Source organism: Rhinolophus ferrumequinum, chromosome 27 (genome assembly GCF_004115265.2).
Source record: "Rhinolophus ferrumequinum isolate MPI-CBG mRhiFer1 chromosome 27, mRhiFer1_v1.p, whole genome shotgun sequence".
NCBI classification, from domain to species: Eukaryota; Metazoa; Chordata; class Mammalia; order Chiroptera; family Rhinolophidae; genus Rhinolophus; species Rhinolophus ferrumequinum.
Window position 1 is genome coordinate 3,937,189 of NC_046310.1, and position 72,089 is coordinate 4,009,277.

A 72,089-nucleotide genomic window follows, 5' to 3' on the forward strand; every position below is an offset into this window, starting at 1 on the left:
TCAATAAACTGTTTTTTTAAGTGTTTGGAATTGTTGTCTTTGTTTTTTTGAAGAGGGGACATGTAAAATATGTGAAATACATATATTGTCTAATGAAATTGAGCAAAACTATCATTGCAGTGGTTAGTTTTTCAAAGACACGTTACTCTTGAAACCCCCCCAAAAATCAAAAGAGCTAAGCCTAGATAATACTATATAAACATAGCTCAATATTGATAAAATCATGGTAATTATTGACATATATCACACTATAGAAAATATGTAAAACATTATTTTTGTGTATGTGTATTTATATCTACATGTATATACATCTATCTTATCTCTTATCTCTTATCTATCTATCTATCTAGAGTCATCCCTCTATCATCTATCCGTCTATCTATCATCTGTCACTGGCAAGAAAACCCAGTACTGTATCTATATAGCCAGGATATCCGGTAGATAGATGGAGATACAGAGATACAGGTATACGCTTCCATAGATAAATTACTAAGAGAGAAACTCATATGTATTGCGGTATATACTGGAATGATTGATAGAAAATGCCCACTAGGCTCTACTTGCTATTCTTGACACTGGCTTGGCCCTCATCAGACAGCACAGGAGACCCAAGCCCCTTTCTTTGCCTTCCTCAAGAATACCTCCCCAAGACCATCACCACCACTGTTCTTAGGCAAAACGAGACAACTGCATCGAAGAACTCATCTAGGCTGATGCCATCATTTGCCACATGTCTGTATCCATCAATCACATCCAAGAGCCTAAGAATCCCAGAGCAACCATTCTTGGCCTCCCATCAGCAAAATACCACTCTAGTTTTCTCTCTACTTTTATTGAAATTTCTGCTGTCAAGGAAATCAAATGCTTCTCTGAGGACAGTGTTTGTTTTTTTGTTTTTGTTTTTGTTTTTTTCTTTTTTTCCCTACAGCTCTCTTAGTAGGGGCTCCATTCTCCCTAGTCCTCTTTTGCCACTGGTTCCGAAAGCAGTCTAAGCACCCCATTACTCTTCCCTGTACTTTCTAAGTCCTCTTCCTCTTCTTCTCCCTTTTGTTGTGTATTTACTTTTGTCTTTCTTCCATCTATTATAGAAATGTACACTTGAAACTTACATAATTTTAATAACCAGTGTCACCCTGATAAATTGAATAAAAAATAAAATATTAAAAAGTTTAATTTTATTTTAGTTTTTAGATGTTTTTAAGTTTAGAAAATTTTAAATTCCTTAAATACTCCTGTTTTCATAGTTCCTCCCTCCCAAGCCCAAATGTTCATCTCGTTCTTTTTATAACTATATGTAACTGGCTTTTTGTCTTGGTTCTTACTTAAAATTGTGTCTCCTCTATTTCCGTCACTTCTTATTATTGTTATTATTGATAGGACCTCTCTTTCCTGGTTCTGAAAACCTCCAGTTGATTTCCAAAGTGACGGGGGTGAGTGCACTGATTCAGTTCTCCACATGTGACCTCAAATGAGCCAGGCATGTCATCAACATTGTTTCCCCAGAGATCTCAGCCGCTCTTTGGATCAGGCCAGCCAAGTCATTTGGGAAGAAATGGGAATGGAAGACCAGGAATGATGTCCAGGCCTCAGGTAGTCAGGCCTCTCAGATGACTGATTCGTTCCTTTTATTTCATGCTTTTTGCATTGTATAATTTATCGCTCAAGGATAACTGCGGACATTTAAATTGGAATTTTAAAATACAGTTGACCCTTAAACAGTGTGTGTGGGGGTGTTAAGGGTGCAGACCCCTGCAAAGTAAAAAACCTGAATTTAACTATTGACTCTCCAAAAACTTAACTAGTCCTCTTTTGATATCCACGGGGGGTTGGTTCCAGGACTCCCGGATACCAAAATCAGTGATGCTCAAGTCCCTGCTACAAAACGGCGCAGATCAATGCACACAATTAGTTTTCTACATCTGCAGATTCGCAAACACTGATCGAAAGTGTCATTTTGGATCTCAGTTGGTTGACTATGCAGATGCCAAACCCAGTAAATTTACTGATAAAAAAAATCTGCTTATAAGAGGATTCATGCCGTTCAAACCCACTTTGTTCAAGGGTCAACTATATAAACATGAGAAAACTGGCAACGCTGTGGGCAGTAATGATTAGTTATGTGTATTTATTATTGTTAAATATTTAAGTAAATTGAAAGATTTACTACTTGTAATGAAACTGAAAATCAGAAAATTTCAGTTTCAGAGAAGTTTACTTGGATTTTCTGTTCATGGACTCTAAAACAGATGTCCTCTGAAGGATTTTATACTATATGATGAAAAGCTGCATATGAATTAATTAAAACATTTTGAATGCGGTGATATTATGCAAGTCTTCAGGGAAATATTCGGTGACAGATACCACTCATCTTACACATGATGAAGAAACTGACATTTGAGAAGTCATTTTCCAGCAAGGACATATTCTTTTTAAAAATTATATTAGTAGCAGGACAGGTCAAATATGGTAGAAAACTACAAATCTTGAGCAAAGTTTAGAATGAAAATCTTCTTCCTATGAAACATACAGCCATAAAAAGAGATAATAATGAAATTTTATAATATAGTTCTTATAAAAGATACCTAGGTTACTGAGGTAAAAATACAATTTTTTTATGACTGAAAGTATACATTCAGAATTAGAATCAGAAATAAAAATGTCAGATTCATTCTGTCTTAAATTACTACAATTTAAGCATCTAAATTGAATTTCAAAGCACTCTGCAAGTCCATCTTGCTGAATTTTATACCAGAATACATTATATATACTAGATGTTTTTATACTTTTTTATTCTCTATTGTTCTCTTTAAAAACCTGCCCTGTTCTATATAGCAAGTAGTCTTGGTAAAACTGTCATTCAAAGTAAAGTAACTTTTCCTCCATTGGCCTGAAAGATGGGAGATAGAAATGTTACCAAACTAAGACTAGCTGGCAATAAAGTAACCTACTAAAATAAAATGTTTGCAGGGATTACTTCTATTAGAACCACATTGTCAAACATAATATAAAAATGCATTCTATTTTCATTATTTTTTCATCTCAAAACTTTTATAAATTTCCCATTCTAATAACTGTGAACAATATATCTAACACTAAAATATGTGTTAATTTTCTCATAGATGATCTTAATATTATATATATGTATATTTCTTTTGAAAATTATTAAAAAGTCAATAGTTTTGTTTTTAATTACATACCAATTGTTACAAGAAAACAAAAGACTCTGCATGTGTTCAGTTTTATTTGTTTAGACTCACTAAATATTTTATGTATTGGTTCTGGAGTTTTTGCCGTTTTAATTTAAAGTTATATAAGCTGTTTCTTCATTTTTCTATCATGCATCAGTGACTGAATGCTACAGGATTTGTAATACGTATAGACCTGACTCTAAACCCTAGGTAGTCTAGATTGTTATAATATTAACTTCTAAAATCCCAAGGTGACTCATTATAAAATGGAAAAAAAAAACCACCTAAGTTTAGTCTCATAAAGAGTAAGTGATATCATGTATTAAAGGACCTAGAATCATTGTTAGCTCTTATTACTTATAGAAATTCATTCTGGATGTTGATATGTGACCTTATCTAATTTATTGATGTAACTTTTCTTCTATTTATGTTTAAGGTATTTTTATTGAAAATACATTTATGTCAGATGCTTGTCTATACAGAAGTTTCCTCAAGTACCTTTTTTAAACAACTTTTTAATCAGTTTTTTTGGTCAGTTTGTTAATTTCTTCCTTCATAGAACGAGACAACAATATGCAAGTTAAACAGTGTTGCTTTCTATCATCTGTTTTCATTTGCTCATTTTCCTAAAAATAAGGATTGTCAATCCTTCTCAACTATGTTGAGGGTCTAAAGGCAGGTTTTATTTTGTTTTAGTTTTATAAAAAGCAAACAAAAGTGATTTCATCACCTCATAATTCTTCCAATCAACATTGTTATTTATCCATGTAAGCTTCCTGTGTATTTCCCTGGTCATATAACCCACCGTCCATATTGTCTACACGAGTCTTTTAAAATCTGTCTTCACTCATGCAGCCTCCTTTGGAAAGCATCTAAAACAAAGGTGGACAGCATCAGTGAGCCTACTTCACTCATGCTGGCCACCTTTGTTTTAGATGCTTTCCAATTTCTCCCTGATTGGAACTATTTGTTAAATAATCTCTCTTGAACCACATGGCATTTTGTACTTTTTCTCATGTTCCCTCCCTATGCTTCCTTCATTAACCAGCAGTCACTTCCACATCCATCCATAATTAGTGACTCAGGTGTCTCAGGGTAACAAAAAATGAGAACCATGATTGGAACACAGACTCATGCCAAAGAATTAGTCAACATTTTTTTACACTAATCAAAATATGTTATCATATAATCGACCTTAAGGACGACAACTAAGAATTCCATTTATTGCTAACGTGAATGGCAGGACGATTTTCCACCCCATGCCTGGTTCTTGCTACAAATCTTCTGCAAAATCAGAAATGTAAGCCATTTAGTTACTAAAATCAGTATTCCAGGAGCCGTCACACATTCTCCCCCTTCTTTAAATTATTTAACTTATTGAAACTCACCAAGGTGATGCCCAGGACTCTGGTTTTCTCCATGCCTGGAATGTTTCCGGCTACATTTGCTCATTGCCCAACACTCTCACCTGGACGAATTTGTGCATATCTATCAACTTCCGATCCTTGAGATCTCAGCTTCCCAATTCTCCTCCTACCTGCCCAAGGTAGGTTGTTTTTTCTTTTTAAGTCCTTTTAAGGTCTGTTTACTGCTACCAATAAATCCCCAATTCACAGCTCAATAGCAGGCACTTAGTAGGTGCGCAATTATTATTAATCAAGTAAATGGCAGTCAAGTGTACCTCAAATGTCTGGTTATTTTCACCTTCCCAATATGTCCTTTCCATTATCTTGATGTGTGCCCTGCATGGGTGTACATGTATGGAAAACTGAATATATGTGTGTGTTGACATGTCTATGCATAACCACTAATGAAGAGTATGAACTTTGTGCCACACAAAACATTAAACAGCTTCATTTTTTCGCTAAGCACTACTTTTATGGAAAACCCTACCCAATTTCCTTTATTAATACTTTATGACATACCATAGCATTCAGGCCAATCTCAAATTTTTAAAAAGCCCAGTCAAACCAATTTTAAACTTTATCTCATGCCATTTTCCAACATAGTCCAGTCCCCTCCCTTCCTCCAAAATGAGCCAGGCTTTGCGTGACTGGATTTGGCAAGGATGGAGAGTTGGATGTCCTATACTCCATACTGTCTCTCATGCATTCTGTTCTCTTCCAAGTGTCCTGGATGTTCTAGCTGACACAGGCTGCTTGTCAACGCGTGCAGGTTATAGACATTCAAGCCCTGGTCTTCTCATGGGGCGATCTACATACATTCTTCACATACCCAAGGGAACTCCCCGACACAGGCAACCTACGTTCTTTCAGCCTTCCAAATTAATTAGCTCTCGCCCTCTTGATACAGTTTAAAGCCTCTTCCGGTTAAAGTCCCACAGTCCAGGAGAAGCTGTGTGGGGGGCACTAACAAAGATGGCTCTGGCATATTTATGTTCTCTGTGCCCACTGTCCCATAGGAAAGGGCAGAAATGCTAATCTCTCCACCACAGTGCATTCCTCGTCTACCACGTCACTCTATTTTTTAAAAATTACTTTCCATAGGTAGGCACTGAAGGAAAAACAGAAATACTCTCATTCATGTCTCCGAGAGTGCTGAGATACTGGTCTCGCCATCTTTCAGGCTTTCTAAACACGTGCCAGGGGTTCTCCTGGAGCTGCTGTGACCCGGCTTGAGTGAAGAAAGGGGCACTCCAGTCAAGGGAATGGGAAGGACGAGCTTCGGTTTTCCCCCAGTTTCCACAATTTCCTCCCTCGATCCTTCTAATAGTCCACTGATTTATAATTTTGGGCTATCTTAACTTGCTTTGCCTTCAAACCAGACCCGGAGACACAGATTTAGGTGCAGTTTAGTGGAAAGGTAACCGCCAGCACACAAATGAGGAAGAGCTGAACAAAATAAAGGGAAAGGAAGCAAACCAATAAAGGGTTCTCCCCGAGTTGACCACTGTGGACGACCAGGGTCAGTGCCAACCAAGACAGCGGGAACGGGCCATCCACTGAAGTGACCAAGTCTACTTCTCTACTGCTTGAGGATGAACCCCTAGGGATGGAAACTCCTCAGTAGGTATGGGTCAGTACTGCTCACAGCCTGAGCAGCTCTGTGGTGGCAGAGAAAGCACACAGCATGAAGTGGACAGGAGAAGGTGTGAGAGGCGGACTCAGCCAGCATGCTGCACAGTGCCCACCGTGGATGTGGGAGTCACGTGAGCAGAGAAGATACGGGGAAAGCATCAATCGTGTGCTACAGGGCTCAGGAGGACTTCTATGGCCTCCGGGCTACTTATTTCTCAGCCCTGAAACAAGTGTGGCCAGAAGTCGTTATAATTTCCATTAGAATGTACTCTTCTAGAAGCCTCTGTGTCTGCTGGAGGGCTTATTTACCAATTTGGGAGCAAAAGGAATTCCACTCACATCCTATTAGTTTGATATTTTGTATTCCCAGAAAGCCAGAAGGGATTTCAACGAAAGCAGGTAATAGCTGTTGGCTAGAAAGCACTTTAATAATGGTTCAAGGACTGGTGACAGTAAGAGTTTAGAATGTCTGGGAAAAGTACGAACTCTTTATGTTAGATTTAGGTTAAAAGAGGGATGGGAATGACAAAGGCAACGTCCTCTAATATGAACAAATCAGTCTAATCTTTCAAGTACCTTTCCATAGGGGCAGGTAAGACTTAAGTCTTAAAATTTTAACTACAACTACGTTATTTAGCTAATATCATGAATCCTTAAACATCCTATAAATGTTGCTTTCAGTAACATACGTTCTTTCTTTTGTCCTATCTGAATAGGATAGAAAGCCCTTCGTGAAGATACAAATCAAACATTTACTAAAAAAGGTAAAGCACAGAAGAAGGAATAGCGCTGTCAATTTTGATACACCGTAACTTATGGAAGTCTCTTTACCCTTTTCCTTGAGGGAATTATTTTTAAAATGTGTCTGGATATGTGATGAGAATTGGCTTTTTACATATATGCTTAGTTTGGAAATTGCCTTTTCCCTTCACCAGCTGACTTCAGCTATATTTATATTAACCAGAAAGAATTCTGGAACAGAGCCTGTGAGCCAACAGGGAAACATCGCCTCTCAAAGCACAATGCTAGTGGGAGGGATAGGTTTGATGAATGAATGACAGTTACGTACATGAGTTGTGTATTGGCAAGCAGTGCACAGAAGAAAAACTTGAAAGTTTCTCACAGAAGAACAGAGATTTGGGGACACTGCGGTCAACTGTGAAACAACGCTAATTAATCCAAACAGTTTGTCTAAATAACTGCTGAAGTGAACTGGGAGAATGGGATCAGTGCACACTTAAGGTAATGTCTCCATGTAACAGTAAATTAACAAACGTTACATCTGACGAAAATGGAAAGGACTGTTCATCTAGTTCACATATTCATTTTTTTCCATCAAATGTGCTAAATACCAAGGACTGTCACGTTTGCAAGAAGTGTGAAAATAAGTACACTTGAATTCTAATGTGAAGTAGCTGTGGTCAAAATGAACATATAAGCGCACATATGGCTATTCAACGCGGTAACTTCATTTTGCACATTCCATTCACACCACATCCCGTTTATACAAAATCAGAAAAACTCAGGCCTTTGCGCTTCTAGGAGAGGGGATTTTTTTTCTCAACCCGCTTAAGAGCCCAGGCTGGGTCTGAAAACTAAAAGGACAAAGACAGATTAACAAAAGAAGAACATGCATATTTATTTAACCCACATTGTATGTGACACAGGGAAATGAAAACCTAAAGAAACAGAGCTGAGAATCTCTATGCTAGTTTTGATAAAGAGTGGCCAGCGGTGGAAAAATAGGATGGACGAGAGTGTATGAGGAAAGGGTGGAAAATGGGGGGTGGATTTAGCAAGGTCTGTCTGTTAGGATTTGTCCCCAAGAAGTCCCTTTGTCCCCAAGATCAGGATGCTCCTTCCCTCTGCGTATGGGGAGGGCACCTCTCACAGCAGTGTATTATGTCCTGTTTAGGGGACAGGGAGGGGATTCAGGGTGACCTTCCTGTGCTGCTGATTTCTCAGCCTCATTCAGCTTAAAATACTCACTATGAGAAGGTGCCACATTTGGGGAACAGGTCCCGAACCCCACAAAGCTGCTGTGTAAGAAAAGATTGTACAGAGGCAACTGTAGATGTGTGGAGATCAGTTAGAAGGCCTTGTGCTGAGGAGTTTTTATCTCTCTGTCCGTTCCTGGGACCCTCGAAAAAAATGGTATTTTCTCAGTGATTCCCTTCCTTACCAACATGTTCAATGCTGCAACCTGCAGCCCCCAGACTGTGATCACACAGACCCCCCAGCCTGAGACAGTGAGACACTATGTCCTCCTACCACACTAGAGAGTTTATGGTGCATGTAGGTATGTGTGTGTGTGAGTACGCATGCATTCATCTATGTATGTGTGCGTAAATATGCATGCATTCATGTGTGTAGGTATGTGTAAGTACACATGCATGTGTGCTTGCATGCAAGTATACATGAATTCGTGTAGGTACATATGTATGTATGTGTGTGTGCATGCATTTATGTATGTTTGTATGTATGCATGCTGTTTATACTTACTTATGCATCTGAGTATTTATGTCTGTGTATGTATGTAGCTGTGTATTTATTTATGAGAATCTGATATCTTTCCCCTAATGATAACATAGTTTTTGCGAGACCAGGGATAGTTTTCTGTTTGCTCACCTATAATAGGCATACGACAACTACGTCTTGTTGAATAAAGTTAAGACTAAACTCTGCTATATTTGTATTTGAAGTTATATTCTAATTCTGGTTATGTCAATCTTTGTTGACCTACATTGTAATGAATATATTGTATTTAAAGATAAAATGGTGCATTGCTTTGCGTTTCTCTTCCCTCAATTTTAAGATATGTGAAAGCTATTTATTGGATGGAAAAGAAATTTTAAATCCAAAATTTGAACTACAGTTCTATTTGGTGTATTTACAGTTCTAATGACTTAAACAGCACGTGAGGGATGAGAATGGTTAACCACAAGATAAAGGGATTAAACAAGTGCTATTTGTCTGCCACATGGGGAAGAGACAGCGATTTATTCTATTACATCTTTCATCATAGTCCAAATTACTGACGTCCTAAGAAACAGTGGTTAACGTCTTAAGAAATTAGAAACTGAATTTCTAAGGCGATAATAGTTCAGAATGAAACTGATCTTTTTTCTCAAAGATTCTCTCCTTTCTTTTTTCTCCACCTACATGAACTGTTACCCTTATCAGATGGTTACTGGACTTAGTGTGCAGATCACTGTAAGGAATTTAAATGTCAAATCATTATATTGCACAGCTGAAACTAATATAATACTATATGTCAACTAACCTTAAACAAGAAATAGAAGTTTAATATTAAATTGACCGAGACTGCTGTTTGTAGAGGGCCAGGATGGCTGAAAACTGGCCGTTGTATGGGTCCTGTCAAATGGGAGGCTCTCTCCCTGATCAAACTCCAGTCGGGCTCTTTTCTGATTGGGCCCCATCCTTCAGTCACTGGGCAAGTCCGCAAGAGCCTCATTTTAGCAACAGCTCTGTTGATTCAGGGTTCACCCTCAACATCGGACCAAATTTCTCATTCCCGATGATCCTCCCCTGCTCCTAGTTACGTCACATCACTTTGGCCCGCATTCTGTAACAATCCTGTTGGGTCGGTTTAACCAGAATCTTCCCTGACCCCTGAGGTCTCCTGCTAGTAACTACCTCTTCATCCCGACACACACACACACACACACACACACACACGCCTGCTCCTTGGCTCTAAATTCCACTTTTTCCTCGGAGGAAGGAAATAGAAGTTGAGCCCAGTCTTCACATCCTATGGCAAACTCCCCCTGCAATAGTCCCTTACGTATGGTGACCACCTCTCTGAATAAAGTCAGCCTTCTCGTTTGAACAAATGTCACGAATAATATGTCCTTTAACATCTCCACAAGTTAGAAAAACACTGGCTAACAGCCAGATTACTGGCAAGTGTATGTCCCAGCAGCGGGTGTGTACCTGGCAGAGGCTGAGCGCACTGAATACAGACTCAGCCCCTGCAGAAGAGGGCGGGGCTACAGAGGAAAGAGCAGTGATTAAAACTGGGGCATTCATCAGTAGATATTTACATGTCTTTTTTTTAATTTTAAAAATGTTTCTGCATGAAGAGCTATGTCTGAAATAATTTGTAACGCTTAAATAAAGTTCTGATTGGTCAACAAAATAAAGTTAGTATTTTAATCTTGTCTTCTCTTCATAATAGACAGTATTGTATATGTTTTCAAAAGAGTTAAAATGTTTCTGAAAGTGTTCCAGTGCTTCTTATTTTATGGAGTTCTCATGTTATGGTGTTTAATATACAGTTAGAGCCATATGTCTCTTCTGATTTGAAAGTCAGATGGAGTGAGTTGAATTTAAAAAGATTTTGGCATTTAGATGGTTATCTAAATTAATGTAAATTAATGTGTTAATCACACTTTCCTGAATCATGTCTAACGAGATTTGCATAGAAGACTCAATGTTAATTTTGGACAACGGACACATGGACACATTATTATTATTAGAATCTCACCTGAGTATATTTCTGAGAATTGGTGGTGTGATGCAGACATAAATTTAGCTCAAATTTTCAAATCAAAGAATAAACAGACTAATAGAGGAGCATAAAGAGCTCAGAGATTAATTCAAAAATATCCAGAAAATCTGTTTTACAATTTTGTTATAGTCATAAAATAAAATTATTTAACTATTATAAATACTGTATTTTAATCAAATAGGTTCTCAGTAATAATAAACATTAGTCTCTGGTTTGGCTCCCCCACTTTGTCACTGGCATCAAGCTAAATTTCCCTATTATATAAATAATGTCATCATTTGTCTTTAAGATAATGCTTACTGTTTTGATTTAAAAAAAAAGCCCAGTAACAAAAGTTATTTTATTTTATGACAGTTTTAGTGTATTTTTAATGGGAAGAACTTCAACATCTAACCCCTCTGTCTTGGCAGGAACAGAAATTCTGGCTTTAGGTCTTTAGTTCTCATCTATTTATGTATCTCATTTGTTATTAGAGGAATCAAAAGAAATCCTGGGATGAGCTACAGCGGTTTAAGTTCAAGTGCTGAATTTCCTACAAGATACTGTTGGCTTCTTTTAACAGTAAATTACAAATAAGAACAGGGAGTATAAATAGTGAGAGTACAAACAGCATATTTATCATGATCATGTGTTGTATTACAAAATGAATTTAAATATTATGACCTCAAAGGCAAGGGAAGTAAAAGATAAAATAAATGAATGGAACTGTACCAAACTAAAAAGCTTCTGCACAGCAAAAGAAACCATGGACAAAACAGAGAGGCAAGCAACCGAATGGGAGAAAATATTTGCAAACAACACCTCTGATAAGGGGCTAATATGCAAAATATATTAAAAACTCATGCAAATCAACAAAAAAAGGGAAACATTCCAATTTAAAAATGGGCAGAGGACCCAAAGAGACACTTTCCCCAAGAAGATAAATAAACAGCCAGCAGATATACGAAAAAATGCTCAGCTTCACTAGCGAATAGAGAAATAAATGCAAATCAAAACCACCAAGAGATATCACCTCAGCCCATTTAGAATGGCTATCATCAAGACAAATAATAACAAGTGTTGGAGAGGCTGTGGAGAAAAAGAAAGCCTCATACACTGCAGGTGGGAATGTAAATTGGTGCAGCCACTATGGAGAACAGTATGGAGGTTTCTCAAAAAATTAAGAACAGAATTACCACACAACCCAGCAATTCCTCTTCTGGGTATCTACCTACAAAATCTGAAGACCTTTATCCATAAAGACATATGTGCCCCAATGTTCACTGCAGCATTATTCACAGTGGTCAAGACATGGAAACAACCAAAAGGTCCCTCAATAGATGATTGGATAAGGACGTGCTACATATATACAATGGGATATCACTCAGCCATAAGGAAAGATGAAATACTGCCATTTGTGACAACATGGATGAATCTTGAGAGTGTCACACTAAGCGAAATAAGTCAGACGGAAAAAGTCAGGAACAACATGATTTCACTCATATGTGGCATATAAAACTGAAAGCCAACAAAGGGCCAGCCAAACAAAGAAACAAAATCTCACAGATACAGACAACAGTTTAGTGGTTACCAGAGGGTAACAGGGGAGGAGGGTGGTAGATGAGGGTAAACAGGATCAAATATATGGTGATGGGAGGAGAACTGACTCTGGGTGGTGAACACACAATGTGATATATATAGATGAAGAATTATAGAAATGTACACTTGAAACCTATGTAATTTTACTAATCAATGTCACACCAATAAATTTAATAAAAATAAATATTATTAAAGTACTTTAGTTTTATAATAACTGAAAGCACTACAACTTGTTAAAACCCAGTAGGGATCTGGGCTAAAAAATGTCCTTTTCAAAAGCCCATGACATAAGGTAAAGCGCCTCAAAAATTTCCCTTAGATCCTTTTGTTTTTCAAGTAACAGATTAGAACTACTCGTGATTTTATTAAAATGTTGTTCACTCTCTGTGCATATTGCATATTATTATATATCATCAAATTAGGCATTAGAATTTGTTGTGGTTCTGTTTTTGCTGTCAAAAAGGAGCTATTTCCCTGTATCTTATGTTTAAATTATTGTCATCTATTTCTGATTCTAACACATTCTTACTGCTAGCTTCCTTATCATTCAATAAGAGGTTGGATTCGAGAATATTTTAGGCTCTGTTACGTAGACTGAAGGGCTTTTTTCCCCCAGAGGAATATTATCATATTTACTTATTTAATTTATTCGTATATTTGTTATTTATTTATTTTATTTAAAAACCACTTATTTTTAAAACATAACAACATTTTTTGAATTTAGATATACATTGAGATCTTCAACCATTATACCCAAATGTTCTCTTTAAAATCTGAATGTAGGCTCCCCCATAAAATACAACTTCATAAATTCCTCTTAATTGACATGTTCCTTAAAAGTACTGAGTTTTTCATAGTTTATTTTTTCACTCACTTAATGAAGACCTTATCTCAACCTTATAACTTATAAGTCAAAGATTAACCTGGCATATCTCCCCCACTAACTTTAATAACGCTATGTATTTAAAACTGATTAACATGTATGTGCCATCTGTTTTCAATTGAAATATCTCGCATTGAGATATCTAAATTTATGCATCTTAATATAGTCTTTTTATTTTTATTTTTCTAGGATTTTCTTGTTGTTACAATTGCCTAAACACTACAAACTTAGTTTTTAGATCTGACCTGCCATGTAAGTGAAATTATATTATGAATATAAGACACGATGAATACAGTGGTGAGATGGAAGGAGCAGAGATGGAACTGGGCAGAATTCAAACCTGAATCTTGGCTCTGTCACTGACAGTTATTTGACAGTGTATGTATATTCAAATTCCAGGAGGTCTGATATATCACATTCTGAATATATCTGACATATTTAAATCGTGTGAATATCAGGTAAAGCTATCCACTGCACAATATTGACATCAGAGAAAATAAATGCCTAATGGTGAAGTTGCTATCAAAATTAATACTAATAAAATAATAATGAACAGTATTTTTGCAAGCATTCTGAATGTTTTATATGTTTGAACTATTTCCTCATCAAAACTCAATGAAATAGGTAATAGTCGTTTGCGTTTTATAGATGACTAGGCAAAGTGAGGTAACTAACTGCCTGATTTGACACAGTAAGTGACAAAGAGGATTCCAGTTCAGAGACTCTGGATCCTGGGTCCCAATTACCTCATTGTCTCTGAGATTAATGAAGACGACATACGCCAGTGCACGGCTGATCAGTGCTTTGCACACTTTTCACTGTTTCATAGCTAACATTAATTATATTATTCTTCATAAAGAATACAACATATTATATTAAATTCAACATTATGAAAATCTAAATACCGTAATAATAAGAATTTTGCATTCACATTCTAAAAATCACTTTATGTGTATTACAATTTTGATTAGCTTTTTCGCCATCATATACTTCTCATGTTTCCATATCAATGGGAGGGAAATGTAGTCTGGAATTAAGATTCTAAGTTCAAATGGTGAAATTTCAAATGGAAATCTATTTTCTTAAAGCGAAACTATGAAAATTAAAAGAAAGAAATTTAGCAAATGCCTAAGGAAGGTCATTTTAGGCAGAAATTCTGTCTCAGAATCACTACCACCCCATTTTTTTCATTTCTATTAAACATGTTGATGGCATTTAACTTTCCTGAGGAACTAGAACAAATGAAAAAATGACTCTATGCAATAACAACAACAAAATTAGAGAACTTCATTGTTTTTGTACATGTGTATACCCAAATCTATATGCTTATAACATTAAATATATTCAACTTGAAACGATGTCATTCCCCATATTTTCTTGATCGGTTTAAATTCTTCACCCCCAGAGAAACCTGTTTCATGAGAGTAATTATACCACTCTTGCTTAATATAATTATATGCAAAGCATATAATCAAACTCATTACTTGAAAATTTTAGATTCCATATCTCAAAACTTACTCTTTTCAAATTTTTTGTTTGTTTGTTTCAGCAACACGCTGATGTGCCCAACAATAAACGAGCTTGCCGATTCTTGAGGTACTCTCATCCAATAATTGTGTCTTCTGCCCTAAGCCAGCACTCCATGGTCATTCATGAGTCTTATTATCTACTGTGCACACTCTTCATAACAGCAATTTCTAGTACCTCTTCTTTCAACCAGCAATTTTGCCTTCCAGATCATCCCACTTGTCCTCTTACTTCAAAAATTACTTGAGCACACTGGGCCTCTAGTCCACTGGCGCAGCAATCTTTAGTTTCATTTCTTCTATGTCTACTATGAATGTTTCCTTTCTCACTTACATACTCATCTCCATGGTGTATCGGTACAATTAGAGCTACTTTCCCATTTACAATTAAACACTTGCTAAATTGTTGTTATCAATGTATACTTGCCCCTGGAATTTATCTTAAAATTCATTTTCGTCCTCCCCTGAGTTCACCAAAATAACCCGTTCAAGGTCACCTGTGACAGTAATATTGCTAAATCCAATGTTAAACCATCAGGATACATCTTATTGGACCTATCAGAATTATTTCTCACAGTTGATCACTCCCTCTTTCTTAAAATATTTTCTTCATTAAGAAATGAATATTTTCTTCATTTCTTCACTTTGTTTCGATTTTCCTCTTACTTTAATGCCCTTTTTTCACAGTTTTTATTAAAATTATTATTATTATTATTATTATTATTATTATTATTATTATTATTATTGATTCCTCCTCACTTCTCTGAGGTTAGAACTCAGTTCTGACTCCTCTCGCTATACTCTTACCACACATGTGCCTATTCATTTGGATGGCTTTAAACACCATTTCATGCCTGCCGTGTGCATGGGAAGGTGATCTCCTGCATCCTCTGTGTTTATCAGACTTCCTTTCAAACAATTGCATAAAAGAGATCACATAAATAAGCAGATTAATACAGACAAAATGCAACCTTTTATAATTATAAATTTAAAACTAAGTTACCACGTTTGTCTTATTTTAGATAACATACTAGTTTTTCAAAAGAAAAAAGACATTTCTTATTCATGTGGTTATTTTTTTTATAATGTCAAAGCATCTGACTGTGGAAATCCCTGGGTCACTAAAACTTCTAGGTTCTTTTCTTTTTTCTGCTTGACACTATGTAAAAACAAATTGAGAAGTCAGTCTATTTTTGAGGGTGCATTGTACATGTCTATGCATAGCACTGAGAGGTGGAAGAATTGCACAAGAATATAGAAATGGGTATTTGTTTCTGACACCTGTGGTTCATGGAGTTTAGGTCTCAAATTTAAAATCAAATTAACTTTCAAGCTTCAAAGGCAGACTGACATTCATTCTCACTCTACTAAAGCTACATCAGTGGTAATTGAAGAAGAAAATGGTAATGCAGATGTCAAGGCCCCCTGAGCGGTAGGGATTCGGCAGGCTACTTAGTAGAAAAAGACTACTGGGTCGTAACTTTAATAACTTACACATATCTAGTTTTAATTAGTCCTGGGCAGATTGGATGACCTCAATAAAGTGGCTAAGAAATATTTCCATGCTCTCAGGCCCCTGAATAGCTCCCACGAGTGACACACCACTGCCTCTTGTCCTGGAAAAACAACTTGTTCCAGGACGTACGAGCAAAAGCCCAATTCCTCTCCATCCTTAGTATTTGCAGGTTTTCACCAACTCACTCAAGTTCAGTGACTTCTAAGCAAATCACCTAATTTTATATTTCACTTTCTAAATAACCTTTCCAATACATGTCAGTTGGGTAATCTTCTCTTTAGAGTTTCTGTTACTATAGAAATCAAAACTGAATTGTTATTTCTATCTTTGATCGTATCATGCTGATATCTTTATCATATGAATTTTGAAGGCTGATATTACTGAATTTATATAAAATACAGCTACATTTTAATTTGCAACAGTGAGACCGTTTCCATGCATTTTTAAAAACCACTGATTTCATCAATGCCTTCCAAGTCCATGCCCAATTTTACTTATCTACTATTCCTGAAAACAAAAGCTGATGCATAGTAAAAAAAAATAATAGATTAAAAATGACACAGAGGAAAACCATAGAAAACTATCTTTCTGCAAGTCTCTTTTATCTAAACTTTCCTTCCTGTACTTTTCAATACTCTCATCCAGTAAAAAGAGAACCTCCCAGAAGTCCTTTGCAATAAGTGTGTGCTTCTAGAACAGCTGTAAATTTTCTAAAAAGATACTTTAATTAGGTGGCTGCAAGTCTCTTAGTTTTATCTCCATACCAGCTTGGGTGTTCAACAAAGCTGCCTGCTGATTTTTCCTTTGTAGCACATTCTCCTCATTTTAATTTGTTTGCAGACATGGAATGCAATAAGGTACACATTTTATAAGAAAATAGGTATTTCTGTGAATATCTGAGATAGAACAAAGCAAGAAAGAACACAAGTGTTCAGCAAAACAATAAGTTTGAGCCCGTTATTGCTATTATTGAGGGTCCAACTTGATATTATCTAGTCTATGATGTTTCTTACTTTATTTGTTATATAATGACATTAATATCACACATCTCTGCCTGTCTTTTTTAATAATGCCTTTGTCCTTGAGTTGAAAAATTAACACTGTCACTTTAATATAGACAATCCTCATCTCTGTGTGCATTTAGCATGAATGGCTATATACTGTAGGCACACTATTACCGACAATATTGGCAAATAACCACTGGGTAAAGGAAAATCTACCGGGGTGCCAAAAAAATGTATACAATTGGACGCTTGGGTCAACGTCACTCAAGCCATAGTTCGCTGTAATCAGAAGTGTCTGGACACTGATGGTAACCACTATGATCACCTCTTGTCATTGCAGAAGTCAAACGAGACTTACAGTCATCTTTTGTTATTGGTATATACTGAGTATTACAATTTTAATACAGTTTTCCTTTCTTAAAATGTGTATACATATATTTTTGACACCGTGTATGTGTGCATGTGCACGTGCATATTTGGGCAATTTAAAAATTCTAATGATAAATAAATGTAAACATATGTGAATATACACACAGATAATACGTAACCTTAAATCATTTTCATGATATATATAATCATGACAGTGGTTTAAGGTTTTCACATTGAAGGATTCTGTAAGATATGATTATTTTTCTTGACAATTAAAATATTAAATCTCAAGTTATACCCTGACCACTACTGACACATAAAGAGAATAATACAGTGAACCGTGATTATATGCTAAGACTTTCCTTAAGATGTTTACGATCTATATAAAAAAGTAAATTCATAATTCTCTATCCCTGTTCCTATTCTTAAAGAGTATAACAAGAAAGGTGAGTTCAAGGAATATAATAACTTACAGGTTTTTCCTTTGTCTTTTGTATAATGTGCCTCTCTAAATATCTACATGCACGATGATAAATTACCCGTGATATACAAATGCTGAAAATAGCACAGTTGTAGGCTCTGGTACAAATAAAAGGGGAGGAAACATAGGTAATAGTGGAAAAAAATAACTCACACAGGAAAAACAAGTTAGCTTTGAACCACCGAGCTTTTTCAAATGCTGTCACTAAATACATTTGAGGAAATCACAGGAGTAGAGAGTGCCAACAGATGCAAGCATAAACACATACCTGTGCAGGTACCAGTCTCACACTTGTAGGTCACACAACACGGAGCAACTTAACATCAGGTGCCCAGCTATCCCCTGCCCCACATACCAACATAAAGTATACAAAGTCCAATATACGCACAATCTAGGTATCTGACTAGACCATAGCAAATTTTTTCTGTAATCTTATTAGATGACAAATCCCACCCCTTTTTCTTTTACTCTTGTAAATGATTATTGTAGGCAAAGGGAGAGGGAACAATTCTTCCTCAAACGCAGACTATACCTATATATTAGAAATAATGAATTAATTGCATCAAGAGATGAAACACTAATTTCAGGAAAATGCATTTATACTCCCATGGTATCTCCTACCTCTCCTCTCCCTCCAAACACAAATTAGGTAATTTTATAGTTAGGTCACTTTCTAGATCAAAACCTCCACCATTTAGCCAAAGGATGTTCAATAATTTTTCCTCAAACTCTGCAGATGGTTCCATACCGAAGATATTCTCTTGTCCAATTTCAGAGTCAACTGGTACATTAGACAAATCTTGTAGCATGCTTAAGATATTTTATGATTTGAAAGTTTGTGTTAGGGTCACTCAAAGTATATTTGTAGCCATCAAAATATGCTGAAGTCCTTGGCCCAAGGATTCGAAATTTCCAGATCTAGTGACTCGATTGATACGATGATACACTGTCACATTCCCTGAGAAGCTCCACTGCAGCAGCCTATGACCTTATTTACCTACCATAATAACGCCGACACGCAAACACAAGTTTCTCTGTTTCATAGGTGAAGGACTGTACGTTAAAAGAAATGAAGAAGCCTCTCTTTGGTAAAAAAAACTAACAAACAGCACTGTCGAGATTTTAACCCAGCTGTATTTCCAAGTTTGCAATCGCTTCGGATTGACTCTTTGAAGTTGTTTTAGTTTGATAGGAATATTACTCAGAATAAGTTCTCAGCAGGAATAAAAATGTCATTCCCATGTCAGTCGTCTTTCAGCTGCATATTATGATATTTAAATTAACCTTGCAAAGAAGTTCAATAAAAAGCATACGATGAGCTTGTACTTTCTATTTTGCTCGTTCATAAAACTTAAGATCTAAATATTTTATTCTTTAAAAAAATGTGTTGACGTGTTTTAATAAACACTTTACTATTTTTATGGAAAGCTCTATACTTCTGATGTTGTCCATGTATCCATTTAAATTTATGTGCTGGTAAACTTATATTCTGTTCTTATTCCTGCCTTCAGACACAAGTCATGATTCCTAATGTAATAATAGTTTAAAACTGGCCTCGAGTTACAACAAAATAGAAACTGCAAAACTCAGTGCCCTTCATCTTTAGGAAAAGTTAAAAAGCTCTGAGAATAAATCTGAATGCCAGTATTAAAGGGATGCCATTTTGTTAAAACTTTACCCCAGTGTGCTTAATCTAGTATTAAGGTAGTTCTGATTTCCTCTTTAAATATAATATTTCTAATTATCAGTAATTGAAACTAATTTTGGTACACAGCTCGTATTAAATCAGAAAAATTCTGCATGACCTTTTCATTATGGTTTTGTCAGGATATTTCTCTAGAGATGTTTATTCATTCTCAAAGCTTCCTGGCCTTCAAAGCTTTCTGCCTCAGAAAGGTTTAGCTGCTTCTCGGTATGACTCCAAATTCGTGCATTCAAAAGGAGGATTTATAATTTAATACAGACAGCGAGATATTGTGGTGTGAGTTACATTACAAATCATTTTTTTGCCGTAGAAAGACAAATCATACACATTTGAGGAGAATGTTTTAAAGACAAAGAATTGTGTTTATATGTAGTGACAATCAAGGGTTTCATTCTGCCTATTCTTAGAATATCAGTTTCAAAACTCATTTGGTATGAAATGTCCCTAGTTGGGTATTGACACTCAGTCAGTAATGGATAACCTGCCACAGCCTAAAGAAGGGGGACGTGGGCTTCGAATTCATCACGCTTTCCTAGGAACAACGGCTCAACTTGTCGCCTTCTTGTGTAAAACTCAGGCCTGACAAGGTAGCTAGAGACTCCTTCAGCATATTCGGGCTTTTCTACCTACTTCTTTTAAGTCACTGTGACCTCATTTGTGATAATCTAATAAAATAAAACCTACTTGGAAACGTGTAGATGACTTGTACCAGAAACGGACTGAGGGATGACATGAAGGGTTACCTGAGTTCTGACACAGGACTCACCATCAACCTAAGGGAGACGTTACTTTTAGAAATTAGAGAATGGAGTTCTTCACTGGGAGGAAGGAGCCCTGGGAAGAGAGGACAGTACCTTTTATCTCCTGGTGCTTATTTGTACACAGTTCCCTTGACATTGCTTAATAACATTAAGCAACATTAGGGAAAACGATGGTGAGAACTCAGTATACATACAACCTTGTAAAAGTCTTTCAAATCCACGTAATATTTAGGACAGCCTTCAGTGAACAAATTAGAGACAGAGGTATGGGGCTCATATTTTCCCCCGATCTCTGCTTTTCTCGCAGGCCCTGGTGGCAGCCCTTACTGCCTGGGGGGGGGGGGGGCATCCAGGTGGAGCCCAGGGCCTGGGTCTCGAGCATCCTTCCCCATGGCCTTACTTACCACATTTCAAATATCAGTATGTCCTAACTTAAATACCATATACTTTTACCTTTTTCTAGAAAGCTGAATCACTAAATCCATAGTAAAACTATTGCAGTTGAAAATGGGCATAATAGTTTGTATAGCATGATGGCATTTATGACAATAAAAAGTATACACAAAACCAGTTATTTATGGAAACACATAGGGAATGGTCTAAAAGGATACCTACCATGTAGGCAGGCCGGTAAAATCTAATGGAGTAAAATGGAATGTCAATTGTCTTAAATATTTATATTATTAAAAAAAAGAAAAGAAAACATAGTTTTTAATCCAAAATATATAAAGCAAATGCTGTGCAAAATTGAGTGCCCTAAAAATAAGGGTAATTTAAACATGTAATTATAAAATTGGATATAAACATCAGAAACATTGAAAATCCACCATGCCTATTTTGTATACCTAGATTTGACCACTACTTCAATTTTGCGCTCTAAAACAAATTCCAAAGGATTGCTTATGATAAAAGTAGGTAACATTTCTAAAAAAATACAATTCAACGAAAATAAACTACATCTATTTCAGTCTTCAGAAATTCTTTAGTCTTAAACAGAAAAATACCTATGCTGTATTTGCATTCATTTTATTAAACTTTGAAAATCTGAGCTATTACATATGGAAACCTTGACACTACATTAAGGCCATTTACTCTGCTAAGTCCACCAATACAAAGCACAGGCAGTGCTGAAAACTACTGAAGTGGAGCCTTCTGATGATAATGCAAGAGCTGGTATATGATCAGAGCTCGTTCCACACGTTGGAACGAGCGTTTTAGTCATTCCTGTATTGCTTTAAGCTTAACTAAATTTCTTAAGACACAGTCTCATAACAACGTACATAAACTCTGCAAATGATGCATTTAACTGCAGAAGTTATGGATGAATTATAATCCATATACTGTTTGGATCAGGAAAAAAATAATTTAGTTTGATGCTGTAACAGTGTTTCTTCAATATAGTGGTGATTGTTAGCAGTCCAATGGCACGTTTAATAGAATCCCCATTAGTAACTAAGCAACTTACTCCTCTCATAGACATATTATCATCTCCCAAAGCCTTAACTCTGCCTATCACACACCACGTATTTGCTATATATATATACACAAATACATACATACATATGTACACATATATGTGTCTACCTATAGATAGATATATCATATAATGCTCAAATTTGTCGTTAAGTACGGAGATTTAGAGTTGATTCTCTACTTTCCAATACTCTTACCAACCATGTTTCTTAGCATTCCTGAAACTTGATTTTCTTTCCTTCACAGCTTCACAACTTCTCTCTTTCCCCAATGTTTCTCATTTAAGAACTTCCCTTATTTAACCATAAGTCCTTTGCCTATTAATCAATAATATCATATTCGAACCAATTTTATCACACTGTATTTGTTTCACACCAATTCTCTCTTCATTTCTATTTCCTCTTATTCTGAGAACTATAGACTGAGTTCATTTCAATCCCATTTTACCTATAGGTTCTTAGTTCTCCCCTCTCACTTTGGTATTAGTTTAATCCTAAATGAAATATAGTAATACATCTTTAAATCCATTTCTTGAGCATGCATACATTATTTATTATGTAAATTATGTATGCATCTATTATAAAATCATGTAAGCCATTCTAGATCTCTGAAAAAATGTGAGGAATAAAACAAAGAGAAAAAAGATTTAAAGACAAGATATCTCATTTTCATAGAAAGAAATACAAGATACATATAAAACACATAAGGTGCTAATAATTGTCACTTGCCCTTATTTTTGCTGTTGTTGCTTTTATTTTTACCATTCGCAGGCTTTTTGTTTTTATGGGCTTGTGCATTAAAACATGACATCATGTTCATTACATTTGTGTTTGGGGGAAAGTGGAAATAAATCCATATATTAAATGTGCCACCTCTAAGTAAAAGTCCTACTTTTATTCCTTAGTCTGACATATATAAAAAGTTCTGACTAAGCCTTTAATTGAGAACATTTCTATAACGTAGAAAATAACCAATTTATGGGATGTTTTTACACTTTTCGTCTTTAAATCACATAGCCGAACCCAAATAACACAACTGCTCAGTAGGGTATCTCTACATCGCTATCCTACCAAAGTTGCCTAACAAAGTTAGAAGTTGTTGTTGTGCAAGGGCCTTCATGGTTGGCATGAGTTTATGATGGTGAAGTAGAAGAATATGTAATCTGTTTTTCATAGACCGAGCGTCACTGTAGGTAATGAAAATCATGTTAATAGCAAGTCAGCATAACTGACATTGTACTCAAAGAGGAAAGGAATTTATGTACCATCAAGCTATCATTTTGATAAAGTGGGATTTCCTCCCAGAGACATTTAAACGCCTTAGTAAAACAGTACATAGAAGCAGACACTATATCCTCCAGTTTTTATCAAATGATGTTATCTTAAAACTGAGGTATCACTGGACTACTAATTACAGGGTACAGTGTTTTATATAAGAAACAATCAGTTTAAAAATCTTATAAAACAGTTACTTAAATTTGAATATGTTTTAACTGCTACTATAGGAATTTTAGTTTATTTACAATGTTTAATGTCAAAGAATTGTATCAATTTACTTACAAATTTTCATTGAGGAAGTCTCAGTACTGAATTCCAATTTGCTGTGAGACTTTATGAAGAAATGTGACAAATCTGCTCATTGTTTTGTTTTTAATTGTAAGATAAATTACTTGGAGTAGACCGTATTTACTTAATACCAAATAGGTCAGAATTCATGAATAATTGAATATAATTATCAGATGAGCACTCATAATAGCTAAAAGCTTACGTAATGTCTTTCCCAAGAATGTTCATTTTTCGCAGCATTTGAATTTCCAATGGTGTCTCCACAGGCCAATGGGAGAGTCATCACTCACATGGCTCGTATTCTGCATTATGCATATGTAACCTCCTTTTAAGGTCACTTGCAGTAACTTTCTCCAGCAATAAAAAAAAAGAAATGAAATATGTGCAACCAGTAATATTTCAAAGGCAACAATGAAAGTGATGGTACCGTATACATATCTGTATACAAGATTACACTAACGACATTATTGAGGCAGTTCTATACCAACCTAGATAATATAAATCTTTCTAACCTAAATGATCAAATTAGAATGGATTAAAATATTAATGCTACAGAAAAATTCTCAGTGGCTCCTTGAAATCATAAAGTCAATATGAGATAGAATGCAGAAAAAATTAGATATCATCTCTGAAATCAAGATCTCAACTTTGATCATGCATGCAGCAAAATCATAAGTTAATTTAAAATATTCTTTTGTATGAAATTCATAGAAGGGATAGGGAAAGAGTAGGGAAATAGATCATGGTGACTTGGGCCGAGTCCATGTAATCTGAGTACATTTCGTCTCTCTGGCACCCCTTCTCCCTCCCCTGGGTAGGACAGGAAGATGTGTAGTTGAATTCTAATGCCTTCACTTGAGTTCTTGGAAAAGAAACAGTCATTGTTTCAGGGACCAACTCTCATTGCCTCCAGACTCACAGCTAGAACATCATTCCAATCCAACCCAAAGTATTAAACAGCAAGCCTGATCTAGGAAGAGATGACATACATACTGAAAGAATTTTGATATTTTGTAAACTGAGTGTAAATCAGATGCACTATCTGGGATCGGTGGTCCACGTGCCCTCACTCCAAAAGGAGGGCAGCTCTGGGCAGTAGGTGTTTCTAATTTTGAAGGAGCAGATATAGGAAGAGAAGTTACATCTATGCAAGTAAACAGGATTGCCGGCTCTGCAAAATTTATTGTACCGTGACAGAAGTTTTTGTTTGTTTGTTTGTTTGTTTTGTTTTGTTTTGTGTTTTTGTTTAACTCTATTTTAAATACTCTTGGAAAGCAACATGGCATTTCCAGTGCAATGAGAAAATAACTGTGCTTTTGGTTATTTTGGAGACTGTATGGTAGTTATGTGATTGCTGCTTTAGTCTGATAAGATTGCAACTACTGTATGGAAATAGATAAGGATCTCCCTTCTCATTCATCTCCCTCCATAGTCCCATGTCAGAACCACAAGGAGGTCTCCTTTCTTATCTCTGCTCAGCTAGCTACTCACTTATCTTGGTCACAGGAAAAAGGTGTGTGCGTGTGTGTGTGCATCAGAGTTAGAAAACACACTGGAATTTTAGCAGCATCTACTTTTCCTAATCATGCCAACTCCTTTAAACCTTACCCCACCTTCCAACTTCTAAGAACACTTCCCTTGGAGCTGCCTCACAGATAGCTCCCTTCCTTTACTTAATCTAAAAAAAACCAAAAACGTTTGCTCATGTTTCCAGATAAAAATGATTTTTATTTTCTACAGAATATTTTCCTTTATTCTTCTAGTCTCGGTGACATTTTTCTTTAGGTCTTAAAAACACCGGGACATTACATTTATCATTATTCTATTCAAGTTTGATGTGTGGAATTCCTCCCTCCACTTACCTCCACTGCGGCCCTTTCTCGTACCTTTTGGGATCCCTGTAAACGAGGACGATTGCTTTTTCTACACAGTCATGGCATTTAACACAGTTGGCACCTATTATATTCACTATGTGTTTTTCTATTTGGTTCTCTATTTTTAAATATATGAATTAAAAAGTATGATTAAGATAATGACTAAGTTATCTATATTTGACCTAAACAGAAAATAAACTCTACTAAGGGCTGTGACTTCTCTTTTATGTTTCCTTAATTTCTCATCATTTAAGAAAATAAATATTTAATGAGTCTGTCATAAAACTAATCTCAAAGAAAATAAAAATACTAAGCTTCATGTTTTGAAGTCATATAATGTACAGATACTGAGAACATTTTAATGTTGAAAATGTTCTACCACTGGAAGGTTGATATAAATGTACAGTGATATAACCATATTTTATTGACTATTAGAAATATGTAATTATTCAATATGCTACAACCTGAAATTTTAAGCATTTAGGTGGTTCAAAGTATTCTTTTTTAAATAATGGAAAATGTATCCAATATTTATTGAAAAGTTATTTTCTACATATTGCATTAAACTAGTCTTATTTCTTGTAACTCTACAGTATTATTTTTTATCATGGGGATTACATGGTATATAAAGTCATTTTTTTCCTGGGGCATAAAACCAAGTAAAGATATAGATCACATTAAAGCTTTTTTTAATTAAAAGGAAAGATAAAAAGCACATCTGGTAGGCAATGGTAGCCAAAGGGAAGAAACTAGAGAATAATAAACAATAAAAATACCACCTGCTTATGATTTCTGCCTCTTTTTCTAGCAGTAGTTCCATAGTATATTAAAGAATTTGGCACAACACTCTTTTTTTTGTGTATGCTAGGCAGCTGTGCTGCTCTGGATATCATAAAATATGTGAGTCAAATATAGTCATTATAATTTCTATTTATATAAACTTCTTGACACATAAAAGTCTAGTTAATGCCATATAAAGGATAGTATGTAAATACTTTAAATACGTTTGATACTTTGAATCTATATATTATCAGGATACCTAAATAGATATGTGATTTTTATAGTCCTCCAATATTCATGAGTACTTATTATGGTATTATTAAAATGTTTTCTTACAATATCACAGGTGAGCGTAGGCATTTGGTGAGGTTAGAGTTTACAAAACATTTCCTCAAAGTCTTAAAAGCCTCTAATGGGAGGCCTTAGCCATTTTTCTTCCTGAGAATAAATAATTTGTCTAGTTTCACATGCAGTTTATGTCTGTAACAACTATCTCTGGACTCATGAATCATAAAAGGTAAAAACAAGAGAACATATGGTAGGTTTTGCATTTTTTTTCTCCAGAGAGCTCATTCTAAAGTTTTTCAGAACTTGTCTTAAATCTGACAGAATTACTCACCCAGTCTCCATAAAGAAGAAAAAATATTCCTTTTCTCTACTTTTTAGATATTGCAAAGGAAAAGTGAATTTGATAGGTTCATTTATATAAATCAACCTATATTGGTAAGCACTTCATCATTTGAAAAGAACTCAACATATATTCCCCAATCTTCAATGCAACCATATAATTAGGCAAGGTTCTATCTATTTTAAAGATTAGTAAATGCAATTTGAGCACTATATGTTTACATGAAGACTGACCTGTGTCAAGTGTCTCTCGAAATAGTTCACAGTTATATAAAGTATCAACTCTAGGTACAGGATTGGAAAGCTACCTGAGAATAAAGGGATTTCATGAACTAATTTCCTCTTACCACAAATTATGTGTAAGGATGAGAAAAAAAAAATGTCTTGAGGATTTTTCTGTCTTTGAAGAACCTAATATCAAGTCAAGGGAAAACAAAAGGCATATTCACTGATATCTACAGTCTGAGCTGAAATGTAGTCAGGTGAATTCTTAGATGGTATTACTAAACCATTACTTAAAAATTGCTTTATGATTATCCAATGAAACAAAGACGTTAATCAACTCACACATAAGCCAAAAAGTGATTCTCAAAGTTTTTGCCAATATTGCATGGAGAGACATGGCATATCTGAGTAGCTATTATTTGTATTTTTCTTATTATGAGTGAGGTTCTCTTTTCTTCCATTTAAAAGCCACTGACATTTCATTTTCTATGAGCTGTTTCATATTTTTTCTGTTGTTTTTCCTCCTGATCTTCCCACCTTGATTTCTAGGAGATGCTAAATATAAGAGTGATTTTATTGTTTACGTTTTGCATTTTTCTGCAGGTTGTTGTTACTTTTAGACTTTGCTTGGGTGTTTTTTGTTCATAAAGAAGTGTTTATATTTTATAAAGCCAGTTGTGTCATTTTTATTTCACATTTTTAGTCACATTTACATCACATTTAAATCGAATGCTTCAATCTAGGGAAATGCACAAATTCACCCATGTTTTCTTCTAATATTTATATGGTTTTACATTTAGATTTCTCATCACATTGGAGGTTTTTTCTTCTGGTTTATGTTGTGAGATATGGATGTAATTTCCTTTCTTCTCCCTCCTTCTCTACCTTCTTGCCAGTCCTCCCTCCCTCCCTCTCTTCCTTCCTTTCTGTATAAATTTAAGGTATATAGCATAATGGTTTGACTTACGTACATTGTAAAATGATTATTACAATATGTTTAGCTAACATTCATCGTACTTGTATACATACTAAAACTATTTTTCTCCTTGTGATGAAACCTCTCGAGGATTTAGTCTCTATACGACTTTCATATCTATCATGCAGCCATGTTAATTACACATTTTTATGAGGAATAAAATAACGATGATAGATCAGAGCTTCTGGATATTTTTATATATAATAATTATATTATAATGGCTATTCTTGTAATGGTGATAGCATGAGGGGCGAGAAATAAAAATTAGGAATCCCAGACTTCTTGTATTGGGTTGAGGTCCCACCCAGAGACCAGAGATAATATGCCCTGGACACACACATGTGGTTGCTTATTCCTTATTTCCAGACATATTGACCTGGATAAAGCTAAAGGAAGTTTATTAAAACATAATGGTATATGCTATATGGTATTAGGCTGATAACTAAATCCAGTAATGAGTACCTGACATCATTTATTTCTCACTGAAAACATTTCCTCTGTAATACAAGTTACTAGCTACCAGAGTGTAATCAAAAAGGTCTTGGTCCCAATTTCAAACACAAAGATTATTAGTAACTGTGTGACACTGTATAAATTAGTTAATGCTTCTATGCATGGGTAAAATATTTTATATGTAAATTTGAATTAACCATATCATCCACTTCCATAAATGTTCTGAATATTAAATGAGATTTATATAAACTCTAATTACATTCCAGGGCATATTAATGCTCAATATGAAAGCTCGCTAGTAGTTGGAATCACAGAAATACCACAGCAACTGTAGTTGTAGTAGTAATTCCTCTACAATATTTCTTGCCCTACACTTTGATATTGTGATTTGATAGCTAATTATTTGACTATCTTGTTTCAACCATGTTGCTTTCCCACGTATAAGGCTGGTTGGAATCTGTAAGATGTTTATGATATCTGTAACATTCTATAGATAATCTTCACTAATTTTAGGAAGAACTTGCATATTACATTACACATTTATTTGCTCATCTGTCTGTAGTGCCTGTACTTCCCTTAGAAGCAGGATGACTATTCTAGTGTTCACTGCTAGATTCCCACTAGGATGGCGGCTGCTACCACTGTGTGGAATAGCAACGTCATCTCAAAACGCAAGTATCAACAGACATAGAGGTATGGTAACGAGTCATCGCCACATCAGCTTCCCCGCCACCAGGCTGCACGTGGCCTGGTCCCTAGAGTAGCTCTTCCAGTCATCAGTCATGGTGAAAAGCGGACTGATTCTCTGACTACTGCGTTTTGCATTTACTACCTGTCAAAAAAACATCATTCCGGTTCATTGGGAATCTCTGGTGATAAAAGTCTAGGAAAGCCCTTCACTGACATTGCTTTTAGACCCTCGCATGCTGCAGGGAGGACGTGACCGGGGAGGGCATGCGGACTGGTCTGGGATGAGGTCCCCGCCACACTCATCCATCGTTCCCACGACAGCAAGCAGAGGCCAGGACAACCTTAGCAATGCTTCAGCACAGCCCACGGACAGGTAATTAATCCGCCGTCGTGTAATGAAATCCACCGCCATGATTCCATACATAAAAGGGCTCTCGACAAGCTTGCCCCAGTTCTGCACTTTTTCAAGGATGCCTTCCTCTGCTGTCAAGGAGGCCTGTGTGTCAGACTCCCCGTTTTGTTATGCAGCCTTAGGATCCTTACTATGGCCCTGTCACCTTTAACCATGTTTCAGAGACAATGCTCAGGGATGGTTAGGCTGGGAGTATTAGAGGCCGAGTAAAATAATATTCAAGTAGGAGATTTCAAAGTAGTTTTGAGAGGTTTTACTCAACAAGTTGAGTGCCATTTTACCCTACGTTCTTCAAGGAAACTGCCTCCTTCTCTCTTGCATTAATAATTGTTTCGAATCAGAACTTGTTTTATAAGTTCTATTCCTTAACAATCATGTGACTCTCACTGTTACATGTGACAATATTTTCTTATAGCAAAAACGTATCGTGAATATCGTGTCTTTGTAATTCCCCAAACGTGAACCGCCCCTCCTACGGTGACTACCAGAGCTCATTTTGATGCGGGTGTTTCTCTAACACGCTCTTCTACTGTAGGGCTTCTTCAAGTACTCAGTACAGAGTGGCCTAGGGGAGGTTTCTTACCCGCCAGACATCAAGTGCTCCTCAAGATTGCATGCTCCAATTTTCCAATTGTTTTTTGGCTCCAGTCAATTAAAATCATTTATGTTCACAAAATTTACGAAGCAAGTAAACTACAGTGTCAATTTTTGTAATGCTGAGAAAGAGTTCAAAGTTTCTGGAAAGAAATGATTTTGCGTATGAACGTATTCATCTCTGTAACCAGAATGTTGTCCCATCACTTGGTTAATTCTGACTTATTGATCATGCAAAACGTGTCAAGAAAACGTTCCTAGCCACCAACTCCTGGTAAGGTTCTGTTTTATGTGTGTATGTAGCATAAGAACTTGCCCTGTCTTAGAACCTCTCACCATGTATTGAGATCATGTATTTTCTTGGCTCACTCACTTACTGAGCTATGAGCAACTCGAGGAAAGGGGTCTGGCTTTGTTCGCGATGGAACGTTCGACACAAACATACACTCAATACTTGTTGAACAAACATTATTTTTAAATTCAAAAATACAATTTATCACAACTTATTTTTTTATTTTAAGTGCATTCATTAATTTAGATATTTTCAGTGTAGGAAACATGGGTGGCAATGGCGATGCAAAAAAGAATGTGACATTAGTTGTGAATTCTAGATACTCACAGTCCACTGCCATTAAGTGCCAAACCAAATTTACAGCCCGACTGTACAAATTAGCTCATTCCCAGTGACCTGTGGTGTCTCCCACAAAGTACTCATTTCCTTGCCTGTTTCATGTGATTCCTTAATTACGCTCTATGCTACCCCAGTTAGTGATTTCAAATCCGTTAGATAAAAGGCCTGATATAAATATTAAGAAACAGATTTAGTAATATGAAGGATACAGTGGCAAAATATTGAGCTTCCCTTGATTTATAAGCCAGTTACCCTTGAATGAAGATTCCGGTAACATTTCATCCTTTTTGTCACTCGGTTTTGCAAATAGAAGGCGTTCCTTTGGGACGCTTTCGATGATCCCCACCGGGTTTCAAACCACAAATAAATGGCTGCCATTCTATTTCTCTGAGAACTAGCTTACGTTCTTCAATTTTTCTTCCTAATCCACATCTCTGAGGGTAGGAACATATTGGGTGGAATAATTCTGTGTCCCACTAGGAGCAATTCCACACTTCCTCATGTGATTAATACTGCATGCAAGTCTGTTGGTGTACAAGAACCTGTGCCTTGTAATTCCTTTAATTTCATTCATATTCAGCTGGGATAAGAGCCAGTCTTCTCTTGGCTTCAGCACATTCGTCGATGGTTAGACAGTAGAGAAGCTTTTTCCCCCCTCTATAGTTGTAGGATTGGCAGCTCTAACACTTTCTTCTTTTTGAGGTATTTTGTGTCACTATCCATTATTCACCAGGAATAAAGTTTCTGCATTTATCATGTTTCCCCAGCAAGCTTTAATATTCCTTCACTTTTGAATGTCAGTTCATTTAACTCCTTTTAGAACAGCCTAGATTTGGAAAGGCAAATTTAAAATTCTTAAGATAAAAAGTTACTGAAGGGCCATATTTTGGAAACACTGTGTTGACGATGTTTGTCAAAAATTTACATAATATCGATATGCTCCATTTATCTTGACATCTGTTACCTAATTTCTTAACTATACATGAGCACAATTTAACTTTCCCTAGTAAACAGTGATAGCTGGCATTGTGATCTCAATTTTTATAGAGTGACATGACATTTTCAATTTCACTATGGTGGGGCTACAATTTGTATATTATGCTTTCAATGTATGTATCTTTCATGAGAACGTTATAAATTTGAGGAACATCCTTATTCTCAAAAAATGTAAGAGGAATTGAGAGGACAAAGATGGAACAGTTACCAAAGCCTGTGGATTTCAAAAATTAAAAATATTCTCTTGTATAAATTGCCTGCTCATGAGATTGTAGCCAGGGTACAGTATGAAAGGATGCAGTATTTTCTCTCGTTCTTGCCATGAACTTGACTCTCTACCCAATATGCATTCTTCGAATTCCAGTTTTTAAAGCATACACCATATAGAGGCAAAATGGTAGCATGCATAGCTAGTACTTATGGATTTTTTTAGAATCAATTTGTTGCCTAATTTTTATTTATCTCCTTCTACACTCAGAACACAATGCTATTTTGGGTGCACAACTTTTATTGTATTCACTGCATGGTGAAGTCTAGCATTTGTGATTTTGTAATTGTAAAGATTTCTAAATGTACTGTGGGCCATTTCCTGTTTTATGACAAACGCTTTGGGTAACCGAGAATCTGTAGTGCAAAAAGGTTCCCTGTGCAAAGAAGTCCAGCAATGCTAGTCCAAACAAATGCACACACAGGATACGCTAACAGAACCATGTAACTATACTCCCCAGAGCATAAAAAGCGAAAGTTCATCAACCTGCTAAAAATCACTTTCTTGAGAAATGTGCTTTTTACTACATATTAAACATATATTTGTATAAACACAAATTAGTATATTAAATGGACAAGTACACATACATATGCAATATGGACATTTGAAAGAACAGTATATAATACAGGCAAACACTGATTTACCCAAACCCCCCCATTTCACAGACGGAATAATATGTCTGAAGCCCACTGGGGCCCCTAAGTGATTGCATTTCCCTGATAGGAATTATCTAATGTCCTCAATACTTTACGAATCATTCTACTTTTCACTATACTTTTACCATGCTGGTATGTGTACCTAACTAATATATTTAAAACATTGTGTATGGATTCACTGTGGTTTTGCCTTTGATGTTTTGCCATTTGATGTTTAAAAGACTATGAGTCACCTGTTTCACTACTATACGATAGTCTATAATTTATTCATTTTTTTAGGGTGGGCATTTGGCTTGTTCAGATTTTTGCTATTACAAATATTGCTGGTATGACAAATTCTTGTTTGTACACATATGTAAGGGTGTATTCCTTGAAGTAGAACGTTATATGGCAAGGAATGGGATGTCACACCTGTGATTCTGCATCACTAGATTGTAAAATACATTATTTACATGGATGTAAGAAGCAAACAGCTGTACTGGGAACTGCTTATGCAAAGGGCCACCTGGTAGGGAAATGAGGACCGTCCCTAGAGCCTGAGAGGGCCCTCCCGCCAACAGCCAGGAGGACATGAGGACCCGCAGTCATGCAAGTGCAAAGAAACAACTTTGACTGAGATCCTGAAGACCCTGGACAAAGATTACCCCCAGCCACGCCTGCAGATAACAAGACCATGTGACACCTTGATGGCCACCTGTGAGACTCTGAACAGAGGCCTCATTTCACCTGCATGCAGACTCCTAACCCACGGCAACTGACAAGTCATCTTCAGATTCGTGGTCACTGTTACTGAGCAATACAAGAATTGATATGATATGCAACTGGAAAAAATCCCATTCTCATAGTCCTCGACTTCCCGGCATTTCTAGGTTTTATCTTCTGGCCTTTCCAGGAAGACGCTGAGAATCTAGCTTTACCTCCCCATCTACTGTGTCCAGTCTGTTACGTGTCTGAGTCTCAAAGCCTCTGTACGTCAGTGCACGTGCAGGGCTCCGTTGTCTGCAGCTGGGGCATATGCAGAGCTAGCCCATGGTTGCCTTTTACGATTTTACAGTAAACTATGTTTTGTATTCCCAGTCACTCGGTTTCTAAATGTCTAAATTATGATACACAAGATAAATAATTCACTGACTTATTAATCAACTCAGTCATTTAACAGTACTTTGTGATATAATGGTGACTAAGAACATCCATTGTACCTGCCTTCGTGGAGATTTAAGTCTAGTGGGTGAGGTAGAGAGAAACAAAAGAATCGCAATTACAATTTGTCCTGGTGTTACAACAGGAAGATAACTGTGCTCTCAGAAAAGACAAAGACAATTGATATGCAATAAGAGTTAACTATGATTTAGTTTCAGCTATGTTTCCAACACTATTCAAAACACTGTATGTGAATTAACTCTCTTTATCCACACAACAGCGGTATTAAGAGGAAAGTGAAATACAGAATTGCTAAGGTATTTACCCAAGGCCACATAACTAGTACGTGGCTGAGTGGGGAACAGCACTCAGACTTTTGGGGCCAGAGCCTGAGTTCTTAACAATCACCTAAAACTGCATCAAATACAGCTGACGGCATCAGTGAAAGTGTCTCTAAAAAATGATGGATTTGAAAGATAAGAAGACAGTAATAAGAAAGTTGGGTAATTTATTCTAGGCAATATAAATATATGCAAAGGCCATGTGGCAGAAAAAAAAAGCTATTTAGAAGAATGCAAAGGAAAAAACAGCTGGGTTTTGGATATCAACGGAGTATAATGCAAGATACAGCTGGATGGATGCAAGCTCACTGGAGCATCTCTTAAATAATACGCGCTCTTCGAAGCCTGTTCCTATCGTTACTCCCTCCAAATCTATCTCCTACTGTTTTCCATTTACGTCTTATTTTTAACCACAGCTTCCAACTAATCATCATTATTGATTTTTGACAATGACCCCCCCCCTTTTTTCCACCACCACTAACAGCATTCCACTCCTGCATTTTTGTTTTCATGAAGAACATCCTTAAATATTTCCGTCAAATGTCACCTGTGGCTATTAAGGGCCATGGCACTGTATGGTGCCCTCCCAGTCGAACGCTCTTTTAGCACTGTCCACAACTCCACATGGAGTCTCAAAAACCTCGGCTCCAGTCCCTGCGAGGGCAGAAACCACTAACGATTGGGTCCAGTACGTCCATGGGTGGCTGTAGACACAGAGCTGTAGTCTTCAGCTCTTCACTTTCTTCTGCAACATGGGAATTTCCTTTTCTGTTGCAACTCACCAACCACATCAGCCACCAAAGGACAGCCAACCCTTTTGGGCTCCAACCGCAAAGAAGATGCTATTTTTCTGTTACACCAACCTTATTTCTATTTCTGGTCCTTTGCATCTGCTATTCAAGATTCCTCCAAAGCAATTATCTCAGTATCTTAGTGGATGATTTCGACTTCTCAGTGTGGTCTCAGCGGGACTCAGTCAGATACCCCTATATAACTAGGCACATATTTTTTTGATCCCTGTCCCTCTGCTGCCCTCCCTCCCTCTACACGGTCCTTCTGTTTTGGTCAGACCATAATTCTGAAATTGCTTAGTGATTTTTGAAGTTCCTTGGTCCTTCAGTTTCCCTTGCAGTTTGCATGGATCTACTCTCAACCTATTAGATTCATTCACTCTGAGTTTAGTGAGTCTCCAGACAAGGGGCAATGCATTCTGGGAGATGGAGCAGAAGCAGCAGCAGGAGGTTTTCTGGGTGGGCAGTGCCAGCAGGGCCAGCAACCTGTCATCAGCCCAGAGGCCACGCGCGCAGGGCACTCACTCAGTGTTGTCCCTCTGGCTGCAGATCTGGCTGCCTCGTGGCCTTCTTCATTCCTGCTCCCTTTTCTGAGCCCAGTTCTCCAGGCTTCTCAGGGGTTGAGGTCTCCAGTATCTGCACACATTCTCTGTCTCAACAAGAGGCAGTTTCTGCAGCTTGCCCATTGCCACCTCGGCAGACATTGTGGATTCCATCATTCAATCTTACACTCCTCAGATGACTTATTCATGTCTAAAATCTCCTTATTTATTGATTCGTCTTTGTTTTTTGTACATTTTCAATTTTTCATTCTAAATCTGCCATGGTATTGGGAAAACACTCATAAATTTTGAACACAGAGAGAAATGCCGTATGTTCTTTACTAGTTTCTAGTCTCCTTCCTTACTACAACTTTCGTTTGGAAGAAAATATGTGACTCCTTTGAGGACAATTTTAAATTATCAATAAAATAAATCTTACATTCAAATATGTTTTTATTTACAGAATGGAGCTAAATTGTGGGCAAATCACAGTACAAGGTACCACAGGTTTAACATAGATGTAGAAAAATTTTCTTAATAGATCTTTAATTTTCCTTTGCATTTTTTCCTTAATCTTATTATATTCAATTGTGTATATTTTAGAAGTTATTTCAGTGTTTCTAAGTAATTAGTAAGGCCATTATTTAATCATTCTCTCATTTTATGTTTCTATACTCTTCCATGTCACCTTAATGAAGTGACCTAATTACATTAATGAAAGGAAACGAACAAATATAAAAAGTACAGAAACATAAATTTTGAACAATAATTTAAATTGCAGATATTTACAAATCTAAAATATTTATATGTATAGTTTTGCTCACTTTGTGAAGTAGCCATTTCCCATATTTTAGGTTCTGTTCATGACACTCTTCTTGCGGGGTTTTTCTGATATATCTGTTGGCTTTTAACATTCTCCATGAATTATTTTACCCTGAATACACTCTTGTGGCTTTCTGGATCAAAGATGAAATGTGTGTTAAACACTTCGTAGTAAATAGTACACGTGTTGGCTGCCCTTCACCCTCATCTATATCCAGACAGTGACGGGCAAGAGCCAGCTTCAGAAGCAGCTGGACACCCCACAGTTCAGGGGTAAAGACAAATGCTTCTTCTCTGCTTCTGAAGATGAAGGAGGCAGCCATTTCCTTCCTTTCCTAAGAGAATCTCCCTGGCAACGAATGGGGCTGAATTTGACTCCCACACTTTGGTACTTGAGCAAAGTGCCTCCTGGAGCCAGGGAGTGCCAGGGTTCTCTAGTGTTCCCCACCGAGTGCTGTCTCTAATTTCTGGGCTTCAACACTTTCCACAGAAACTGAAGTCCTCTTCCTGGCATCATAGGAACTGTGCCCAGCCAGGCTGTAAGCACTTGGCCCTTTTAAGGAAAGATATATTCTTATCTGATCCTTTCGGGTCAACCAGATAATGACGACAGATCTAATGCTCATGGCATGTCAAGATATTTCTAGGAGATGTGAACTCCAACAGTCTTTGGCTTTATAGCACATATATCTCTATGTCCCAGAAAGGTAGGGCTTTCACCAGATAGTCTGAAAAATCCAGGACATGTTACTTCGCCACAATATCTTTCCTGTCACGAGTGTGTCATTCCATCTCAGTCAGTCACCTTCTAATTTCAGACATTTTTCATATGCAGAGATTTTAAAAATATTATTGTATGAAAATTATGAAAACTATCAACGATGAATATTAAAAACCCAACAGGTATACCAGTGAAGGAAAATTTAAAAACTGGGCAGGATTTTACTTTGATGATCTCTAACCATATTTCCAGGCCTCTGGTTTTATAAGATTGCTTCTGCCTTTCTACCCCAAAATCCTCTACATCCAAAATTTAACAACCAATTGGTATGATGTGATGCCACTTTATAACAGCTGGTAAACACTGAAATAGTTAATGTTTATTCTTCCTGAGTATTAAACACTATAACAAAGGTGAAGTGAAAATTAAGTCTCTAATGAGAAGGTTTGTCCAATACTGCAAAAATTCTCTCAGGATTTCTCTATCTTTGTTACCATGGATTCATGTTTGTGCTTTCACCTAATGTAATAAATCTTTTCAGGTATATGAGTTCCTAAGAAGAGTCTCTGACCACATATTTGTTATTATACTAACTAGGGAATTTAGTTAGTAATCCAGAGTGTTTTTCTGAAATAAAATTCAGAGAGTGTAAGTTACAACTTTACAATGTTTTTCTGAAATAAAATCAGCTTAAGTGTAAGTTACAACTTTAAACATTGAAATACCTTATTTACTATAATTAATGCTCTCACTTTCCAGATGCCTTTATCCATAAATAAATTAAGATTACAGTGTATTCAACATGGAGTGAAAAAAGAATATGTGAGCTCTACAGGTGACTTTTTTTCAACTATCCAACCTATTATTACAAATGAGCCCTTGGGCAATGTATCCACCTTCTCAGATCCTTCTGTCTAAAACAGGAATGATATCTACTTCACACAACTGAATCAGGATTTATTATGATTATATACGTAAAATACTACACTCAGTTTCTGGCACATATTAATATTCAATACATGATAATACTTAAAATAATCTGAAATGAAGGAATATGTTCACTATTAGTTCTCCCTCTCACTCTTTTTAAATGCAAATGTGGCTATCATCCAACTGAATGAGATAAGTGAGGAAAAAAAATACACCCCACATTGATTTTTTAGGGTAGGAAAACAGTTACAGCATTAAACATTTGACAACTAATTCAGATTACATAAATCTTTAGGAAGAGTTAAGCCCAGATATAAACTTTGAGGTTAGAGCTTCCCTGTTTGCCTTGGAAAGACTCAGTCTACCATTGCTGAGAGACATACAGCAGAGAGAAAGATGAAATCAAATTAGCCCAGAGCTTTAGAAAAGAGGATACACACAGGATCAGACTTATATATGCTAGCCCTGTCTCTGATGGTTAATGTTGGAATACCTGCTGTTCTGCTCAGGAATGGAGCTGATAAAGTATAAATGCACCAGCAGAATTGGGTAGGGAATATAGAGTTGCGGATTACAGGGAATAAATATGCAAAATGCCCAGTGAAATTTGAATTTCAGATAAGCATCATTTCTTTTTCTTTTAGCATAAGTATGCCCTGCAAATGCTTTTGGGACATATTTGTACTAAAAGAAGATATTTGTTGTTTATCTGAAACTCAAATTTAACTAGATAGCCTGTATTTTATCTGGCAATCCTATAGGGAAACCCCAATATTATTCCCCAAGAAATACAAAGTGCCCAATTGATTCTCAAGAAATATGTGAATCATCAATTTGTACTTATTTTTCACTTCCAACCTTCATTTTATTTTGTAATATAATGGATTTTATATTCCTCTTCCCAAAGATGTGAATTTATTTTATATTGATATAGATTGTATTGTCACAGAATGTCCCCTTGTGTTTCAATCTGTCTACTCTTTAACTATGGAAGAAAAAAATAACTTAGTATGAACCTTTGTTCATACTAAGTATGAACCTATGTTGGTTATTCATTTTCTGAAAAGAATTAGAAAGGCTGGAAAAATAGAAAGATAAACTGTATATTCATGTTGAACTCTCTTTAAACATTGTTTAATTTCAAGTGTTTAGATTGATGACCTATGTAGCTCCATGTGATTCGGAAAAATTTCGGATATAGGTGTGAAAATTAATCACAAATTATTTATATGCCAAAAGATACAGCACTTAAAACAATGTGGATAGCCATAAATCAGATTCTTATTTTTATTTTTGTCTTAGTGACATTTTGGCATTCCATTTCTTTTCTGAGACTGTGTATACAAAACTTTAGTTTTATCCTCTATTTCATCTAACCTTTCAAATACTGAAGTTTTCAGACTATTAAATTTGAACCCCGGGCTTGTCAATTAGCCTCAATCGATGTAATTTGTCCATGTAGAAAGTAAGGAATTTATGTACATCCTCTCTAGTGGACCAAAAAACAATGATATGCTTTTTCCATAATTCTCAATCCAGCACAAATGTCTTCTTTACTTTTTAGCAATATAAATTTTGGCTAGGACTGAATGTTTTTTTTTTTCATCGTAATTCATTTTCAAGAATAAAATGGTCATTTAACATAAATATCTACTGTTGTCCAAGTTACAGAGAAACATGATCCATGTTATATGATATAATTTTGTTAGGTAAGTCGCTCTATTTGGTCTTAATTTTCAGACAATAGTAAATATTTCTTTGTATATAATACCATGTAAAATTGGAATTACTTCAAATATTATATGCACGTGCACACACGCACGCACATGCACATACACACACACATACAGTGCCCCCCAAAAATGTACACACATTTTAAGAAAGGAAAAAACTGTATTAAAATTGCAATACTCAATATATTACCTATAACAGAAGACGAATACAAGTCATGTGGTCATGTGTCTACATTTTTTTAGCACCCCCGATGTGTGTGTGTGTGTATATATAATTATAAAACTATACAACCTAACTACAGATGTCAAGCACGTCACAGGAATGTGCCATAAAACATAACACACAAATTTATGGTTAGAAAACCCCCAAAGAGACAGAAAAGGCACTACAGAAGGTAAATTAAAATAGTGACTAACAACATGAGGTAAATAGAAAAGTTAAAAACAAGCAAATCTAAAAAAAGAAAATTTTTCTGCACGTATATTTTGTAAGAAAGGAAATGGGAAGTGAACTTGAGATGACATAGCATAGATCATTGTATTTATATTTCCGATTTTCTGTAGTGATCACTATTATTTTAGCTCAAGATAGAAATGTAACTTGCCTATGTGAGAATGAGGTATCTTATTGCTAATATGGATGCATTCTATCATTTTAAACAATCACCAGTGGAGGCCATATGCCCATTATTGTAACTCCTTCTCTTAAGAGAGAATGTGTTCAGTTTCAGAAGGTGGATAAAATGTAGTACTTGAAAGAACTCTATGAATAATGAAAGAAGTGAAATGGAATAAATGTATTTTTAATAGCTCTGATGAAATCAATATTAATTTGAAAATATCACTGTGTTATCTTTCAAGTCTGTGAATGTAGGTTGCATGAAATATCATATATAAAATAAATAGTAAGTTCTATGTAAAGGTGAGAGTATCATGTTTGTATCGCATATACATCTCTAATTCTACTCTATGTTTCTAAGATTGCCTGATTTTTAGCATGGTTAAAGAAGTACTACTGATAACAGAAATGAGCTAGATTTTTCTATGCTAATTACTGCCTATATTAATAAATAATCCCTTATTCCACAGTGTATTTTTCATAGCAATAGAAGTCAAATTCCAGTCCCATGAAGATTCAGAATTGTCCGATGCAATGACTTTTTTCTTGCACAATTAACAACTATTAATTAAAGCTGTACAGCACCTTATGATTTATACTGCCATATTATCCAGAAATAAAATGTAGTACTTCTACCTGCATTCTCAATAAGCATTCTGATCATTTCCACAAGCATTTTTCTTTTAATTATTGATGTATAAGAAGGTTCCTCAAAAAATTAAGACTATGACTACTACATGACCCAGCGACCCCTCTTTTAGGTATCTACACAAAATATCTGAAAACATTTATCTGTAAAGGTATGTGTACCCTGATGTTCACTGCAGCATTATTCATAGTGGCCAAGACATGGAAACAACCAAAGTGTCCTTCAATAGATGATTGGGTAAAGAAGATGTGGTATATATACACAATGGAATACTACTCTGCCATAAGAAAAGATGAAATAATGTCATTTGCGACAACAGGATGGATCTTGAAATTATTACAGTAAGCAAAATAAGTCCGGCAGAAAAAGTCAAGAACCATATGACTTCACTCATATGTGGGATTTAAAACTGAAAGGAACAAGACAAACGAAGAAACAAAATCTCATTGACACAGACAACAGTTTAGTGGTTACCAGAGGATAAAGAGGGGGAGGGGTGGTAGAAGAGGGTAAAGGGGCTCAAATATATACTGATGGAAGGAGAACTGACTGTGGGTGGTGAACACAATGCAACATACAGATGATGCATTATAGAAATGTACACTTGAAACCTATATAATTTTAGTAAGCAATGTCATCCAAATAAATTTTTAAAAAATTACACAACAGGTACTGTTATAATGAAATTTATAGTATTTTTCTTTACCGTTATGTGCTTTTTCCTTTTGGATTAATAATGATGAAATTCAGTGGATTTATTTTCACAGCACTATACTGAAAAGATGTTTTGATTTAGAATTACTTCACAAAACTCCCTATTATCAATTTAAATAAGCTATATAACCTCCCTCTTTATCAATTGATGTGAATTCTTATTACTGCCAATCAATTTGGAAAAATAAAATGTGATTATCAGTTATATAGACCTTCCTTTATCACTGAAGAATTACTACTTTTTTTATTTATTTATTTTTTATCTAGAACACTGAATCCAGGTTATCAATTAATATGTTTTAATAGAGTCTTGTCATTATGCACTGTTATATAAATTCTTGAAAAAAAATGTATTCATTGGTTAAAGGTAGAGTGCGGAGTAACAAACAACTAACCAATGACAATGTTTAAATGTAGGTAGGTCATATTTCTGATATATATATATATATATATATATATATATATATATATATATATATATATATAAAATATCCCAAAGAATGCATACACATTTTTAAAAAGGAAATAACTGTATTAAAATTGTAATAGTCAATATATACCAATGACAAAAGATGAATATAAGTCATGTGTATTCATTTCTTTGGTTCCCTACTGTATATACATATATGTACATGTAAATATACCAGGGTGCCAAAAAAATGTTTACATATGACTTGTATTCATCTTTTGTTATCGGTATATATTGAGCATTACAATTTTAATACAGTATTTTTTCCTTTCCTAAAATGTATATACATTTTTTGGCATCCTCTGTATATTTGTAGCTTTATTTAGCAAAATTGGTGTATATTACACCAATGTATATAAGATACAATATGCTCTAAATAGAACATTTTCTATAGATTATACACACACATATTTATTTTCCAGGACAAGCAGACTACCTCCATCTGTTCACCGCTGTCAGTGAGCTGTTACATACAGAGGGTGCTCAGTTGATTTTGCATGTGGTATAAGATATGGGTTCACTTTTACACTTTTGTATGTGGGTATCCAATTTTCCCAACATCATTTGTTAAAGAGACTGTCCTTTTTCCACTGTGTATTCTTGACACCCTTGTGAAATACCAGTTGACCATTATGTAAGTATAAGAATGTGTGTGTGTGTGTTGTATGTGCACATGTGTATTATAAAAAATATAATTTTTTAAATGAAATATTCTGGGAATTATGTATTTTCAACTGATAATTATCTACCTGGCCAAGTGTTCAATCACGTATGAGAGTAGAATAAAGACATTTTCAGATGATCAACTTCTCAAAAACTGCATCCCACGAACAGTTTCTTGGGAAGTTACAAAAAGGTATCTCCACTCAAACCAAAGAGGAAGACGCTGGATCCAGGAAATAAAGACAGATGAATGGAGAGAACACGTGTGAAGCAGACCAAGAGAACAACTAGTCTATGGTTAAAGGAAGGGACAGAGAATTCCAGAAGCATGTCCTTAAGAAAACACAAAACCTAATAGATTTGTTGATTTATTTGATCTTACGGAAAATATAATTACATGGGGTTTGGCAATTACATAGGGAAATGTGCAAAAAACATATATATAATAGTTATATACATACAAAATTAAGTGCACGAAAATGAGACAGAGATACACGTAAGAGAAACTATAGAGCTTAAGGGAAAAAAGGTTGTAAAAAAAAAAAAGAAATAGTAATCAAATTCATAGCACACTATTTGAGCAGTTATAGGGATATAACTATGTTGAGACATACTCATAGGGAATGGAGGGGGTGTACTGGGGGAAGAGAGGAGAGAAAGAAACAAACTTAACAAAATGAAAACCAATAAACAATATATAAAACATACAAATAAAAATAACTAAATATATTGAAATGTATTGAAATAAAAACCCGAATAAACAACTTAGTAAGTTGAAACAACAAGTCCTAGAAGGTGGGTAACAACTGTAACAGCCCTTTGCTCCCTCTCACCACACTCAGCTCCCCTCCCTGGAGACAGCCTTTGACTTCCTACATGTCTGTCTTTAGGCCGGAATGATGCTCTTGCTCTGCAACCTCATGATACATGATCAGGTAACATCGCTCATCATCAGGAAAACACAAATCCAAATTACAATAGATACCACTTCACACCTATTAGAATGAGTATTTTTTGTTAAAGGTAACTATTGGTGACGATGTGGAGAAATAGGAATTTTGTACACTACTGGCAGGAATGCAAAATGGTGCAACAGCCATGGCAAGCAATATGGAAATTCCTCAAAAAATTAAAAACAACAACAACAACAACAACAAAAACTACCAAATGATACAGTGATTCCACTTCTGTGTATTTATGAAGAACTGAAATTGGGATCTCAAAGAGCTCTCCCACCTTAGCTGCAATATTCACAACAGCCAAGATGCTGAAACAACCTGAATGGCCACTGACGGATGAATGAATAAAGAAAATGTGATATGTACACACTGAAATCTTAGCCTTGAAAAAGAAGGAAATCCTGCCATATGTTGCAACACGGATGAGACTTGACATTATGCTAAGTACAATAAGCCAGGCACAGACGGACAGATACTGCATGATCCCACTTATCCAGGGGTACCCAAAAGAGTCACTCAGAGAAGCAGAGAATATAACAGTGGCCACCAGGAGCTGGGGAAGGGGAAGGAGGCAGCCAGTAGTCAGCCAACCTAAGGTCTGAATTACGCAGGAGGAGGGAGTCCCCGAGATCAGCTGTGCTTCCAATTACTAATACTTGACTGCACACTTACAAATGTGTTAGGAGGGTAAATGTCACGCTGTGTTCTCCCCACAGCGACATAAAAATTAAAAAAAAAAAAAAAGATGTTCCGTAAATGTGTTCAATTAATAAAGACAAATGACTTTGAAAAAGACATTAATACAACTATTATTGAAAGATAAAGGCATTCTTTAAAACAATGGCTATTGCCCTCTCGTTTTCTCCAGAAGGACGGGTGCACTTTTGAAATGGAATAAAGGGGAGAAACAGTAACACATACGTATATACGAACAACAACTGTTGCTATTTGCCTATCCACTAAAACAGGTAAGTTGTTAAAAAATCAAAAGCAAATCCATAATTAATCTTCAGCCTGCCTAGCTATTGGTAGAAAATTATTTTTCTAACACTTTACGTAAGTGATGGAAAATTATTCTAAGCGAACGCCCCACAGAACATTTGCACATTTAATGCATAGGAAAGGTTAATTGCGGTGCTCTGTTAACATGGCCTGCTTGTGTGCTGACTGCAGGCAGCATAAATGATTTTTAACTACACAGTGAGAGGGTGGATTTTCCCCCTAGGCTTCTTCCTAAGGCTTTTGTGCTCAATCAAGCAGTAAGAGATGTTACACATCTCTGGGATGATTGTTCTCAGCATCCCTGAAGTTTAATCCCTGAAGATCATGAGACAAAAACTCAATAATAAATGGATTTCTGATGCTAGCATCTAAACAAAAAAGGAACATTATCGGCGTCCTTCTTCTCAGAGAAATAAATAACCACCTGTAACCTAAACATATTGTGATGACAATATGCATCCCGACATCTTCTTCCTTCCCATCAAATTATGAAGATTCTATTCTGGTCCACATATTTTTAATTCTAATCACGTTTTCTTTCTTTAGAGAGGAGTACGTTTTGGCAAAAAATGTAGACAACTGGCACGAATGTAATTTGGAAAACTGTGTGCTACACAGCTGCTATCAAGATTTAGACATTCCATTGCTGCCATCAATATGATGCTCGACTTCATTCAAAAGCATGTATTGAGAGTCCTTACACCTAATTTTTTCTTGCCTACCAATAGCCCAATTGAATTCTGGCAATGACGCACTACTGAAAAACTTTACCTTTGAATCTTCGTAAGTGTATGAATCTCATGTATACGCATAGAGGTAGAGAAAAAATTGAAGATAATTTGGCCCTTTCCTGGACCGTGAATCTTTTTTTTTTTTTTAACTGTAATGACTCCTTAATTTGTCCACAGAAATTAAGGCTATGAATGAACTGATTGATTAATCTGTTTTTATGATTGTATACTGAGTGAAGGTAGCATCAAGACGTCACAAATTGCATTACTATTAAATTTTTTAGGGGTGTATGAAGTCTTCATTCATGAAAATCTTCACAAAATAAGGAAATCCACTTATTTGACTTTTGTATGCTAACTACTGCCACATTGACCTTAGTCGCTTCTTTTCTGAACCTAAAAACAGTTACAATATTGATCCCAGAAAATGTCTCTTTAATGATGCTCTCTTTAGTGAAGCATAAATAAAATATTCACAATATATACTCAGTCTTCATTTTAGCCAGCTGGTGGGTGTTTTGTGCTATCAGATTGAGATGTAGTTTTCATTTCTCCAATGTCACTGAGCATTTTTCCATTTGTTTACTTGCCATGCATATATCTCCGTTGGTGAAGGTTCTGTTCTAACCATTCATCCCCTTTTTTATTGGGCTGTTTGTCCTCTCGTTATTAAGTTCTACGTAAAATGTTCTTTATACAGGCGCTCCTGAACTTACGATCACATTACGTTTCACAAACCCATTGTGAATTGAAAATATAAGTTAAAAAATGCACTTTTTCACACTTCTTGGGTTTGATTTTTTTACAAATACTTTTGAGTAATACTCTCCTCAAAATTAATAACAATTTTAAATTATTAGAAAGTATACGATCAGAACAGATATCAAAACCTAGAGATGATAATAGCATATTACAGATGTACCTAACCCATACATCATGCTTTGCCATTGTCCAGACATAAATGTAAATATTAACTCACCTAATGTTTACAAAAACCAAAATGGCACATTAGTATTGTCTTTAAATTTTGTTGGTGAAGAAGCTGACACAGAAAGAGATTAAGAAGTTTGTGAAATTCCCTTCGTAGTCGGCGCGGGGCCAGGAGTCAAATCCAGGCAATCAGTTCCCTGAGTCCAGGTGTCCTGAACCACACTTTGTGACACTGCATCTCTAATGTGCAACCCTGAAAAGGCCTGACTAAAGATCCCTCTAATACGAAATTATTTTGGATACGTGAAATACCAAAACTCTTTAGAGAAACAATGATATTTATCATAGTTATTTCTGTAAATTCCTGTGCGTTTTTTAATTGTTAAACAAATACCTAAGGCAGTTCCTGGGTTCTTGGTGCAGACAGTGATACACTAAACCAGCCCGTGTTTGTTTTCTTCGTCTTCCATAATAAAAGATATTTAGCATGGCGATTTTCTTTTGGTGAACCATTAATTTTCCCATTTCTCTCTCTCCTTGGGGTGAGATATGATGATGAGACTAACTTCTGGCCACTGGGCTGTATGAGTAGCAACCACTGGTGTTTCATATGGTCTTTGTCCGTGAAATAACTGGTTTTCTGCACCCGTGGTCCCTTGCATCTTTGCTCTTGGCTGGGGAATGACAGCAAGTATGTCAACCCTGAGCGTCCAGATGGAAGCCAGATGTTCAGAGTGTCAAAGCTCAAAAGTCCTCGTCTTCACATCATCATCATGCAGAATGCAAATCTCATTCGTCAACACCTTCTTTTTCTTACAATAAAAATAATGAAGAGCACTTCTATAAAATTTACTTTATCTGGCAGTATTTTATTGGAATTTGATGTATTAATAAAAGCCAGGCTTTGTATTCAATGGTATATCAGAAGCGATCAAAAGCTCAACTCTGCATTTGAAAGGTACCATTATAAAAAGCAGGCAATTTTTTTTTGGTAGCCTTTTATCCATCATTGGTTATTATTATCTATTTGAGCTCTTAATCCGAGTTTTACTTAAGTAAATGTAGTGAAATTGTATTGTTTACAGATTTTCATATGGTGTTAAAATGCTTTTAAAAATGCTTTTAAAATGCTTTTAAATGCTTTTTAATGCTTTTAATGCTTTTTAATGCTTTTAAAAATATGTTCACTTACTCATTTATTTTTTATCAGTGTTTGCATATCACAAGGACTATCAAATCAAGACCTTTAAGATGCATGTTTTGACTAAAATGAATCATTGCAGCAATGAATAAATTCAATTTGCCATTTATCAAATTTCATTAAGCTAAACCACCACATTAAAAAAGGAGAAAAAAAAAAGAGTAGCAAACTTCTAATTTCCAAAACATTGAAAAAGTCATGCATTTTATTATAATGAACTATGTCAGGACAATGCAAAAACAATCACACATTTCAAAATCGTCGCATGCTCAACTGTATGCAGTATTGATTAAGGGGTTATGTTCTTGTTTTATCACGCAGTGATTTGGTTTAGTCTGGAAAAGGGACAAATTATTCAAATCAGGTCTTTTAGATTCAAAATATATTAGATACAGATGAGAATACAGGGAGTGAGGGTGGTGGGCTTATCTGACATCCACAATTCTGAAATGAAATAAGATAGTACCCTATGCAAAGTATTGATTATTCATGGTCAGAGGATTCTTCACATCACTTGGTTTAGAGATTGCAGGAAAGCTCGCTTCAGCTCTCCAGAGCAGCCCGCTGAAGTCAATGGAATGGTTCCTAGTGACTGACATTCATCACTTCAAGACTGACAAATTGCTGTTGTTATTCTCTGTCAAGAGCAGATGCTGACCAGTTATGAGATAAATGTACATTTTAGCACTGACCAAAGACTGTTTTCATCAGTTTGCTATACGATAAAACTTAAGACAGTCAAAGGGAATGCAGTATGTTAAAATGGATTTTGCTGAAGAAACACTATTTCTAAATGTATGCTGAAAAGTACAAGGGCTCCTGCATAGTGTATTGTTGGTGAATCAACTTTTGAAGAATTTTTAAATATTCTTGTCCATTTTACAGTGGACCTATCTTTGTTCTAAAACTTAACTCCTGTTATCACTTTCACACAGTCATGAAGATTTCCCCAAGTAAAAACAATTACTGGTCATTTGGGGCACCTTTCCCCCAAATATTATATTTACTAGAAAAAAAAAAGGTCAATGTTTTTCTTGACCTGTAAAATAAGAATTTTAGTAATTGTATTCCGATCACAATAAAAGAGCAGTGAATATAACTAATTTATCCAGAACTCAGTTTTCAGCTAACTCAGTTTTTATGTGAGCACATGAACTCCTGACGAGGCAGCTTTTGTCTGAAATGACCTTATTAATGATTCTAAAGATAAAACCTCACTCTCTTCATTCCCCGAGAGTTTCAAACTTCCATTTTATAGTCATGGTGTCCAGACCATAACCTAAGAAGAAATCTGTCACGTTTTCTTAGGTTTTCCAAATATGATACAAAGAAATATCATAGAAAAATATTTTGTCTAAAATGGGAAAATTCATTGTTTTCTAAAATGTTAACTCCCCAACCAGGAGATCCCAGTTGATCAATAGTTTCCTTTTCAACATTTTATTAACTGAAACCGAAAGAAAATTCTAGTGATCTGTGTCTGCTGTAAAAATAGGCAAAAGTAACCAGTTTTGTTGTTTAATGTAAACCCTTAATAGGCTTCAAAATATCAAACATTTATAAAATGGGGAATATAAATGGCACATGAAATTTCATGTGTAAAAATTGAACTACTTAAACTTTTCAGATAAGACAACTGTAATGCAGATTATTTCAAAACAATAAGCATAAAGTCATAATTTGAGTATCTAAGCTAGAAGCCTGGTAATTTAAACATGCACAAACACGTATGTGGTATGTATAAGGCGCTGTGCACCAAACACACAGAAGAAAGAATAGATCAATACCACATTTCATATGCTGGAGGATTGTCTTCAATTATTTTTTATAAAACTTAGAAAAGCCCTTCAATCAAAGTGTGATACAATGCCAAGAACCCTGCACAACTTAGGAATCGCTTCTATTTCTCATTGGTATGAGTTCTTTCGCTTATTATATGGCCTTTCTAATGCACCTTGCTTCATGGGCTTAAAATGTGACAGGTAATCTCGGAGCACGTACCTCGGCAACAAAACATAACTCGAATCTGGAGAACACCATGAGTGTTCTCCTTTCTTAGTCACTATACAGCTCTTGTTGGTTGCTTTCCAAAAAAGAAAATGAGATTCTAGTCATTCTTCTAAAAATGAATGTTTGCTTTGATTCTATCAAATTATGCTTCTCTGCTCTGTTTTCCTGACTTTTTATACAATCGGTTTCTCTGATAATGCTGAACTAATCCGATCTCACTGAAGACTTAAATGGCAATTCAGTTTAACACGGTGACTGACAACAGTGCATGTAATTCAATTGAAGTGAGAACAATATGAAGAGCGATGACCAAATTCACACAGGATTCCCTTGACTTTCTAATAGAAAACACAACAAAACGATACACAAAATATCTGTTTCCTGCTATGTCTCTTCCCCAAATGCCAATATTCCCCAAATACCTGAAATAATCAAACCCCAGTATCCACACAGCTAAAGTAACAACCAGAAACAGAAAGCGGCCATTGCAACAACTCCCTCCAAAACATCAAGCATCAAAACTGAATTATAAAATGTCATATTCAAAGAAAACTCCATCTGTTCCAAGGATAATATGTACATTACGAGAGTTGGAATGAGCTACTTCTGAAACTTCTCCCTGGACATGCTTCATGGTACCCTTTTTAATTTAAGCTTTTTTTAGACAGGTAACGGAGCCCTGGCTATGACCGAGGAGCTTGCAAATGCCACAATGAGAACAACTGTAAAAGCCAGATGAAATCCAAACATGCTGACATTTGAAAGCCTTAGGAAGCACCCAAGACAGCTGAGATGTAAGGGTCAAAGTAGCCCCAACACAGGAAATGCAGTGAGGTGAGCCGACATTCTCTGCTGCTCCTTTCTCGAGATACATGTGAGATCTTAATTGGTATCCAGCTTAGGCGTCAAGAAAAAGAAGATCAGAACAAGAGCAGTCTCACGTAGCTGGACAAACATTGGAGATTCGGGCTATGAAGGTGCCCTGGACTTCAGGGATCAAGATGGCCCCCAAAAATAGAGCCTCTGAAAGGTGAGCGAGATACTGTGTCTTACCTTTCTCGTTAAGCTTTCATTTTCTTATCTTTGCTGGTCAAGAGTCTAATAAACGGAGCAAAATGTGAGAGCTAAGAAACTGAAAAGGTGAGCCATGGTTCTGCTCTGGGAGAGGATGGGGCAGATGGCAGCAGGTCAGCATTACAGTGAAAAGAACAGCGATTTGTAGCCTGGCAATGTGTGGTGCCTGACAGACTATCTCCCCAGTGAAAGGAACACATAATTAGTGGAAATCACACACATATAAAATAGGAGTCTCCGGGAATGGCCCTATGAACACACAGGAAACAGAGAAACATAGATTTACAAAAATTCCCTAAAGCCACACTTGTGAGCCACAACACCCTCCCTCCTTACCTCCAACCCCCTCCCCCAGCTCAGCATGACGGGACTGTACTCTCAGAAATGGCAGCTAAGAACACAGAGCTGCCACATCCCCGGGCTCCCAGGCTCAGGGCACATATTCGCTCCAGGAGGGGCTGGAGGCCACCCCAGCTCGATGGTGCAGGAACCATTCCAGGCAGGCAGAGTCAAGAGAACAACGACATACCGTCTACCAGGCACTCATTAGATTCGAAGTTACATATAGACCAAACATAAAAGGATTAAACTGTGCACACAGAAACCGTAAGAACTGAAACAGCTATGTTACTGGTAAAATAGGCATTAAAAAGTTACTTGAATATTTTACAATAAAACAATGTTGTAAGCTTTATATCAAGATGATATAACAATTATAAACATATATTAACCTATTAATGGGACCCAAAAATGCACGAAGCAAAAATGATATCCTTGAAAGGAGAAATAGACAATTGAATAAGAAGCTCTGAAGAATTTAATATCTCATGTTCCATAATGGATAACAGAACCAGACAGAAGATCAATAAGGTACAGAAAACTTGAAAACACTATAAACCAACCAGATCTAACATATGTCTATAGAACATTCCATACAACCAGATAATTCACATTCTTCTCAGGCACCCATGGGACGCATGTCAAGACAGACCAAATGCAAAGCCACAACACAAGTCTCAATATATTTAAAAGTGTGAAGAAGAAACAAAGTATGTCTTCAAAACACAGTAGAATGAAATTAGAAATAAATAACAGAGTGGTAAAAAAAAAAAAAATGGCCACATAGAATGTTTAGAATTCAGCAGAAACTCTATGCTTAATCTTTAGTGGGTAGACATTCTTTTTTCCGCTTCCTTACCCACCTTTCAGCAGCAGATGGCTTACGATGTTCATAGGTCTCTCTCAGTTACGCTCTAATATCAGATTTTGGCAGGATTCTTAAGGACCCCTATGGAGGACTCGCTCAGCCTTCTTCCACTCCCCTTCCCCGTGGGATTTCTATGGCTGTTGCATCCTCAGTGTAAGGCTTGAAGTGCCTGGAGATGTCTCCCCGTGCAGCTCCGCCCTCACACACCAACAATCTTTCCTCAGAGGAGCCCCTTGCAGTGCCCCGCTATGCTGCCAATCACCCCAGAGACTGCACGGAGATTCCTACTGTGTGGGGGTCTCCCAGGGATTCTAGACCATCCTGCCAAACCGCCATCATGGTTTACAAATGTGATCCATTCCATCAGTGTGTTTACCTGCCTCAGTGGCAGTCCTTCTACTTCCTGCTGCTTTTCCAAGGAAGAAAGCTGTCGTGGACCCCTCCCAGTGCCACATAGACCTGCCCCTTGGTGGGTTTTAGTTAACTAGGTCTTTCCCAATGAAGCTCTCAGATGTTTCGTTCATGTTGTGAGGGTGCAAGAGAGTCCTCCTGCGACTAGATCCTAAGCAAAAGCGGAAGTTGTGCTTTAAAGTTAATAATGACAGCTCCTCAGAAACTATACTTTGGAACTGTTTTAATGATGAAAAGCTTTAGATGTCAAATTTCAAATGACATACATTTGATTTCACATATTTGAAATACCTTCTTTTTCAAGTTTTTTTGGCAGTGTACCTGGACAACAGGTTGGTGACCACTCTTCTGAGTTACTTCTCCAAAACTGCTGTGACCAGTGGTAAAAGAAAATGGCTGATGACAGACCCTAATACAGGTGTAATATCAAGAGAGCTAGACTCTTCAGGAATAGAGATTCTGGTCTCTCCCATGCCCCGATAAACAACTCTGGTCATCTGAAAAACTAATGGAACACAGGGTGTACATAGTTAAAATTAATTATGGCCAGCTGCAGAAATAAGGAGTTATTTCTCCTTTCTGCTCCCCAAATCACACACATACCATTTGAGGAGGTTGTGTGCTACAGGTTATTTGCTGGTCTTTGAATTACAACAATAATAATAATAATGATAATAATAACAACGGTCACCCACAGATGGATAAAGTAACTAAAAGGATATTCGGATATCTCTTGGGATAATGTTCAGTGTGTGTGTATGTGGTGTGTGCACACACACATGTGTGCACATGCTAGGAGAAAGTCCATTTATTAATGGTAACAGTTGTTTGTCTTATTAACATCTCTCTTATTTACGTGTATGTGTCTGTGGTACGCTGTATGGATCTTCAGCAGGAAACCAGGGTAAGACATGTCTTAGTGGTTCTCGGTATCCCTTCTCATCCTCGCCTGGTGTAGCTTCCTGAATAGTAGACAGTGAAACGCTCAAAACTACTTGTTCTCCTACATCCTTCTGCCTACATCTGGAGAGGAGTTACATTCTAGAGTGAGAGGCATTTGCTTGTATCCAGAAGAAATGTGTAAAAAGAGGTGGAGCCATCATCTGATCATTGTTTCTTCCTGCAAGCCAGCTAGCATTTTGGTGGCCAATCACTAAATCCGTGGCAAGGAGCAGCTGAGGATGTAATTCCTAGACCATAGCAATGGCCATGCGTTCTTCATTTTTAAAAATGTTTTCAAGATTTTTTTTTTGAGCAGTTTTAAGTTAACAATGAAATTGAGAGAAAGAGATTTTGCTTGTATCTCCTGCCCCCAAACAGCTTCTATTATCAACATCACTGATCAGAATGATACGCTTTTACCAAGGATGAGCCTACACTGACACGTCACCATCCCTCAGAAGCTACAGTTCCTATTACATCTCAGTCTTGCTGTTGGATAGTCTATGGTTTTGAACAAAAGTATAATGACATCTATCAATCATGTGGTGTCACACAGAGTGTTTCCACTGTCCTAAAATCTCTGCTCTGCCTATTCACCTACCTCCACCCTCACCCCTGGCAACTCCTGATGTTTTTGTTGCTTCATCTTTTTGTGACCATTTGGTCCCGAAATCATTAATTCCGGTAATAGATGTTGATATGCAGTAGTTGATTTTGTAAGACTTATACTTCCCTATAGGTACTCCATTTCTGCTTTTTATACCTAAAGTGTTACTTTTTCCTACCACTTGTTTACACTGTTATACAAGGTAAGAGCTCATAGAACAGAAATAATGAAAGACAAAAAACGTAAATTTTAAGTATACAACTATTGGACCGCAAAATTCAGCAAATTCTTTCCAGTCTAAACTTTGATGTGCTATGAGGAGAAACAATACAAGAGACACAGTGGCAGGAGCCTGAATGGCTATTCGTTTCATGTTTGGATATAACAAGGAGCATAGGTGGTTTTCCTTTGAATAAACTGCTTTTGCAAAAACTAGCATCAAAAATTCTTACTGAATACCTCACTGACACACAGAAAATCATAGGTATAAAATATGATTTTTAAAATGTAATTTACCTAATAAAGTACTTCCATGTTTCCGATGGCAAAACACTATAATTATAAACTTTATCTGCCTTATTAATATTACATATGAGGTGCCCTCAGGAAGTAATTTGCATAATCTGAAAATCATCCTATTTCAATATGCCAATGTTCCCTCTCAGCTCTTGCAATTACAATGCTGGGAGTCTAGCCCAAGAAAAGAACCCTAAACATAGGAGGAAGAGCTTCATGCATTCCAATAGCCTTTCGTTTTATTTATATTAATAAAAGTGGAATTTACCCTTTAATGTTCAAAAATAAGGTTTCGGTTAAGGAAGACAAAGGATGAGCAGTCTAAATTATGGAATCATCATTTTGAAATTAGTATTCTGGGTGAATGAGACATTCTTGTTTTTTATTGGATGGCAATAGAAAGTATGGCAAATGAGATAAAATAAAAGCTCAAGTAGAAAAGTGGAGAAAAGCATAACTTAAAAATTATAATGTATTTGGTCTTCATGTGACAGTGGTTAATTGTGTTTTCGAAAAAAGTGTTTATTTTTAATTTTTGAAATAATCATTTTATTGACATGTAAGTGTCATGAGAAAAGATATAAAAACTAAACAGTACAATAAATGTGGCTCCTACCATCATGAATCTTATGGTGTAATCTGGAGAACAGACACTATTCAGACCTCCCCACAATTAACAGAACTGTGATGAACAATCTGAGGCGGTGATACATGTTGACAGGTGTCAGATTACAAATTGAGTGAGTTTCACATATCCACAAATGTCAAAGAAATCCCCTCCAACCAAAAAACAAACAAACAAACAAACAAAAAAACACAACATTTTCAAAGTATATTAAATTGATACCTGAAAAAAAGTATAGGACAATGCTACATCTCTCATTTAACTATTATTTCATTCTTCCTCTTGTTTTCATTTCTTTTTTGGGGGGGTACAACTCATTGACTCCATCTTTGCCTGCTCCACAAGATAATGGATTTTACATCACATTTGATCCTCTACAATACTATTCGATTCAACAAGTTAGACTTTGCCAGAAATATTCTAAATAAGATGTAAATTCTGTGAAGGCAGCTACCATACGCTTTGTTCCCTTGTGTTCCCCTTTGGACCACAATGGCTTTTCTCCATGATACACCATCTAGCAGAACTGTGTTTATTCACTACAAAGCAGTAATGGATAGTGGTTAGGAGTATATATTCCATGATCAGATCACCAGGGGACCTGTATACTGATTTTACAAACACGTATTCTGTACCCCAGGGAAAGTTAACCTCTTCACGTCTCACCAGTCTGTGTATATAATGCAAATTACCAAACATTCACCTAGGTAGGTCTCAGCGTTTGGAAACGTCTAAATTCATAGTCAAATTTGTTTGTAATTACAATTCTAAGGTTGTCAAATTATTGAAGTGGAGTACCCCACAGAATACAGCTTATAAGTAACATTTATCACTATAAATGTTGAGAAAGAAAACCAAAAAGCATATGTTCAGTTTAAGGAAGCCATATTTAAGCAACACCAGAATTTGCACATATGTGTACATTGCGACAAAGGGTAATGCTATTTCTATCTTTGCCTTTACTGATAGTTGATAAATTACAAAATTGAAACTCTGACAATATATAAATATCAAAAAATGATCTCAGTTGGTGGGTGGGCTAAGCAGCAGATAAAGGAATAACTGAATCTGTAGGTAGCAATAAACCAATGACTTGAAACACATTGTAGAAAAATTTTAACCTCCACTATGAAAGAGAAGCTAAGACATTATACGTCATGATGTTCAACAGAAGTTCCAGGAAAAAAAACACAAGAGGATAGGAGATAGATCAAGGACACAAGGTCAGAGTTACCCATATTTTAAGGAAGGCACGAGGGAGTGGTAGGATAATGTTAGCACCTGAATCTGGATGGTAGTTTCTCTCTGATTTGCCCGTCAGTCATGGAGGCCAGAGGTGACCCTGAAGGATTAGTGTTCACGTCTAATGTAAAATTGTAGGATTCTCTATCTCTTTAGTTAGGTGTTACATTAGCTCTAGGAATTGGGTGTTTGCCTCTCGTCTTGTGGTTGCTCTGCTTTTTGTTTGTTTGTTTTATTTTGTTTTTGAGAGTGTTACAGAATTCAGAATAAAAGAAACCAGGGCTCCTTGTAGCAATTGCTTACCACAAGTCTGGGCAGAAAAAAACTAGATGAGCCCACAGTATTCAGTAGTCCCACATAGTAAAAAAAAAAAAAAAAAAAAAAAAAAGTGCTTAAAAAAAGGAGGCGGATAGGGGAAGGGGATAGGACCAAAGGATACCTAGAGGACCCATCCTGAAAGAGCTCCCAATGGTCAAAGCTAAAAGAACGTGAGCAACAGAACACAATAAAAATTTATTTGCTTATAAACCAAATAAAAAATAACTGGTGGGGATGATGTGGGCTCCATTTGGTCTTTGTTGTCTGAAATATGTTCTGGTACGTGGCACAAATAATTTTGCAAATGTAAGTAAGGTTATGCCACTTAAGAAGACCAGCCTCAATTCTCCAGGTGGGCCCAGTCTAATCACTTGAATGCTTAAATGCAGAGAGCTTCCTCACTACCTGGGCTCAGAGAGAAATGCAGTAGAAGAAGGAAGCACAAGAGAGATGCGAAGCACGAGAAGGACTGTACCACCATTGCTGGTTTAGAAAGGGGACTGGTACTCAAGGATTGTATGTGGCCTCTGGCTGGGGAAAATAATGCCTGGCTGACATCCAGTAAGTAAACTCAATCCAACAACCACAGGCAACTGACCCCTGCCAACAACCCGAGTGACCAGGGAAGTTACCAGAAAGAAACTCAGCCCTGTATTCACCTTGTTTTTGGTCTTGTGAGTCTCAGAGCAGAGGAAGCGTCTGAGCTGCACCATGGCCAGAATCTGACACATGGAAGCAGTGAGATGTTAAAGTGGCGTTGTTTTAAGCTGCTCAATTTGTGCAGTATTTTTGATGCATCACTAGAAAACTAATAACGATTACCAAGAATCAGTCTGACTTAACCAAAGGGATAAAAGATAAATCTTCCTTACCGAACAATTCCAAGTAACAAATGTAGAAGGAATGTGGGATATAGAAAATCACCAGTAGACATCCACAATAATAAGGGCTGTAGGCAAGACCGATGATAAATGATAAAATTTGTGAACATATTTTTACGGAGAAACAGCATATTTGCATAGCCTGATAGTATGTCTCCAAAAGATATAACTGCTCTGGTGATTTTAACACATGCCCACCTATTATTTAATAATCCTCTCACGAAGATGTACAGTTTGAACTCCTTCCTTTTCAGTATAAATATTACATTTCCATTTTTGTACATTTAAAATAATATGTGGTAAAATACAATTAAGTAAGCAGAACAATAGATACGCTGAGGGTGGACAAGAAAATCCCAGACAATACAAACACATGTACAAGACTCAATAGGATGCAGTCTTAGAGTCATTTGGTAAAGTTAGGGCCAGCAATTACTCCTGGAATTTGGAATAACTGAATCATTAAATAAATTGATCAAAAATGGTATCAAAGGCATCTGAAATTATGTAGACTGGCGGTTGTTGATGTAAGCAATTGACAAATTATTGCACAGTTTGAATCATGCTAAATTAATATCAGAGAGAGACAGGCAGAGATAAATGGATGTGAGATAAACAACAAGAGAAACTGAATATGCCAAGGCTAACATAAGGGTAGATAAAAAAACAAATGTATTAAAATAACAAGTACATATGGCAGAGATCCAAAAAACCAAGCAAGTGTGTACAACTGGTTATAAATCTAAAATAAATAGTATCAGCAGCACACAAACAGCAAAACTGAAATTATTCAAATCGATGCATCCTAGGTTCCGAAGCCTATTTATTATTCTTGGCTCTGGTAAATTTACCTCCACCTGAGGACTCAGCTTAGAATTTACAGTGAGATTAATCTCCCAGGTGATGTTTAGGGATCCTCAACAGTGGACCTTGAATATGAGTGACAGCAGGTAAAAATGAACAATATGGAACGATGGAGACTGGAACAAGATTATTAACCCCAACAAAGAACGGGACAGAGAAACAACGTGATGACATGACCTCAGCCATTGACATTAGTTGGTTTAATTATTATATTAAAGGGAAATTAAAGGTAAATAGTCATTGTCATCTAGCCTTTGGTAAAATGTTGCAAAGGTCAAATGAGCTAATATGGAAAACATGCCTATGGAAATTTTTTTTTTAATTGGGAACTTATTTCTACATTGGCTGAAAAAGGTCTCAAATAACATATTCTTGTTATTAATAAGACATCCTCATTAATAATTGATGGAGCCGAGAGTTTACTGTACTATTCAGAAACTCAAATCCTAGTTCGGTGGAGGAGAAAATTCTCAAGAGTGCATAGGAGAGTTCTGCTGGCAATTTACTAGATTCGTGGTCACTTAATAACCTCTGAAAGTCAGCCGGAGGCAGAAGCCACTTACTAATTTCTCAGCAAGTACCTTAGAGGAGACTTCAGATGAAACATATTTATTCAAGGCCCTGGTTTACCCAGTGTCTGACTCATATAGCATCACACGTGTATGAGAGTGAACACACAGTCATGGCGGAGATGATCAAGCCAAGGATGTACTAAAGTGAACAGAGTTGATGTTCCTTAATTTATTCACTTATAAATAAAGCTCGACAACTAGAAGTTTGAGGTAAGATCATAGTACAAAGGCAAAAACATATGTACCATACAAATATTCTGATACAAAATTTTAGAGCAATTCAAAATTTCTAGTATTAATAATACTGTGCTGATTACAGAATCATGGCAAAGGATTAATTTTATTAAATAGAGATTCAAATAGTTAAAACTCTGCCTTTTCATTGCCAACCCTTCTATTTGTATTAGTTTCAAATGGATAAGTGTTTGATAAAGTTCGATTTTTCAATTGTTGTATTTGAGAATCATTAGGATGAAATATGCACACAACATTCCATTTATACTTTACTCATTTTTGAGCAAGTTTTCTTCTTTTATTTGAGCAGTTTGAGCTGTTTACAAGTATTAGTATAAACACTGACCAAAGAAAGTCTTATACTTTCTATACGCAAATAGATCAATATGATACACCACATAAACAAAAGATAAAATTATATATCAATAGATATAGAAAAAACATTTGACAAGATACAACATCCATTTATGATTAAAACACTTAATAGAATGGGTCTAAGAGGAAAATGCCTTAACATAATAAAGGCCATGTATGACAAACCCTCAGCTAATACCATAATCAGTGGTGAAAAACTGAAGCCCTTTGCTCTACGTTCAGGAACATGACAGGGCTGTCCCCTATCACCTCTGCTTTTCAACATAGTATCAGAAGTCCTACACAGAGCAATCAGGCAAGAGAAAGAAATACAAGGCCTCCAAATTGGGAATGATGAAGTTAAATTGTCACATATACAAATGACATGATTCTTTACATAGAAAACGCTAAAAACTCCACGAAAAGCTATTAGAAACAATATATAAATACAATAAAGTAGCTGGCTACAAAATCAACGTACAATAAGCCATTGCATTCCTATATTCTAACAATGATATTTCAGAAAAAGATTTTTTTAAAAACGATTCCTTTTGCAATTGCAACAAAAATAAGATACCTAGGAATAAACTTAACCAAGGATGTAAAAGTCCTATACACTGAAAACGATAAGACATTTTTAAAAGAAATTGAAGAAGACACAAAGAAATGAAAAGACATTCCATGTCCATGGATTGGAAGAATCAACATACCGTGTTTCCCTGAAAAAAAGACCTAGCCGGACCGTCATCTCTAATGTGTCTTTTGGAGGAAAAATTAATAAAACGGTTTTTTGCTCCAAAAGACGCATTAGAGATGATGGTCCGGCTAGATCTTATTTTCGGGGAAACACGGGAGTTAAAATGGTCATACTACCCAAAGCAATACACAGATTTAATGCAATCCCCATCAAGGTCTCAATGGCATTTTTAAAAGAAATAGAACCAAAAAAAATCATCAGATTTTTATGGAACCACAAAAGACCCCAAATTGCCAAAGCAATCCTAAGAAAAAAGAACAATGCTGGAGATATCACACTCCCTGACCTCAGCTTGTGCTACAGAACAACAATAATCAAAACAGCATGGCATTGGCAGAAAAACAGACCAATGGAATAGGACTGAAAACCCAGAAATAAACCCACATAAATATACATTTTTTTGAAACTGAAGAATAATGAACCAGAATTCTTACATTTACCTCCTCTAACACTCAAGTTGACTCTTAGATGAAAATATCATGATAAAAATAAATTGCATTAAATAAAATTAAATAATAATTATGTTAGCAATCCGCTAAGCTTTTTGGTTGAATATGTTTTTAGCATTTAATATTTACATCTTTTGCGTCTAATGCATGATTGTTTGGTTAATTGATTTTTATACATTCTTTCAGATTTATGTTTACCTATTCATACAATGCAAGTGATAGACAACTCATGGAAAGAATATTTCAACTTTGCCTAGCTGCCTTGACTAAAAATAAATTCAGAATAGAAGATTAAACTTTTGAGACACACATTAAATTTCTCATCAGGAAACTTAATCCCTTAGCTCATTTTAGAAATGAAAAAGTTGGCCTTAATAATGCACAAGAAAATTAGAAATTTTATATTTTCATTGACTCGAAATTATACAGTATGACCAAAAGTCTCAACATAGAATCTAGATGTGTAATACACTCTTTCAAGTTAAATAAAAATGAAAAGAAGAAATATTGAAAATACAGTGAATTATGAATAACCAAGTCAATTTTCACATATTTATTTTCCAGAAAATAGTGACAGTGGCATATCATCCACTGTGTATTCCATTCAACTCGCCATTCCATAAAAGCTAAGGCTCTCTGCAGACAGCTACCATGCATCCCTTTAAAAAGTTAAGTAAAAAGCAACATATGTCAAAATAAACTGTAATTATAGGCTCACTTGAGGGCATTTTTTATTAATGAATTTTTCATTTTGTACTGCTTACTAATCCAAAACAATCATTTTTAGTAAACATAGTTTCATAAAGAGTTCACACACGTACAAACAACATATACACACACTGTAGTCATAAAAAAAAGCCAGTTAAAGTATTATCATATAAAATTACATTTGTCACTGAGGATATGAGTAGTATTAGATAATAAAAATCACATACCTCCATCTGTCGTTTTTCTGCCTTCTTTGAGTGGCGAAGTGTTATCTTGCTTTAAGGCAGGACCTAAAGCACAATAGTTTCCTGCTGTATGCTCTGGAAATACAGCTCTCTCCAAGAAGCACTTTCAAAGCTATCAAGGAATATCAGCCTTCCAAGATTTATTTTTCTCCGAGTTTCAGCCATTGGTAATCATCTGCAGAAAGCACAAAATTAAAAAAAGTTTTAAACTGCAGGTAAGAAGAATCAAAGCATACCAGAACCGGCATGACCTTAGACATCATGCCTTCCTCTCCTACAGTCTTACTGAAATGTAAACTGAGCCCCCCAGACTCTAAATGTCTTGCTTGAGGTAAAATATATAGTCACCGGCAAGGTCAGGTGGTCACCAGGACTCTGGAGTCACCTTGCAATATTTCTTACACACATCTTCAATTTTCAGAAACAATGATACACACACATCCATATAGATATGGGTATGGTGGGTGTGTGTGTGTACACATAAATATCATATGCACTTAATATACATTTCCTTATTTATATATAGAAATGAATCAATACCATTGCCTTTTTGAGGACTTCCTTCTCTTCTCCTGCTATAATTCATGGAGATAACAAGAGGCATGCTTAATTTCTCTAACAATACAGAACACTGGTTATTGTAGTCCTACGAACTTATATATTCCTTAGAAATGTTTGGAATCTAAATTCCTGATTGCTTCACTAAACTGATAAGCTGGATTATAACCGCTGAGAAGGAAGTCCAGTATTTCATGCTTATCCCTTCAAAATGTCAGTTTTTCTGCTCCCTTTACTGTGGGTTCTGCCTTGGTCTTTGATAGGAATACAGAGAAAAAACACACTTTCCAAAAAGGAAATATCTGTTTCCCTTGCAGGACTTCTGTCTACGTCAAAGGCCTCAAATGAATAATTTAGCTCCAAATTTGTTGAAGTCACATAATCTTAATTTCAACTGACAAGGTTTATAATTACCTCATTTTGAAATAAGAAATGGAAGAGGCTATTTTTCAAATTCAGCATACCTAGATTAGGCCCTTTTTCTTAATGCACTCAATCCTTTGTCGGAGATTTGCTTACTGATGCTGAATGTTCACTGACCTAATACGTCAGTGTTAGGTTTTCTGTCCAATAAGTCAAGTAAAATGAAGAAAAACAGGTTTCCATCTATGCTCTGTCCTGAGTGAATCATGGGTGATGAAATATCCAATGGGGGAGTGTAGTACTGCCACCATGAATGCATCAGGACAGCCTATATTCCTGGAAAAGCTCCTATTTCAGATCCGGCTACTTCTTTAGTTGTATTTTTATTTGATTGTTATTAGAAGGTTTGCCAATATGCTTAGCATAACGAATGGCTATCCAATTATGAAATTAGTCGCTTGCTAAATGACAATATGGGTTATAAAAATGAGATCTTTGTGAAGATTGGTAGTAAAGGTGAAATGTTTGAACTATTTAGAAACCCTCCTTACCCTTGCATGAGCAGACCTTAAGCATCTTACAAGCCGTGTAGTACTTGTATGTCACTTTAGGGATGACAACTTATTTTTGTGTCCTACCACTGGACCAAAGGGGATTGGTGGCTATTGATCCTCAGGATAAAAGAATTCTGCCTGTAGAAAACGTTTTCACTTCTTAGAATGAAACCTTTAAGTAAGTTTTGATCAAAGAACATAACAGAGTTTTTTGTATTTAAATCAATCCTCCAGAACAGAAGGTATAGAGTATTTTATACCAGCTTGCTGAAAAAAGAAAAAAAAAAAATGTGTCTGACTAATAAATATCAGTCTGGTGGCAGGATCTGGTCTTCAACTTTCATGCATTAGTGTCCGAAAGAGATTGTGGAGAACTGTAACTCTACACACAGGCCACTCCTGTTAGATACTAATGTAACTCAGGTCAGAGCAGAATAACCTTGAGAGTTTGCTTGTCCCAAGCTTCCTGAGCTAGGCCGTGAAGCATGTATTTTAAAAATATGGAGGGAAGGCAGATGCTATGAAATATTTTTCTCTCACCCTGATTATTCCATGTGGACCTCCATTAAATAAGGACAGTATGTCCTTGAGATTTGGGCTTCCTATGTTCCAGGGGAATAAGTAGGCTAACCACAACTTTCTAAGGAATCGTTGGAATCACAGTTGCATCATGGGAATGAAGTTAGAAGTAGAGTGAGCAAAGGGCCATGAAATCATATTTAATGGTTAACTTGGGCCCTATCTCCAAGTTGCTAACCCCAAAGCAGAAATCAGACATAATTGAAATCAATACCATTGATTTACGACACATAGTTAGGGTACTGCTGTCAACACAATTTTACCAAAGTCTCTATAAATTGTGTGGAAACACCAGAAGGCTGGGATAAAACCTCTTTCTTTAGTCCTATCACATTGCTACAACACAGGAGTAAACGGACTTCCTGTCTAATGAAAACAGTGCTTCAAAAAGCACAGGGTCAGAACAAACACTTTTCAGCTTTATTTTAATCTCATTTTTCTGTAACTTTCTAGTATTTGAATTACATATTAACCTGATTATTATATGATTTTTTTCATTAGACTCTTCAATATTTCCTTTGTCATAATGGGTCTTCATGATTACTTCTGTTAAGCATGAAATAGGGGGAAATTTTTGTTGAAAATAATATTTAAAAATTACAAATAACTAGTAAATACTTCTGTATTTATTTCTGTTTCATTAAAGTGTATGCAGCTACTTAAATAAGGAAAATTCGTTATTTATTATTTTACCATAAATATATGTAATTCTTAAATGCTCCTATGACATTTGTAGAAAGAGCACTGGTTGTTTCTGAGCAGTTTCTTGTAAGTTAATAAAATTATTCATTAAGTCCTATATTATCAAGAGATTCCCAAATTCATTTCTCATAAAAATATTCTTCCCCAAAGTTTCCCGAATATGTATTTTGATTAAATACTGATGATATTCAAACTTCATAAATCTGAAAAGAAATGTTTAAAATAATAAAAAATGGATGATTTCTGATATTGTCTGATTTAAAATGTAAGTTCCTGGAAGACAACCATAATATTTCCTATAATTACTAATATGCAGCCAGCACTCTTTAATATTTATAAAACTAAGATCATATCTATTTTGCATAATGTATAAGAATATGCAATTTAGAGGACACACTGTTTCCTTATCCACTCATAGTTTTAGACATCTATTATTATTTATGGCATAAAACATATTAGCTAATTTAATTCAGATAGAGTACATAAATAGTTTTGAATTATAGAAACCTAATGATTGTCATTTACTTATAGGTATTAGAAGAAACTTAGACCAACTGCTGTTTTATTTAAATGTACTAGGAAACAGAAATATTCATCCCCCAATCAAAATTCTGTTATCACTGTTTGTTTTATCGCTTCTAATTAAAAGCTTTAATTCTGATTAAAACGAAAATACTGGGATGACTGGTATTTTTAACCAGAGTGACAAACTCAAATTCCTAACTGGAATATAATACGTGAGTAAGGATGAAGTGAGGAAACAGAAATCAAAGTAATCATTTTTGCAATAATAAGAACAAAACACCACATTTATTTTCAGGGCAGTTAAATAATAAATATTTGTTGAGCTTTAAAATCTAGTTTCAAAACAATGAATATCTTTGATATACAAAAAGCTCTTAAAAACGGTACAATTTTTTGTTTGTTTGTTTTTGGTATATTTGTGAGAAGACCGAGAGCTTTGAAGTATATCCTTTTGTTAGAATATAAAGGCTGAGAAGTGTGAGGAGGCTAGGAGACAAACCCATTTTAACGACTGGTTTCACATGAAAAAGCTTTGGGCATGGCTGGTCTAACATACGTGGAAGAGGACAGACTATCTTTGACCCAAACATTTTAACTAGAGTAATGAAAGAAAACAAAAAGTATGCCATTTGATTCATGACACAGGATTCAGTCATCTCTTCTAGAAGCAGCCTTCCTGACAGAAGATGGAACAGCCAACTGAATTCCCAGCTGAAATACCACCTTTGGCCTATCACGATACAGGGTTGGAGCACTGCCCTCTGAATCCAGAGTATGCATTGAACTGCTAACAGCCAATACATGGCACTAGTGCCCCACAGTTTCCAGGACAGAATATTAAAAGGGGATCTTCATGCAGCCTCACTTCTCCGTTTGTGATTCTCATCCCTACAACATTAAGTTGTGCTGGCTTAGGGGTCCTGTTTCCTAGAAGCGAACATCTGACAAGAGACACATTAAGAGAACGCTGCTTGAAAACTGCAGTTACTAGAGTCGATCTGGGCTCCAATTATCAAAACGTAAGAGGAGTTTGCTTATTGGCTGAGGTATTCATTTGGAATTGCAGTAGGGACTGAGGGTTTTAAATACAACATTGGGCAAGGGAATACGTCCGAAGCCCAGGAGATTCCCTGGGGCCATCGCTTAGTATGTCATGTTCAGTAATCGTTGGCAATGGGCAATTGCAGCAACTATAACTCAACACAGGGTTACAGCAACCCATCAAGCAACCCATAGCAGCCCAGTTACTTGCTAAAGACAAGGGGACACTCTGACAGCTGGGTGAGAACGATGATGATGATTATCAATTAGTCTCAGGACAAACCCGCCTCAATAATCAACAGCTCAGAAGCCTATTGCTTTGTATTTTCTTCCCAGCCTGCTCTGCTGTACTTCCTTTTTTCTCTTTCTCCTGTTCTGGGATTATGCTGCACAAAAAATATAGCATCAATGAGAAGTTTTGTTTTGTTTTGAAGCTGTCTTTTCAAGGGAACTCAGACAAAGACATTCCCTAAGAAGAAAGCAATTTTAATAGATTATAAACACAGCGTTTCTCTGAAAATAAGACCTAGCTGGACAATCAGCTCTAATGAGTGTTTTGGAGCAAAAATTAATATAAGACCCAGTCTTATTTTACTGTAATACAAAACCGGATCTAATCTAATACAATACAATGTAATATAATATAATACTGGGTATTATATTAAGTTTTGCTCAAAGATGTATCTGAGCTGATTGTCCGACTAGGTCTTATTTTCGGGGAAATACGGCAGTTCCATGATTTAGTATAGAAAATGAAATTCCTTTTAGTATAAATCCAATAGATGGCAGTCTGGGAAACAAAGACTTACATTTAACAATAATAATCAAATTGTGGTTAAATCTCAGATAGCTACAGTCTCATTCATTAACCGTTGTTTTATATGATTACTTTCCCCATTTTAAGCTGTTTTATTTAAGTTCAAACGTATTTGCAGTGTTCAATTTTAAATATAGAAAATCTACAGAATAAAAAGCAAAGCTTCTATGTGGCAATCAAATCAAAGGGTAATTAATATAGAACAATGGACCCTCCTTTGCAAAAGAAGTCACCTGGGGTCCTACGTGTCCTTTAACTATTGTTCGTGTTATAATAGGCTTTATTATACAATGTCCAAAGATTTTTCTCAAGTCAAAAGAAGTGGCTGCGCGTGTGGGTATGTATGTGGGTGCTTTTTTCCTTCAGCTTTTTAAAAGCCCACTTAAACTCTTTGTCCCCAAGATCTCTAGAGATTGTACCTGATTTAAGTTCTCACAATAACTTTCGAGTCGAATAACACTGCACGGACAGCTATCTGTGCCAATGAAACATACAAGGTTTCAGGCAATTTTTAAATATTCCGTGTTAATACTGTCTCATGCATTGGGAAGAGAAGGATTCAGGAAGTAGGGGAGGAAAAATGGATATAAACTGCATTAAATAATCCTACTTATTAAAAAATTAAAAAAGAGTATTTCAAATAAAGTCCACACTCATATGGATAAATTTGCCTGATCTCCATGACTCTGCCACATACAGGTTTCACCAGTTTAACAAATTTTCTTGTAAGGTCCTATGTACTATTTTGCTTTTACCTTTATTGTAAGTGTAACTCTATTATTCCACTGCCCATTTACTCTTCCAATCAATTTACGTAAATTGGAAGCACAGTATATTCCACACTTGCTACTAAACGCTGGATATTGTGTTCCTACCGCAGTTTACAATTTAGGGAGAACATAAGCATCTTTCATATCCCTGCCCCACCAAAAGTAAGTACAAGTAATGAGTGTAAAATCAATATTGAAGGCATATTAAATTTAAATTAAAATGAAACCGTCATATTTTTCCAGGAGAAAAAAAAAAAACAGCTTCAGAGGAAATAAGAATTAATCTGAAAATTGAAGGGTGAGTCATACTTGTTAACATGAATTGACTACCTACAGGTGAAAATTGAAGTATCATCATCAATAGATGACTGGTACACTAGGTTCTAAGTATGTTCAATTTATGTCAATTGTATTATTATAAATTTACATGTATAGACATATTCTGATACAATGAGCAGTGAGATCCGTTTTCTTGTATATATGTAAGTGCTGGAAAATAAATTTACTGTATGGATGTGTTCAATGCCTTTACCCAAAGAGATGAAATAAGTAATAAAGCAAATCACATGTGATCCATGTATTAAATACCCCATAGCACATTCCATAGCACAGTAATCATTGTGACTTGTGAGAGTACATTTAAGACTGAGAATAAAATTTATTTTTGTCATGTGTCTCCTTGAGAAGCTCATCCTGCACAATACCTCTGTGTTCCTTATTACCAAACTGTAATGTCTCCTATCAACATTTATTTACATTATGAAATGTTTGTTTTCACAATCTGAACTGTTAATTGGTCCCACAACTTTTCATTCTCTGTGTATGCTGGTAAAATACATTTTTGTCACTTCATTTAAACTGGGTAGTTCAGGTTCCTGGTTTCCCTAAGGCATCTAGCCACTTCAGCCTTGCTCATCCATCTCTAAAATAAGGGATGGGAGAAATAACTTATATTTAAAGTCTTTTCTAGTTGAAAATTCAACAATTCAGTTTAATCTGATTTTTAGATCATTTTAGAATTATTGTGGTTTTATTTCCATCACCACCATCCATCTACAACCTCTTGGTTTTACTTCCTTGTTTGACCAGTCAGCTACTATATGGTCTATCATTGAAATCACTCCTATAAAAATCACCTGAACTGCTCACTTTTCTTTCAGACTCATCTGGCTACCAAATCAGGATGAACTCTTTCATCTTCCTTTTCTTTGCCTGCACCAAAGAAACCGAAAGGAGTTGGAGAAATTTCTGCAACCGAGATCAATACTTTTTCTCCAAAGTCCTCCTATCAACTCTCATACTTTATACAGAAGTACCTGAAGTCCTTCTACCTCACTCTGGTACCTTATCTCTTCTGATGCTTATGATGTATCCTAAAACTCCTCCTCTTTTCAGACATCTTTGTCATCTTATCTTCAACCATCACTCTTGGTTACTGACTGAGCCTTACAGTTATCTGAGAAAGTACATGCCATCAAACTGGAGGATGTTGTCTTTTTCTGACCACCAACTCCCAGACAAGCCCACACTTGCACACATTATCGCCATTCAATCTACCACAACTGGGGAAAACATCTCTTATGAATAACTAATCCTTCATTTCTCACAGACTCCAATTGTCACGCAGAGTCTAAGCTCCCTCTCCCCCCGACCCCGCCAGAAAGGAACACCCACGGAGCCATAGATAGGGGAGACATACCACTATATTCTCCCTGGCGGCTGGGTTGGAGACACAGGAAGCAGGAGCCACAACATCCGCAACCTGCCGTCCACTTCTCTGCCAACCAACCTCACTTGCTAACTGTAATCCGCGCTTGCTAGCTCAGCCACGGCAGTTATACCAGTGGCTAATGGCTAACCAGTCACAGCTGATGGCCACGTACTCCCCGAGCCAGCACCTTTCCACGTGAGGCCGAGAGCCTGGAAACTGCTCTCTGGGACTCTGACCCCACACCAACATCTCAATTACCTTATTTTTCTACAGAAATATCAATTGCTCCCTTCAAGTTGGATTATTACCATGAGGACAAAAACAAGGAGTTACATTATTTCACCTTTCCCATATTATTTTCATTCCATCTCTCTGGCTTAGCTATCATTCATTCTCCCTCTCCTTCATAAACATATTTTTTTTAGCATTGTTATTTCTGTTAAAATAGGTACAGTCAATTCCTGATCAAGAAAATTAATTTATGAACTTGACATTATTCACCCTGCCTTTCCACCCAGATCTGCTGCCGCCATAGACCACAGCACCTAGTTTCTTGGCACCTGGAATATAGCTTTTCTAGCTGCTCCCCGGGTAGGCCTCTGGTGTATTAGCAACAGCTGTGCCCTTTGCAGCTGGCCGCTAAGTAAGTTTCCAACTTATAAAGTCTCTCCTTGGTCACTTTGGCACAGTTTCTTCTGGATGCCATCATGCACACTACAGAGCATGTTTATAGAACCTGATATATCTTCTGAAACCCAAATAAAATGGTTTACTGTGAGAGGCATCTAGCCCAGGAAATGCAAACCACTTGAACTCCCTCCTGGCTACCCTGTAGACTATGTATAAATAAAACTGTCTTCTGCTCCAGAAGTAGAGGAGACACGAAAATAGACAAATAATAGTAGTAAATGCCACAACCATCTCTCTCAAGATAAATGCCACCAAGTCTTTCCCACTACCCGGAGAGGAGTCCACAAAGGGCTGTTCTGGCTTCTCGTCATAACCTAAAGGAAAACTTTCACAACGTCCAGAGCCCTTGATGTCCGGCAAATGAATTTGGACGAGGTCCTCAAATTCCTTGCAGTGGGAACCCACTTGGTGGCACCAACCCTGATTTCCAATTGGCACAGTAATCTACAAAAAGAAAGTAATAGTGTTACCTTGTCAATCTGGTGCATCTGGGAGAAGTTTCTGCCCACAGCTCTTTCGACTGTCGCCATGGAAAACGCAGCTGATATCAACGTCATATCCTCCAGGGATGCTGGCCAGCGAGCTGTGCTGAAGTCGGCTGGTGCCCCAGGAGCCACTTCTGTCGTGGTCCCTTCACTCCTGGAACCTCCACTACCTGGGTCCAGGCAGCCTTCCCGGCCGTGTCACTTCTGGCGGTTAAAGGTCCGTGGCTGGCCACCAGCCTCTCCCAGAGGCGTCCCACGGTGACTCGCCTACCGCTGCTCTGTGTAGCTGACTGTTTTCTGAGCACGCTGGCCTCCGCCACCCCCGGACCCCGCCATCCAGGACCGCCGCCAGCAACGCTCTCCACGGTCTGACACGGTGCACCTGGCCCAAAGCTGAGCGCACGCACGCGCACTGTGCCTCCCATGAGTCCTCAGGATTGGTCACACCTGATCTCTATTCTAGAGAGTTCCTGAAGCAACTGGCCAGGGCAGGCTGCTCCTGAAAACGCTGTGCCTGAGCAGGAATTTCAGGGCGAATGGGCTGCCCCAGCTCCCGACTTCATGCTTCTGCACCTGAGGGGGCAGACGTCTGGGTGTGACTTCGCGCAGGTGCCCTCATCCTTGAGCACCGTGACCTACTGAAGGCCAGAGCCTGGGCCACTGCGGCCTGTGTGCAGCCCTGCTCAGGCCACGGATGCTTAGGAACCACCTCTGACAGTCTTTCTTTTCTTATTGAGCTATAATTGACATATAACATTATATTCATTTTAAGTATACAGCATAATGCTTTGATATTTGTGGTGCAAAATGACCACCAAAATAAGACTAGTTAACATCCGTCATCACACAGTTACCATTTTTTTTCTTCTTGTGATGAGAACTTCTAAGTATTTTGAACTACGTTCCCATGCTGTACATGGCATCCCAGGACTTCTGTCACTGGATAGGTGCCTTTTGACCACCTTCACCCATTGCACCCAGCTCAGGCCTCATCTGTGGCAACCACCAATCTGTTCTCTGCATTTTCTTTCTTTCTTTCTTTCTTTCTTTCTTTTTTTTTCCAGATTCCACATATAAGTGACATCATATGGTATTTGTCTCTCTCAGTTTGACTTCACCTAGCACAATGCCCTTAAGGTCCATCTGTGCTGTCACAAATGGCAAGATTTTATTCTTTCTTATAGCTGAATATTCATATATGTATATATATATAATATATATATGTATGTGTATATATGCATATATATACACATACATATATATATATTATATATATATATTATATATATATATATATCACAATTTATTCATTTATCCCTTGATGGATACTTAGTTTTCCCTCCCATATTTTGCTATTGTGAATAATGCTGCAATGACTTTGATCAATTTAAAAATATTTTCTGTTCTACACTTAGACCACAGCTTTAAAATCCGAAAGCCAAAGAAGTGGATGCTCCTCGGTCTTTCATTAGACTCTAATGATCTTTGCCTAACATAGTATAAGGCACAAGTTTATATGAT